The sequence below is a fragment of the Phaseolus vulgaris genome, chromosome 5 (genome assembly GCF_051622355.1).
Source record: "Phaseolus vulgaris cultivar YP4 chromosome 5, ASM5162235v1, whole genome shotgun sequence".
NCBI classification, from domain to species: domain Eukaryota; kingdom Viridiplantae; phylum Streptophyta; class Magnoliopsida; order Fabales; family Fabaceae; genus Phaseolus; species Phaseolus vulgaris.
Window position 1 is genome coordinate 35,204,777 of NC_143502.1, and position 72,089 is coordinate 35,276,865.

Below are 72,089 nucleotides of genomic sequence, written 5' to 3' on the forward strand. Positions count from 1 at the left end.
TATTGTAGTTATTTCTACAAAATATGTAAATGAGGGCCTATTCCAAATCAAGTTTCATGCATCGAGTTTAATGAATGGATTAAATCCAATTCTATACATGCTTTTCCTTTCTCTAGCCCTTCTTTTACCTAGTGTAATGGTATAACTAGTAGACATAGAACTGAGAAAATTACACACCCATTTTGGCTTTTCTTTCAAATGGTGAAGTTATATCCTTTTCTTCTTCCATTAAATTTCTGAAAACCTGGTTAAATCACCCAAGTTGTTTGTAGGTTATTAAAAATTCTCGGTTGGAACAAGTTTTTTTGTTGTCATATACTCATGTAGAGAAAACTGTAGCTGAAGTCTGTTATAAAAGTTGGAACAAACTAGCTTTTGGTAATATTCATGAGAATGAAGATCTGAAACAACAAGCTCTTATCCCCATCCAAGAATAGATTGATAAAACTCGTATTCAGATTAGGGATTCTCTTGTGCATACAGAAAAACAAGCTAGAGATAATTTGTACTATGCTTTAGATTGTTAGTGTTCTTTTTGGAAGAAAAAGTGAAAATGTCATGGTTTTTTAAAAATGATAAAAATACTTTTTTTTCCCATTCCATGGTGAAGAAGACAAATAATTCTAGGCGTATACACTATCTTGTGGAAGAGGATTAAGTTTTGGAAGATCCTAAGGCTATTGAGGATCATATTCTCTCCTTTTATAAAAATCATTATTCTAACACTACTAATTGCTCTTATGATGAGTAGGACATGTTAATAGGTAAATATATTATTTCCTTTGTATCAAGAGGAGAAAATTCTATGTTGATTAAATGTCTTTATTACGAGGAACATTGTGTTTAATCTTAATGCTAACAATTCTTCAATGTCAGATGGGTTTTGGTGGTTCTTTATATTGTGCTTGCTAAAATATTATTGGCATTGATGTTTGTAATGTTGTGAAGTAATTCTTTATTACAATTTTCTAGGAATAATTTGAAATTTCTTGTAATGGTATCTATTTTTTTTTTTCTTACATATTGTTTATAAGGTTTATTCCTAGACAATGTGAGACCAAATTTACACTTCGAATCCTAACAAACTCTACTATGCTCTTCAGGCTCATTCCTATCCAATGTGAGACTAAACTCAAATTTGGAATCCTAACAATCTCCTTGAAGAGTGAGTTTCCTACACAAACATGCTTACTTGAAACCTCTTGCCAAGAAGATTTTCGATACAAGGTACAAGTTTCAACCACTCATGTGTTTATTCCATGTTCACTATATCATTTATTGGATTCTTCCGAAAAGAGATTAGGCGCCAATAAGTTATGAGTATTCCATATAAGAAAGTCAAGACACTTTTAATCCAAAACCTCAAAATCTTAAGACAATAAGTATGTAATAATAAATATGATGATATTATATATATAAAGTTAATATACAATTCATTATAGATTTTTCGATAATCAAAATAAATTAGATTACATACAATAATACACTTACTAAAAATATCAAATTGATCTCCAAAACACAAAGGTGGTGAGAGACATAAGTTACTGCAGAATGTGAAATCCTAATTCATTCTAGAATGCTAAAGAAGGTAGTTGAGTTTGTGAAGAAGTAATCCGTGTGAACATAATAATATTAATTGGGAATAATTGTCCTATATCCACATTTGTGCTTCAATCCCGCGCACCTATCTTATCCACAAATCATAAGTTATATATGGTATATAAAACTCATTATTATGGTTAGGAAAAAGAAAACAGTAATATGAGAAGTAAAAAATATTATCAAATATTCTTCCAATTAAATAAAAAAAGAAAATCAGAAAGTGTCGTTACTAAAAAGAACACATAAGATGACATAATTGCATTTCAATTGCAGTTGTTTAAAAAGAAAATGATAATCATATAAAAAATATATTGTTTTTTTCTGTATTTAAATTTTACTGTTAAGTAATTAATTATTGAAATTTTAGTTTAAATAAATAAAAAGATAAATTGATATTGATAATTTGACTCACACAAATCGTATCCTTCTCATTATTAACACAAATTCACGTTATTTTCATATTTTTTTTTTATCAATTATTGGGCTGACTCATAACTTAATAATCGATTCTTTTATTTTCTTTTATTTTTGGTCGATGTAAATATATCTTTTTTTCCTGTAATAATAAATCTAAATGAAATGGAAACATGTTTTTGTAATAAATGAACGTGGGGTTTTATTGTTTTATATATGGAAGTATAGAATTATGAAAAAATAAATAAAATGATTAAAAAATGAATAAATTGCAAGTTTTTTATGGGTAAAAAAAAAGATAACAAAACTGTTATAATTAATTATAAAATAGACCCAATCAATTATTTGTTAAAAATTGATTTAATTTTTTGTGTGATAATTTTTATCCGTGAACAGAAAAATGTTGAGCGCACATATTCTCTATTGAGACTATTGATACATTTAAAAAACCTTGTTTTTTTCTGCTCACTTTTGTCTAATCAAGTACACTAAACTTCGAATCTCATTTTCAAACTATTGACCATCTTTTTTTTTTCATTTTCCACACTTAATCATCCAAGCAACGTATTATAAGTTAATTCCACTTTTAATCAATAAGTATTATTAAGAGATAAAGTTTAAAATTGAAGAAGAATGATTTGAAAGTAAAAAGACTATATATATATATTAAAACAATTTTATTATTTATTTCTCTAAAAATGATTTTTTCATTAAATTTTAAATTTTGTAACTTTTTTTTCTATGTTCTATTTAAACGTTTTACTGTTATTTGTTCTTTTCTCTTTCTCAAGTCACAAACTAGGAGGTTCTTAAGAGTAAATTTAACCCAAGGGAACATAACTTTGATTAAGGTAATGTTTAATATTCTCTTTGAATTTTTCAAATATCTTTTATTTATATTTTTCGTTTGCATGTGGTCTAGAAGTTCACCACATGTATGATCATTTGAGAAAAGATGAATACATGCTTGTCTAAGTCTTTAATGATATTTTTGGTTCTAAGGTTTCACTTTTCGAAAATAACATAGAAAATCATTGGGACTCATTCTCTTCTCAAGAAAGTAGAATTTTCATGGATGGCAAAACATTAAGTAAGAGAAACTAACATTTACTTGGATTGGACTGTGAAAGAAAAGTACGAAAGTTAAATATAAATTGATCTCAAATGGTGATGTTGTATAGTAGAGAATTTCTTGGATTTTAGATTTGAAAAGAATTTGTGTTGCATGTGAAATTATGATTTAACATTCATATGGATATGTTTTATAAATATGTTCTGTGGAATTTTATAAAGGAAAGTGATTTCTTGAGACGAACTGCTTATGATATGATGAAATAAAACTAGTAGATATAGGGTGATATTGCTAAGTTGGTGGTGCATATTGTAAGCATTAAGTTAAGTTAATAGATTCAATTAGATATTTGGATTCTAGTGTTAACCTAGTTATATTCACAATTGTATCATGTGACAATCAATGATGATTTACCATCTAGAGAGGGGATTAATATTCTAAGATAGGTAGGAGATCATCTTATATGTATGAGATTGTTAGAGCAGAATCTTAATATATTTGAGTGGGTTAGTTAAAAGTGACTATTACCTGAAAAAATACTCAATAAATTAATTAAAAATTAAGAGTGACTACGTGTAGGAATATTATGTGGCACCTCACGATTATTTATCTTATTAATTGATCAATTACCATATTTATCCTATTATATTATTGGTAATTACTTGATGGACGTAATTACTCTTATCATAAATAATTAGGGTTTCCCCTGAGGTGTATTATAAATAGAGATTACCAGACAACTAAAGAAACACCCTCATATTCTAACATCACACGGCCGAAACTAATTCCCTAAAGGGATTTTCGAGCCTCTCATCTCTTTGTCTCTCTATTCACATAATTCCATTCTAAGCGATACACCCTAAAGGGGAACCCGATCAAGATCATGTCTTCGTCCCTCAGCCATACGATCACGGGTCTACCAGGTATTATTTAATCATTATTCACGTTTCATTATATGATTAAGGAATCCTAATCCAATATTTGGTATCAGAGCGTTTATGTTGCTTAATCGATTCTTCTTTTGTTTTCCCTAAATTTGGAAGAAACGAGGATTTTGATTCAACCTATTGATTTTCGAAGTTTTTATTTTGATATATTATTGAACCACTTATTTTCGAAAATCCACCTTGATATCATAAAATAAATTTTAATTTTTTCGAGATCCATAATTATTTTAAGATTTCGAAAATTAAAATTTAATATGAATGTTATGTGTTCTTCATAATTTTCGTGAGTATTCTCTTATTTGGAATGAAATTAATTTTGATTCTATGTTCATCATCATTATTTGTTGTTCATATGAATTTTCGAAAATTAGGAATAAAGAATTTTCAAAAATTAATTATTCCCTTAATTGGGAAATTTCGAAAATAATATTTTTACTTAATTAAAATTTTCGAAATACAATTGATTCCCTTAATTAGGAATGAATTTGATTTGATTGTGTTTTCCTAAAAAAAAATAAAAAAAATTGATATCTTAGTCTCCAAGTTTTTCCTTATTTAGGATAATATATTCTTGTCTTATTAATTTTCGGGTATTATTATTATTATTACTATTTTCGAAAATAGCAGTCGTGTCAAACTTGGAAACATATCAATCTAATTAAAATTTCGAAGACCAAATCTAAAATCAAATCCCTAATATTCCGCTACTCACCTTATCGGGTTTACGAGTAACATATTTACGCGTTTCCTTTTATTTATCGAATTAAATATGGTAAATCTCATGATATCGTAATTATGTTTAAAAAAAAAATATTAAGTTTGACAAAATTTAAATTAAATTTTTTTGCTTAAACTTAATAACAGGGAGTCTCCATTTTGTCCAACGATGACGGGTTATGTCTTATTTGAGTCTAATTAAGCACCTTCACTTACTTGTGAGTACACTTAATTATTAAATATTCACATGACATTTGCCTAAAAACACAATTATTTCTATTATGTCCAACGATGTTTGTTGCACTTGTGTTTTCAAACTTAATATGTGCATAAGCTTAAATGTTCACTTCTGTCCAAAGATGATGTGTCACATTCTTATTGCACATACCTTACTTATAATTGTTCATTATGCTTAAATAATTGGTAATTAACCAAACTGAAAGCTGATTGTTTAAGTAGAACCTAATTTAGTCTATTATTTTGATGTTATAATAGATTTTATCACAGCTTCATTATCATAATGGTTCTTACTTATGCCTGCTTTAGATATAAGTTTCCCTATGTCACTCTAACTTTTTCCTTAGCCTAAGTATCTTAATTCGTCGTCTAACCAGCCCCTAATATGGGAATTGAGACCTTGACTGGTGAAAATCATTCTTCTTGGAAAGATTCCTTGATGCTGACTCTTGGGATGCTGGATTTTGATCATGCACTAATTGAAGCTGCTCCTCTTGCCCTCACTGATAAGAGCACTCCCGAAGATAAGATGGCTTATGAGAAATGACAAATGAGTAACAAGATATGTCTTATGCTTATCAAGAATTCCATCAGCCCAATCATCAGATGAGACATTCCTGATTCACCTAACGCTAAGGCTTATCTAGCTTCTGTGGATGAACAATTTCAAGGAACCTCTAAGGCGCATGCTAGTACTCTTATCTTGAAGTTGGTGACTACAAAATATGACGGGCGCACCGACATTCGTGAGCACATCCTGATGATGAGCGACATGGCCCGTAAACTTAAGGGATTAGCCATGGAGATCAGTGAAGGTTTCCTAGTCCACTTCATTATGACTTCTCTTCCTTCTGCGTTTGAAGCCTTCAAAGTCAACTATAATACTCAGAAGGACAAATGGTCCATGATTGAGTTGATTGCTATGATTGTTCAAGAAGAAGAGCGCCTGAAGCTGGAGAAACCAGATGTTGCTTACCTCGTGGCTGCTGAATCGAAGAAGCGGAAGGGAAATTCCATAAAAAGGAATCTAATAAGGTCCCTAAAACTGATGCAAGTGCACCCTCCAGCTCTAACAAATCCACTAGCAAGTCCTACTGCAAGTTCTGCCACAAGGTGGGACTTAAGCAGTCTGAGTGCTCAAGCTTTAAGGAGTGGCTGGCTAAGAAAGGTAATCATCTAAATATGATAATTTAGTCCTTTAATTTAAATGTTCCAACTAATACTTGGTGGTTTGACTCTGGTTCTATGGTTCATGTGACCAATTCAATCCAGGGATTCCTTATAATCCGGAAGCTGGAAAGAAACCAAAGAACACTTAAGATGGGGAATGGAATATAACTATTTGTCGAAGCTGTGGGAACCTTAGAATTACTTATGAAAACTGGAAAATGTATTAAACTTTATGATACCTTATATATTCCCGAGATTACTCGGAATCTTGTATCAGGACCAAAGTTAGACATTGATGGTTTTTATGTTTCCCATGGTCATGGCAAACTTACTATTTCTTTAAATTCTCAATTGTTTGGTACTGGTTTTCTGGATAACGGTCTCTATAAGTTAGAACTAGATGATAGCTTCTCCAAATCTTTGTTATCATATAATATTAATGAGAACTTAACAAAGACCAAGAGAAAAATGAGACTTAGAAACTTCATCCATGTTGTGGCATCAACGTTTAGGCCACATTTCACGAGATCGCTTATCTCGACTTGTGAAGGATGAAGTCTTACCATCTCTCGATTTCACTGATTTTGGAACATGTGTCAAATGCCTCAAAGGCAAAATGACATCCACGACTAAGAAAGGTGCCACTAAGAGTTCAAAATTATTAGAACTTATTCATACTGACATTAGTGGCCCTTACAGCATCGTTGGAATAACATGACATAATTCATTTATCACTTTTATAGATGGTTATTCTCGTTACATGTACTTGTATTTCATTAAGGAAAAATCTGAATCACTTACAACTTTTAAAGATCATAAAACTGAAGTTGAAAAACAACTTGATCTTCAAATAAAAAAGTTGTGCGATTAGATAGAGGAGGTGAATACTATGGTAGACATACTGATTTGGGACAAGCCCCTGGTCCATTTTACGAGTTTTGTAAAAGCTAGGGGATTGTGAACCAATACACCATGCCTGGTACTCCTCAACAAAACGGTGTTGCTGAAAGGAGAAACAAGACCCTAATGAACATGGTGCGTAGTATGTTAGCCAACTCCAATTTGCCCTTATTCCTCTGGACCGAGGCATTAAAAGTAGCAGTTCATATACTCAATAGAGTTCCTTCCAAATTTGTCCCTAAAACTCCTTATGAACTTTGGACTGGAAGGAAACCGAGTCTTAGATGTATGAAAGTATGGGGCTGCCTTGCTGAAGCTAAAGTTTATAACCCTTTCTTAAAGAAGCTTGACATGAAAACAGTAACTTGTCACTTCATCGGGTATCCCGATCACTCAAAGGGTTATAGATTTTATAGTCCTTCCCACGTCACCCGCATTGTAGAAACCAAGCATGCTCATTTCCTAGAGGATTTCAAGATCAGTGGGAGCAGTGACAATCCTTACATGGATTTACTAGAAGTACAAGAGGCGGGGGGGAGATCTACATCGATTACTAATTTGCCTCTGATCACTCCTCTTGTACCCACTTCGCGCGTCACTACACCACTTACTCTACGCTCAGAACCTGATACTACTCTGAATCCATCCGAGAATGAAGGCACCCTGAACGACAAACATCAGTACAATGCAGAACCCGCTAATCAGCTCAGGAGGTCATCTAGAACTAAAACTGCTACTAATTTTGATGATTATGTAACCTACCTGACTAAAGCAGAAATAGATGTTGGAAGGTATACTGATCCTACCTCTTACAATGAAGCCATTACTAGTGATCAGTCTTCTGAATGGAATAATGTCATGCTCGATGAGCTTGACTCCATGAAGAAAAACAATGTTTGGGATCTAGTAGAATTACCCGATGGAGTAAAACCCGTAGGATCTAAATGGGTGTTGAAAACCAAGCTAGATCATAATGGAAACATTGAACACTTTAAAACAAGATTGGTTGCAAAAGGGTTCACTCAGAAAGAGGGAATTGATTATCAAGAGACCTTTTCACCTGTCTCTCGAAAAGATTCCTTAAGGATCGTAATGGCCCTCGTAGCTCACTTTGATCTAGAGCTACATCAGATGCACGTCAAGACCGCTTTCCTTAACGACGACTTGTATGAAGACGTGTGCATGCAACAACCAGAAGGTTTTAAACCTGAAGGTCAAGAACACTTAGTCTGCAAGCTGAAGAAATCCATTTACGGGCTGAAGCAAGCCTCACGGCAGTGGTACATAAAGTTTGATGAATTCATGAAGAAACAAGGTTTCCTTAAGAATTAAGTGGATCAATGCACCTACCTCAAGATGAGTGGGAGCAACTTTACTATACTCGTCCTTTACGTAGATGACATTCTATTGACAAGTAATAGTATAGACATGTTGCATGAGTCAAAGCGCATACTTTCGCATAATTTTCACATGAAGGATCTCGGAGAGGCCGCTTATGTTATTGGCATCGAAATATACCGAGATAGAGCTAAGAGGATTTTGGGATTATCCCAAAGGGCCTACCTTGACTGTGTCCTCACTCGTTATAACATGCAGCATTTCTCTCCTTCTGTGGCTCCAGTAATTAAGGGAGATGTTTTCAGTTCTTTTCAATGTCCGAAAACAGAGGCTAAAAAAGAGTAAATGGCGATGATACCTTATGCATCTGTAGTTGGAAGCATTATGTATGCTCAAGTCTGTACTCGTCCAGATATCGCGTACATTGTTGGAATTCTAGGCCGGTATCAATCTAATCCTGGTCTAGATCACTGGAAAAAAGCTAAGAAAGTACTTCGATATCTACAAGGCACAAAAGACTATAAGTTGACCTATAGGAGAAGTGACAGTTTAGAAGTGGTGGGTTATTTTGACTCTGATTTTGCAAAATGCAAAGATGACAAGAAATCCACTTCTGGGTATATCTTTATGTTAGCAGGCGAGCCTATCTCATGGAAGAGTCATAAGCAGCAATTAACAACAACCTCAACAATGATGGCAGAATATGTTGCAGTGTACAATGCAACTTGTCATGAAATTTTGCGAAATTTTATCGCTGGACTCAAAGTCATTAACTCCATTTCCAGGCCATTGAAGCTTTTATTGTGATAACTCAGCTGCCATTAGTTTTTCGAACAATAACAGTTCGAGTGGTGCTGGATTATATCTTGATACAAAGTACTTGTTCGTACGTGAGCGAGTTGAGGAAAATAAGCTTTGTGTTGAGTTAGTACTAAAAATATGCTTGCGGATCCGATGACTAAAGGTCTCCCACCTAAAGTATTCGAAGAACATGTTTCGAAGATGGGATTATCTAAAGACCTTGTTTAGCATATTTCTACTTACTTATGTTTAATAAAATTTCCTCATTTACCTTGATTTGTGTGTCCTTAAATATGTTTATGCATGCCTAAATATACATAGACACTAACTGTACAAATCAAAGTCTAAAGGGCTTACTTATCAATTGATCCTAAAATTTACTTCAGTTTTAAATTTGTATTGTAGTATGATTAATGGGGGTCTTGAGTTGAATACGGATTCAAAGACTTCATTTCTCTGCTACAATTACAGTTTAGGACTAAAATGAGTATTAAAATCTGGTCAGACTTATCTAATGCTCATAATAAATAATCCTTTGTCCAAGTGGGAGAATGTAAGAATATTATGTGGCACCTCACGATTATTTATCTTATTAATTGATCAATTACCATATTTATCCTATTATATTATTGGTAATTACTTGATGGACGTAATTACTCTTACCATAAATAATTAGGGTTTCCTAGGTGTATTATAAATAGAGATTACCAGACAACTAAAGAGACACCCTCTTATTCTAACATCATACGGCCGAAACTAATTCCCTAAAGGGATTTTCGAGCCTCTCATCTCTTTGTCTCTCTACTCACATAATTCCATTCTAAGCGATACACCCTAAAGGGGAACCTGATCAAGATCATGTCTTCGTCCCTCAGCCATACGATCACGGGTCTACCAGGTATTATTTAATCATTATTCACGTTCCATTATATGATTAAGGAATCCTAATCCAATACTACGTTCCAAAATAATGAGAGAATTGATATCCACCCACCGTAGTTATCAGATTAGAAATCCTAGTAAAATGCTAGAGAGATATTGTATTTCATTCTTGTTGAGTGAAATTAAGTGTTAAATGATTTTCACAAAGTTAAAATATATATAATAAAGGATAAATTTAACTTGTAATTAAATTATATGAAAAATATTAAAATAATAATTTTGGGAGATAAAAAATTGGAGTTGCCATAAATCATATTTTAACACTTTATTTGCAGTTTACGGATCAAACTCAATTCTTTACAAAAGAAGCCTCAGGTGACGTCCACATGTTAACGACTATGCAATCAAGGTATTGCATTTTTTTTTTACGTGATATTTGTTTTGAGCAAATGACAAATATTTTCTTGATTTTTTTTCACTATATCTAATAATTGAGGCAATGATCCAACAATTCTTGCTTAAGAATAGAATTTTTAGACTTCGATTAATTTTTTCCCTGAAACATCCTGGTTTAAAGCATATTTTTTAAATTCATAAATTATAAACTCAATAAGTATATTCTAGTCAAGATGTCAGTTTCTAAAACTTAAACTGAAAGAGAAATTTAGATTTTTGTTAAAAAATTTAATTGATTTCCATCAAGTTTATAGTATCGTGGCTTCAGTTAATTTTTATTTACTAGCCTCCGTTATATTTTGTACTTTTGAAAACATAATATGATGATTAATTTCTTTATAAATATGAAATTTTTGTTAGAAATTATTTCTTAATTAATGGAAGACTATATCAATGAATCTTAAAAATTGATCTATTGAATATATTTAATGATGTACATTGCAAAATCTTGAAATTGAATTATATATAAAGTTTAACCTAAAAAGTTGAAAATTATCTTTTCCAGGTATATTAAAGATGTGACGAACATTAATTATCCATTATTTCTTTATGAAGAAGTTTTTCTCTCCTTCTATATACAAAGGAAACTTGTGAGGAACAGAAATGCAAACAAGCAAGTGAGAAGAGCAAAGAGAGTAAATTAGAGAGTTGGTATCCACCCATAGTGTCAGGTTAGAAATCCTAATGAAAGGCTAGATAGACATTGTATTTCATCCTTGTTGGGTGAGATTAAGTGTTACCCTCATAAAGTGAGAGAAACAAATATTGTAATCCTATTTTCATAGTGGAGACATTTTCTGGACTAGGTCCCGTGGGTTATACTTCTTAAGTTGAGGAGGTTTTCTCACATTAAATATTCTCGATGTCATTATCTATTTTGATCTATTTTCTTTTGCCTGCTTATTGTTTCCACAAGTGCCCATTTTGTATATACACTAAGGAGGGAGAATTAGTTATGATATTTCTAACAATTTTGAATCTAAATACATTGACATAGGAGTTAAATGAAAATACATGTCCAACTTTGAGCAATGCAATACCATTTTTTTCTTATATATTTTATAAAATATAAATTTGAATATTGATTTTGGGTGAAATATTGAAATGTAATAAGTTTTATAAAATCTTCTTCCAATATTTTCGTAAAGTGAGATATTTTCGCTCAAGCGAAAGATCCTCGCATAAGCTAGAATATGATAGTAAAATTAACTTGCTCTCGAGTCCATTTTCGTCAAACGAGGGGATTCTCAATCAAGCAACAATGTCGCAAAAATTTGGCTTGCTCTCGGGTCTATTTTCGCTCAAGCAAGGGGATTCTCACTCAAGCAAAAATAGTATTGAAACTGAACTTGGTCTCACCTCATTTTCACCCAAGCAATAAATTTTTTTCTCAAGCGAAATCATCTTCACTTAAGCTAAATTATTTTTGCTCAAACTAAAAATAATTCTTCTAATTTATTTTGTTTATTTATTGTGCAATGGTTTTTGTTGATTTTGATGACTGTTTATTTATAAATCTATAATTTAAATATTTGATCTTTAAGTGATGTATGATGTGTGAAATGAGTGGTGAATCAAGTGGAACTGTGATCAAGACATAATATTTTTAGGAAAGGAAATATCATTTTGAGATTGTTAGGAGTGTGTATTGATTTGTGAGACTTTATGGAAGGGACGATCCTGACTCTATTGATATCTTGGAATCATATAGACGAAGAGTATCATGTGGTCAGAGTCAAAAGAGAATCAATCATATGACAAATTCTAAGGTTTGAAAGATAATTAATTAGAGCAGATCATATGATAATGGATTTCCTGAAGGGGAGACTATACAATGATGAAAAATGATAATATGACAGGTGTTGATCTTTGAGTTTAATTTCAATACATTGGTCTTCTAGAAGTAGAGTCAAGTGTTTATGTGTGGATGTTAGTGAATTTATGACATGAATTATGTTAAATATGATGTAATTGTAGACTCTTGGTTGTGTACTACCTGAAAGGTTATGATTATTTTGTTTTTACAATTTATTAGAGAACAAAAACTATAGGAAGTGGATCTAAGAATTAAAGAGTTGAGTTCATACTAGAAAACATTTTAAGAATTTTGTGTGTATATATATATATTAATAGTAGGATGTCAATATCCACCATTAGCGAGAATACGTTAGATTTTGAGTAAATGTGTAAAATAGATTAATTTAGGTTTATCTATTAGTTTATTTATAGATTTATTTTATATATTAAGACTAACATATAAACTAAATGACCAAATTTTAAATACGTCATCAAGTAAAAAATTATTTTAGTAGTGATTTTTATTTCAAAATATTATTTTAGTTATGATATGAAATTATTAACTTATTAAAATATAAAAATATTGAGATATAAAATATGAGTACAATAAATATATATATTAAATTGAAAAAATTAAATGAACTGACGTATCATATAAAATATATTTTTTGTAAGCCCAAATATATGCTATTTTTCTAAATACTTCGTCCATTATAAGTGCATAGTTTTTAGTTTTCTAGAGTTATTTTTTTAATGTTATGCTTCCGTATATAATTAAGAGTATTTATTTTAATAAAAATAAAAAAGAGGATTGAATATACTAAATTTGTGCCAATTAAATATTTTTAATGTTTATTAAAGGTGATTTTTAAAATATTATTATTCAGTATTTCGAGAAAAAGATTCTCGCATTGAGAAGTATTGAGATCAACAAGATGAGTATGTAGAAGACATTGTACAATGAAAAGATCACCCGTATAAGGATGACATTCCTCATCTGAAGTGGGGCTATCCTCAGGATCATCAGAAAGAACGAGAGAAGGTGGTTGTGGAGTATTATCTGGTTGGTGAACAAGCAAAACTCTCTTTTGTGGGCGGTGAGAAGAATAATACCCGTTTTCAAGACACATAAAACATTGGATGTTTTTAGACTTAAAATCCTTGGAAGAAGAAGGGAAGACAGATCTGTCATGAGGCTTAATGAGATCACTGTCTTTGGGAAAACTTCGAGTCAAACCAACAACATCTTTGGACAATGATTTAGGTAAAGAAGAAGACGACTTTCGAAAAGAAAGCTTACACTGAAGTTGATCTTCCACCCGAATAGAAATTTGTACAAGATCATTAAGATCATGACACGGTAGCAGTTCAACACGATCTCAGATATCAAAATTGAGTACACTAAGAAATCGAGCTATGGTTAAGCGAGGTTCTTACAAAATACCTCATCGTAATAAAAGCAACTAAATCCTCTGGCGGTACTGATCAATTGATAACTCTTTTTAGTTAATCGATGTAGCTGATTGGTGAGGCCACGATCATAAAAAGAAGGAATATCGTGATGAAACAAAATCAAAACCCAAAAGAAGAGTTAAAAAACAAATAAAGAAAATATCGTAATAGAAAAAGGGTGAGCAATCAACAAATAATAGAGAACAAGTGAACGCCTAAGAAAGTCAAAATAGGACCAATATCATAGAGAGCTTGTGGGAAATAATTCTAGGATTTATGTCCGACATGTCGGTTGTCGTCCAAGCGAATAAATCAAAGTTTTTAGCCAATATAGTGGTGATTACATCATTCTCCTCTATCTTCAAAGTTGAACCCATAAAAGTATTTTTTTCCTGCTTGACCCTTTTGCCATGACACAGTCTATTCTTTCGGTTCTACACAAGGCTCATCATTCGACCTAGGGTTCATATCATTCATAATTGTAAGATGAACTTTAGAACTTCGACTAGGTGCTAGCGGGGGAATTCTCAGACTCGTCGCATAACATTCTCTCACAATCTTTTAATCCATATGAAGGCTTATGACACCCCTGCCTTAGCTTCTGCTATCGGCAGGAAATTTCATGGCAAGATGGGGAGTCGAGACTATGGCTTGCAGTTTGTTGAGGGAGGACCTCCCTAGAAGGATATTGTATGATGTCTCTGTATCAACTAACAAGTATCTGATCCTGATTGTTCTACAACATTCATTTCCCTCACGAAACTTACTGTCGAGATCAATCTATCCTCGAGTCTCTGCTCTTTCTTCCGAGAATTCGACTATTTGTTCCTTAAACGACACCACGACATATTGAGATAAAACCATTTTCTTGAATGTTTTCCACTAAAGGTTGTCGATAGAGCTTCCTTGATCCATCACCATTTTCATGACCACAAAATTGGCCACTTTGATGGTTACCATCATCAGATCATCTTGATTCGGATTGATAGTTCTAAAGTCGGCTTCAGTGTAGGTAATAGGCAACATAATTCCTCGTCCCCTTTTATGAATGGAATATACTGAATTGATAGCTCGAAGATGTCTCTTCCAAGATGAGGAAGTCGTCCCTCCTCCAGCAAAGCCACCCGCAATGGTTTTTATCACGCCACGTACGGCTCCAGCATGTCGACGATTACGCCCTTCCCTTTCATCCCGGCCATCTCTTTTGCTCTCTCCTCCCAACGGTCCAGTGTTCTCCCTCCATCGATTCTATGCTTTTGGTCCTCTTGACTTCTTTGAACAAAGTGATAGAGGTGGTCAGCTTGCACCAACTCCTCGATCTTATCTTTTAAGACCCAATAGTCCTCCGTTGTATGGCCAAAATTGCGATGATAGCGATAATGCTTCATCTTATTTGCATTTGGCGACGTGTTCATTCTCTTCGGCATCGTCATAAGGTTGACATTAAGGGCATCCTCCAAGATTCTCGACCTTTTGGAAATTAGAGTATTATAATGAGTGAATCGTGGTGGCTTAGTGAAATCTCTCGACCTTCTAGACTGCATAAGTCTACCCTTGTCAACCTTCCTCTAGGCCTCTTCAGGTGTCTGAGTTTCAGCATGAAACTCTTTAAATTCTTCTAGCTGTATAATTTGGAAGGTCTCTAGCATAACTCATCTAAATTCATGGTCGGCTTCTTGCATAGACTATCAGACAAAAGAACTAGGCTTGAGCGCAGTTACCATGTGATGCATGGCTACCTTAGGACTTAGGTTGCATATATTCAGCACCACTTTCCCAAACCTTTCCATGAAGGTTCTTAAGGATTTTATCTTGTCTTGTCGAATGTTTACAAAAGCAATGGATGTGAGGTGGTGTGGACGACTTGTAGCAAACTGAGCTCCAAACTTTGTCACCAATGTGTCAAAACAATCAATAGAGTGTGCTGGTAGGCGAGTAAACCAAGTTAAAGTTGCCCCTTTAAGAGAGGTGGGGAATACCCGACCAACAACGCATTCTCTACAGTGTACAAACTGAATTTCATTATATATGCATCCAACAAAGGGACTCTACCGAGAAGCGGTTCCCAAGGAGCTTGCTAATGCTGACCGAGTGTTTTCTTAATAAGAGCTCTCGACCTTTTCAGTTCTCGGATTTATGTGACGTCTGTTTCTAGTTTGGGGACGCTCTCCTTCTATAGTCTCTTGGAGTGTTGGCTCTCCATTAAGCTTCTGCTTCATCCGAGTATTCTCCTTCTTCAGAGCTGCTATGTCTTCGTGTTCTTCCTCTTCATTCCTTGAATTCCTCCTCATTTTTCTTCTTAAGCATCTCCATCACCCTTTACATTTGCATTGTCATCGCCATTGGGTTAGGTTGACTGGTCTCTGCTTCTCCTTGTGTATTCCTGTCATTTCTTGTCATGTTCCTTGTTGTTACCGTGTGGACACTCTAAAAGGTTTCTTCCCAACCCCACGAAGGGCGCCAAAAATGTTCTTACAAGGTCGGGTTCTTCCTAGAGTGAATCTTTGTCTTCTGCATCCGGTCTTCACGACCTCCAGGTGCGGTGGTCTCCGATTGGTTCTTCCTTTCGCCGAATGAGGGGGGGAGAACCTGAAAAGGCACTCCGACGATCAAGTTAGTCCTAATACAATGTGCAGGTGAGTCGAGAGAGAAAAATTACCTTTAGCGCTTGGTCTCCTCTAGTATTTATACCATTTGGATGAGCCTCAACTATCATGGGTCTGCTCGTGGGTCCAAAAAGAAGGCTCAATCGTGTCTTAATCACGTTTTACAACTAAATTGACTTAATTACGGTTAACTGTGGGATTATGGGTTGTGTTTGGATTAAAAGAGTTATTCAGCCTTCTTGGCCATTCGGCCATATCGGCCTTCTCGACTATCCAATAGTACATTTGTCTCCAAACTCGAGTGGAACGATTTGAATATCACGTACAGTCTGTGTAAAAGAAAAATTGTTTTATCTTTAACTAGATCTTCATCGCATACCAAATGTAATTAATACAAATTAAAGATTATTTAAAATGTGAATTATACAAATGAATTTTTTATAATACAAATTTATACGTGGGTACGAACTTAAATGTTGTCATAAGTAAGAATATCTAACTATAGTTATCATAGTCATAGTTATCTTATTTATATGTTTAATAAAATAACATTTACACTTTCTATCACTTTTAAACACATGTTCACTTCTTATGTTTTTAACACCACATCTTTTATATTTCACTAAGGACACTCATCAATCTTATTTTATTTACAAATATTATATTAGTTAAAACTTAAAATATCATAAAATTGAATTGTCACCAACCAAACTATAATTTATCCTATATAAATATAGAAAGTTATATTTTTGAGAAAATATTATTTTAATTAAAAATAAATAAGTTATCATAATCACATGATTAAGTTTTTAACTTAATAATATATTTACATAGGACTTTAAATTAAAAATAAATATAAATAAAAGTAATGATATAATAATTATTATTTATCATTAAATAAAAACTAATTTTAAACAAAATATAATTAATTATTATATTTATTAAATTAGATATTATTTTAAAAATAAAAAATTATTAATATTTAAAGTTTCTATTATTAGTTATCAAAGTTGTACTTATGAATTACTTTAAATATTAAAGTTGGTTAGTTAAAATTTTGATAATTAATTAAATATAATTTAAAAATTAGTTTATAATTTTTTATTAATAATAAAATTATTTTACATATTAATAATTTTTTAGTTTATAAAATAATATTTAATTTAGTTAATATAGTAATTAATTATGTTTTGTGTCAAAATTTAATTTTTACTTAATAATTTTTTTTTATGTTTGTTATAAATATAATATTGGTGAATATCTATTTTAAAGTCAGAAATATAATTACTTCTTTGGGTCATGGAACATATTTTGCTCTCCATTGAATTAGAGATTAATTTCATTTACAGTATTTAAATTATTGCTGGTTCAATAAATTTTTGCATGTGCTGAAGATTGAACAAGATTCTACCCAATATATGTCGCCCACAATGTCTTTCTGAATGTCACATAAGAAATTCTTGGAAAAGATAAGAGAAATAAATGTTACTTTATTAAAAGTATAGAAAATAGTATTATTTATTTAAAATGAAAAGAAGATAAAAGTATATTTGAAAATTAAAGAATTAGAAGTGTTATTTTATTAAAATTATTAAAAAAAAGTGTGTACTTCAATAATAGAAGAATGTGAGTATAATTTAACATTATATTAAGATTAATGAATAAGTGCAGTATTTCTTTACTTTAAAATGGAGGGAGTAGGCTTTTTAATAGGTAAAACCTCACGTTAAACACTATATAGTTCTTACCTAGTTATGAGACAATCTAGTATAGTCCACACACTACAAAATAACTACTATAAAATAAGATTGGTTATAAAATAAATATTATTAGAGTTAATATAACATTAAATTAAATCAATCACAATCTTAATTAACACTAACAATTTTTAAAATAATTCATAATAAATAAGTTTTTAGCATCAATTTACAAATATTGAATTAAACTTAAATTATATTTTCTATTAAATAATTAAATATTAGTGTTAATATAATCGACAGAGAACTTAATTTAAAAATAATAAAATAAATAGAACTTAATTTAAAGATAATAAAATATGATAAAATTTAACATGTACATAAATGATGTAAAAATATCAATTTTTTATTGTTAGTGCACTTTTTAATTTAAGATGATAGCGTTGATGGCCAACGCTTATTGAGCATAAGAAAAATAAATAAGAAATTATTTGAGCACTTGTTTAATAAAACATAATATCACCTGTTTCTTATTTCTCTTTTCTTATTTCTGGTGGTATTATAAGGTCGGATTATCATAAATCATGTAAGTAATATTTTAGTGTTTGCATTGGCCCTTCACTATTATTTCCCTAAAGATCAATTCCCAGGTGCATTTTATAATTTGATATTTTTTATTTTATTGTTCTCAATAAATCTTCTATATTTTGTTGTTTTGTTTAATATTGTATCTGGTAGTTGAAGTGGTGGTAGAGGTATACGTTGGAATTATATAACTTGAATTTTGATGGTCATTTTTTATTAAAATGTCTTATAAACAATTTGTTAGAACTATTCTAAACCTTTTTTAAATGTTGTATTTGGTTTTGGATAGGCACAAGCATGATACCAAATTTTAAAAATATTTTTTTAAATAGAGATTGGATTTAAATAGGATCTTGTTTCAAGGGATGAAGTGTTAACTAGGAACACACCAAAACTAAAAAGATATTGCAATGAAGACAAGTGTAGAAAGAAATCCTTTTATAATAATCTAAGTTGACAATATGTCATCTTTAAAAGTTCGTAAATGTCTTCTATTTTTCATTTTGGTCATTTCTTTGTTCTTTTTATTGACAATAAATAAATTAAGGGTGTTTCAAGGGTGTTTCAACCCTTATACAAGTGTTTGACCCAGAGAGGAAAAGAGAATACAAGGATATATGAGAATGTTGACAATAAATAAATTAAATATAAGGAGATACTTCAAGGGTGTTTCAACCCTTATACAAGTGTCTGACCCAGAGAGGAAAAAAGAATACAAGGATATATAAGAATGTAACTGGTTAAATCTAACTGTACTTTTACAAACGGACAAGTGCACAACACCTTATTGTTTTACAATTACATACTAACTTTTTTTTTTCAGATAACAAAGAACAATAAAAGCATATGCTTCTTACTCAACCAACCTTAAACCTGTTATGTTTTGCTGGTCAGTTCCTATAGATTATGCACCATAGCGTGCTTCAAAATCAGATTCCTTCATGCACTCCATTCTTCCGCCATCCTCCTTTCCTTTATTGCTTCCTCTAGCCTTCCTTACTTCCTTGTATATGCTACTATTCTCCCGCTACACCCTCATCAAAGATCTGCATAGATCCTCTGCTTACTAAGTCGATATATGCTTCAATAAATATTCCCTTTATTCTTGTTGCCTACTAAGCTTCATAACAATGTATTGTTGTCATTTATGTTGAGATTATGAGAGTCTAAGTTCAAGAGGGGGTGAATTGTACCTAGGGAAATTTTTGCAAATACACTCTTTAGAAAATCCTAACACAAAAAGAATAGATTGATTTAAAGAAAAACAAATTGATTTTCTTATTCAAGTAGCAATTTTAGAAATACAACAAATTAGTTTTAGGATTAACAAATTTTATTTCTGACTTAAGAATTCTATCTAATGCAATTCTTATTTTTATAATGTCAGAATATTGATGACGGTATCAGGACGGTATCAGGGATAAAAGCATTGAATACAATGAGTTATCAAAGATAAAATTTAGTTTTAAAACCAAGATCTTGAAAAACAAATCAAGTGAGATTAAGATCTCTATTTCAAATTTAAGAACAGAGGCTTTGAATCACACAAATCTAAAGATTTATTCAAACCAGTAACCACTTTCTTTTTAAAAATCCGATTTGATATGAAGAGTTTTAAAACAGTTCTTAAGCAATGATTGCTTTTAGGTGACTAATTTTAAGAATAAATTTGTCAAAGATTTAAGGATTCCTTGAGTTTTAAGTTTGATTAAAGCCTTATCAAAATCTTGAAAACAGAATGTAATTCAGGCCAATATAGCAACAACAAAAAAAATTATTCAATTATGAAACAAAAGGTTTATTTCATCATAGATTTTCAAATTTTAGTTTTAAAGGAAGAAGAATGGCACACACAAATTTATACTAGTTCACTCAATACGAGCTACATCTAGTCCCACCTTACACCAAGATGGATTCCACTAAAACAACACAATATTTACAAACAACTTAGTTCTTGAACCCTTCAAGAACCAAGAACACAGGCTTAAATACACTATTTCAGCAACACACTTACTTCTAGAAACACTATCAAGAAGTACATACAAAAACACTTTTACAAGGAAAAAGAATTAGGAAAGAGAACACCTTATTTGTAGACCAAGGAACTCAAACCTGGATCCTTATTGCTGCAAAACTTTGACAAAACTTCAACTTCCAAGCCAAAAGAAAACAACACAAGGACTTTTAAAAGTTTTTATGAAAAACTTTCAAAAACTAAGCTCACATGAAAACCTTAATGAAAATCATTTGAAAATTGTAAGCACTTTGTAATTACAAGGGCTGATTTGAGTTGTGATACAACTACCCCTTTATAGGATTCAAATCAAAACAGTTTTCCCAAAATAATTTTAAAAACTGTTATACAACAACAGGTTAAAACTTGAAAGAATAAATTGTATTTTGAAAAAGCACTTGGTGGTAAGATAAGAAACCTTTGGTTTAGTTAAAACTGAATATGTGAGCAGAACTAATTTTGGAGACAAAACAAAATTTTGAAAATATCAAAACAGTTTTGGTGCAGTGCAAATGAATCAATTGGTTTATCAAACAACAAATTAATTTCTTTTTGCAATAAAACAGTTTTGAAAAACTTGAGCATATTTTTAAACTCTTTTTAAAAGACCCTTGTGCTCAAGTTCATCACCATGGATATGAGGTAGAATCAAAATGTAAAAGGCTACTTAAACAACTCTAACCTAACTAAGACCATGATATACACTTTTTATACACCTTCAAACATGTTTTCTTCATCAAACACTTATTCATGAAAGTTGAGTAGAATCTTCATTTATCCTCAACAATCTCCCCTTGTTTGATGGAGACAAATACCCATTGCTTTGAAGGAAGATACACAACCATTCTCGTTCTGCTGCATTTTGATTATTGGTGCTGCATATATAAAAAAAATAGTACCATATACCTTTCATCAAAGCACTTACACTTCTTTTCCCCCTTTTGTTTTCATCAAACAGAGTTAGTGCACAAATGAGATAAAAAGAAATTAGTAAACACATATGCATAAGAGGTCAGATAAGGTCTTAAGTGCTTAAGCACATTACAATCCAGAACTAGTGCAATGAAAAAAAAATAAACATAGTGCAGAAAACTTAAACAGAGCTCAGAATTAAACATAGTGCATCCAACTCAAATGGGCAAAGAAAAACATCATTTTTCCCTATAATAAAGTTTTACCAGCTGCTCCTGACACCTTCAATCTGATGGTCTAAGTTTTGAAACCTTGCTTAGGTCATCTCAAAGTATGCTCTTTGATCTGCTGATAAAGAACCTGCTTCTCAAAGCTAGATAATGGCTCACCATGATATGCAAATTCTTGATAAGCAATGAGTGCATTCATATCATTTGCAGCAAACTCCTCATGCATGGATTGAGTTGGAGTTCCTTGGTGCATTCCAGGAGGAGAGGAGTTGTGCATCTCATAACAAGATGCTTTTGCAGCTTCCATAATGTCATATTCAACATTTGGAAGTGCTTCGTTGCCTTCATCTTGATCTCCATGGTTGGATGCTTCATGTTCAACCCTTGGAACAACATTTTGTCTATACACCCATACATTTTCCTTCTTTTGAAAACCCATTTTGGAGAGAGTGGAACAATCAATCTCATTTACAGACTTAATGGTTTCATTCCTCTCATCAGAAGTGTCCACCTCAAAATAATCAATTAGTTTGGAAATGAAAATAGCATAAGGAAATTTATAATCATTAAGTCTTTTGGATTCCAACATATGTTCCATCATAATGCAAACCCAGTTTATTTTGATACGGTTCATTATACAATACACAAGGATCAAATATTCCTCATGAAGAACATCATGATTACTACCTCTTGGTGTGAGTTGTCATGCAATTATATAAGCCAGGAAACGATGGGTTACATTCCGATTAATTGCATGGAATCTATTTACAAGTAGAGTAGGAGTCCTTAAACAACTTCTGTAAAATTGGATTTTGTTGAATTCTTGGATTCCATCTGCTTACCTTCAAACTAGAATATTTTATCCCAGCTATATTGCTTCATACATCATTTGTGATGGTCAACTTGACACCTTTGATATAAGAGACCAGATTTCGTCCATCTAGTGTAAGATTGGTGTAAAAAACCTTTACCAAATTGGGATATATGTTCCGAGTCATTTCAGGAAATGTTCAGTCTTGGATGTTTCAACATAGCTCTTGGTTCATCCAAATTTTCTCTTTTCCGCCATGAAAACTCCAACACCTTAGGAATGTTTATTTGTTTTCTGCTCATCTCATGCATAAATGTAGTCATTGCTTCTTCATCACCTGCAAACCAGTTCTCTAACACACCATGGTTGTTGCTGATTTGCTCTCGGGACCTTCTTTCTATTCTACACAGAATAAAGAGAAATATGTTAGATTGTATGTTAGAGAAGAGAAACCTGGGATAAGAAAGGAAACACAATCGGTGCAGTGCAGATAAAGAAGTCACAGAGAAAGAATAACTTGGCCAGTAAGAGAGATGGAGCGTGAAGTTGGAGAAAATATCATAGTAGAGGTGTGGTACAAATTTTATTCTGTTGTGTGCAGTGCAAATGCAGTTTCGGTAAGAGCAAGGAATATTTTGAAAACCAGTTTTTTCAAATGAATTATTTACAAATGAACCAATCAATGTTTTTTCAGTTAAGATTTCGTAGACAATGTTGTCATAAATCTACTGGTCAATAACCACCCCTTAATGTCAGTCAATGGTCAAAAAATAATTTGTTTCTCTTTCCTACTCATGCACGTGATCCTGAAATAGAAAAACAACACATTAAAGCACCAAATAAAAAATTATATTTTACTGATGAGAGTTATTTAAGCTTATTATGCCTAACTCATTTCTTAAGAAATTAAACCTTTCTTTTGCAAGAGGTTTTGTAAATAAATTAGCCAACTGTAGTTCAATTCCTATGAATTTTATTTCCCAATTCCCATAGCAATGTGTTCACAGAGAAAATGGTTCTTTGTCTCTATGTGTTTAGTTCTAGAGTGCATAATTGTGTTGAACCAAGTGGTGTTCAAGCTTTGAAGAATCCAAACCCTTTGAAGGATGTTGAAGGCTTGGCTGTGCTTGTTGTTGTTGTTGTGCTGTCCTAGATAGGTTCTGAGGTAGTTTGAGTTTTGTAATCCACTCTTTGATTGAATCCAAAGCATAGGCATTCTCAATCTTTTTAAAAGAAAAGTGTTTTTCAAACTAAGTGAAAAACAACCGATTGTTTTGACGAAACAACCGATTGTTTTATACTGAGAAGTTTTTAGAAAAGATTAAAAACTGTTTTTCAAATGGTTGAGCTGTTAAAACCAAAACAACCGATTGATTCGAGGAAACAACCGATTGTTTGTTTTGGTACCATAACAGAAAAATTGTTTTATCTTTGACTGAGCTTTAAATGTTTCTAACTGTTTACGCTTTAGCCTTTAAATGCTTTGACCAATCTTTAAAAGCAATTAATAGTTTGTTAAGATTTGATAACAAACATCTTTGAATAAATTCAGAAAAACAGATTTGTGAAATAAGATTTTGAACACAAGTTCTTGAGTTTTTTAAAGTGTTGAGATTGCTTAGAGATTGAGATTGATCAAAGTGTGTGGAATAGGGATTCTGCTTGTATTGATTTTAGATTTACTTCTGTAGCAAGTGTAATTCTTGAATTCTGTAAAACATCTGCTTCTATGTGTTTGCTGAGGATTGTTGTGAGTTCTTGAGGGGATCAAGATCAACATTCTTAGTGTTGGTGTGTTGGCCAAGAAAAGTGTGTGTCTTGAGGGGATCAAGGTCACTTTCTTGGTTGTGGTGTAAGTGATTTAGGTGTGATTGCTTAGTGGATTTCCTTAGTGGTTTTTGAGAAGACTGGATGTAGCTCTGGGTTTAGAGTGAACCAGTATAAACATTTGTGTGCAATCTCTCTATCCTTAATATCTTTAAATTCAGTTTTAAATATTTGTTTACCGGTATAAACAACCGATTGTTTTTATGGTGCTGTTGTTTTTGCTTATTGTTTTGGCTAACTGGATTCCTTATCAATTGTTTCTTGAAGAAATTTCATTCTTGACTTAAAAGTTTGCGAAAACCCTCTTTAAACAATTCACCCCCCTCTAGTTTAAAGCCATCCATTCTAACAATTGGCATCAAGAGCTTGGTTCTTGAAAGTTATTCAAGTTGATCCTAAAACTGTTTTTAAAATGGCTGATAGATTACCTTTTGGGGAAGGTGCTTCAATCAACAGACCACCTCTGTTTTGTGGTTTGAACTACCAATTTTGGAAAGTAAGAATGAAAATCTTTATGGAATTACTTGACAAAGGAATTTGGGATGCAATTGAAAATGGTCCTTTTGTCCCAAAGTTTGAAAAAGATGGATCTGTCATTGAAAAGCCTTGCTCTCAATGGACTGATTCAGAAAGCAAGAAGGCCAAATTCGATTGCATTGCCAAAAATATAATAACCTTTGCTTTAAATTCTGATGAGTTTTTTAGGGTCTCTCAATGCAAATCATTAAAGGAAATGTGGGACACCTTGGAGGTAACTCATGAAGGAACAAATGAGGTGAAGAGAGCTAGGAAGCATACTCTAATGCAAGAGTATGAGATGTTCAAAATGCTCAAAGGTGAAACAATTGCTGAAGTGCAGAAAAGATTTACGCACATCATCAATCATCTCATGAGCCTTGACAAGACCTTTGAAAAGGAAGAGCTGAACATCAAGATCTTGAAATGTCTTGATAGAGCATGGCAACCCAAGGTAACTGCTATTTCCGAATCTAAAGATCTAACATCCTTGAGTATGGCTTCTTTGTTTGGTAAGTTTAGGGAACATGAGTTAGAGATGAATAAACTCAATGTTCAAGAAAGTGAAGACAAGCATGTAAGGAGCTAGCCTTAAAAGCTTCCAAGCACAAAGGAAAACAAGAATCCAGTGATGATAGTGATGAAGAAAACCTTAGCTTGCTGTCAAGAAAGTTCAGCAAATTCTTGAAGAGGAACCGCAACAAGGACAACAACAAAGATAGGTATGGAAACAAGAAATCCAATGATTTTAATTCCAATAACTATACTTGTTTTGGTTGTGGTGAGCAAGGTCATATAAAGGCAGATTGTCCAAACAAGAGCAAGGAGAAAAAGCCTAGCTACAAGGAAAAGAAAGGCAAGACAAGGAGAGCCTACATAGCTTGGGATGAAAATGAGGTATCATCATCAAGTTCTTCATCAAGTGAAGATGAGAAAGCAAACATCTGTTTGGTTGCTGAAAATGATGATGAATCCTGCAGCTCAAGTGAGGTAAGATCATGTGCTTCTTTAAATGAACAAAATTATAGTGAATTGCTTGAAGCTTTTCAAGAAACTCATGATGAAGTTAATCGATTGGTTCTTTCAAACAACCGATTGAAAAAACTTAACAGCTGGTTGGAAAAGAGAGTGAAATCACTTGAAGATGAGATTGAAAAATCTAAAAATGATTTCAAAAATTTGGAAAATCATTTCAAAAATTCTTCTTGCAAGTGTGACACTCTCATTTGCGAAAATAGTGAAAATCTTGAGAAAAAGGTTCATTATCTTGTTGAAACTGTGGACAAGCTTTCAAAAGGGAAATCTAACTTTGAGAATGTCTTTGCATCTTAAAGCTTTGTTTTTGGAAAGGCTTGTTTAGGTTTCAATCCATAGAACCAACAAGATAAGTTTTCAAAAAGTTTTTCAAGAAAGCCAGTAAATCAACCGATTGTTAAATCGAAACAACCGGTTGTTACATGCTTTTACTGCATGAAGAAAGGCCATTCGGTTAGATTCTGCAAAATAAGAAAATTCTCTATTCCTAGAGGCTACATGAAATGGATTCCTAAAGAATGTGAGGTTCCAAATGAGAAAAAGAAATCAATTGGACCCACATTTGTGAAGGGACCAAATCTTGTTGCTTGAACTCATGCTTGTGCAGGAATTCTAAAGAAGTGTGAAGGACTAAGTCATGTGATCAAGGTTTTGGAAGAAAAAGACCAACATTGAAGCTGAATCAATGCTCTGCATCTGTCCAAAGGCCCTCAACAGTGAAAATAGGTTTCTTGATCATAAAGCACATGGCTCATTGAAAGAACAATATAAAGGATAAGACTTTCCTTTCTCTATTCTTAATTTCTGTTTTAAAGTTCTTTCTCATGATTAAATATCTTCTTTAAAATGCTTAAATTCATTTCCTTTGAACTCTTTCTACTCATGGTTAAAATTCAAAATCAGTTTTAACTGCTGCAGAAAAACAACCAATATTTTGAGCCTGACAGCATTATAAATAAATCAATTTAATTTCTATTTTGAATTTCTATCCGTTGCAAATCATTTTAAAGAGAGAATCCTTGGTCAAAGAACCTGTGTTGAAAGTTGATCACGTTCAGAGAGAAGTTACAACAGTCATAAAGGAATATATTCCAAAATCTTGGAAATTCAAGAGCCTTAATGACTAGTCAAAGATCACATGTGAAGACCATGTGATTTTCAGCTTTTTCTGACATTTTCTGTGCAGGGCAGGGTCAAGTCCTCTCTCTCTGAAAATCTGGTACCCACTCATATCATTGAATGCTTTTTAATTCTATTACTACTATAAAATCTGTTGCAGTTGATCTCTTCCACAAGAACAACCAATTGCAACATCTCTTGCAAAATCTGTGAGTGAGCTTTTCTCTGTTTTCTTCTCTACCATCATGGAATCAACTTCTCCCACCTCAAAGAGAGTCAAAACCAGAGCTGTAAGGTCTGGAGGAAGGCTAGAAGGATGGTTTTCTAGAGACAATGATCTAATTGAGAGATATAGGTTTGAAACAAGCACCAAAAAGATAAACAACCCCAAGATTGTGTGCTTTGATTGGCTGAAAAGTCAAAAGCTGGACAATGTAAGGAGGCTTCTCAAAGATCAATCTCTTAGAAAGTTCCAAGAGATGAAGGGAAACATCTACCCAGATTTGATAAGGGTGTTCTATACAAATCTCAAGTTTGAGGGAAACAATCTAGTTTCTCATGTAAAAGGTGTAGACATCGAGACAACCCATGAGGTATGGGCTGCTGTTGCTGGTCTCAAGTTCTCTGGTCTCAGAATCAACAAGGGAAACCTCAGAGTAGTGGAGGATTTCAACAAAATCCAATACTACAAGAGTTGCTTGAAGAACCAAAGTGCTCAAGTTGGGACTTGCTCGGTTGGAGGTCTAAAGCTTGATGAGAGGTTGCTAGCCCTCATTGTGACATGGATTCTAACTCCAAGGGGGAGCAATCATTCTGTTCTTACTGAGGAGGATATGGTGTACATCTTCTGCATCATGAAGAAGATCAAAATCAATTGGATCCACATCATCAAAGAGCACATGCAAAAGGCAATGAGGTTAATGTTGTTTTGGTATCTAAATTTCTACTCTATTTTGAAGTGAACCTAGAAGATGAAACATCTGAGTTGGTTAAGTCAACTCAAGAGTTGAACAATGGATCACTCAGCAAAATGGGTTTTACCAAAGTAAGTGGCAAATGGATTAGCAAAGATGGTGACTTTGGTGCTTCATCTAGTGCTGGTGGTGGTCATGAACAAGATGAACCTGCTGGTATGGATTTTCAACATGAAGATCTACCTGAAGAACATCAAGATGTTGGACCTAGTGCTGGTGCTGGAAATCAAGAAGAAAGGATGCAAACCATGTCTCCTTTTGAGAGACTCATTGTCAATAGGCTTGATAGCTTTGCGGAGAATCAAAGGAATCTCCATGATCTTTGTGTCAACAATTTCCAGAGGATTGATAACAGGTTTGACAGCATGGATGCACACTTCATGACTCTAGATAAACAGATAGAAGCTGTACAGAACCAAATCTTTGATCTTCAATATGCTGATGATGATGAATGAAGAAAAACAATCGATTGATGTATCGAAACAACCAATTGTTTTTTGTGGTTATATCAGTTTTTTTTTTCAATTTTCTTTCTTTCTGCTGTTGTTGTTTTAATTCTGATGTATTCAAAACAATTATTTGTTTTATCTATTCTTTTTGTCTATTTGTGAAGACAAATAGGGGGAGATTTATGCTGTGTTTAATTTCAGTTTTTATATCTGCAAAAACAGTTTGGATGAGTGAAACCTTATAGGTTTTTACTCCTATATTTGTTTGTTGATTACTCTGATATTATGCTCTGATTTCTGTGCTAACCAAATATCAGAAGTTCTATGCTTTGCTTAAAACTGTATCTTGCAGGAACTGCTTCAGATTCAATCAGGTACAACACAAGCATCAGGGATTTGTCTTCATCAAATAGGGGGAGATTGTTGAACCAAATGGTGTTCAAGCTTTGAAGAATCCAAATCCTTTAAAGGATGTTGAAGGCTTGGTTGTGCTTGTTGTTGCTGTGTTGTCCTAGATAGGTTCTGGGGTAGTTTGAGTTTTGTAATCCACTCTTTGATTGAATCCAAAGCACAGGCATTCTCAATCTTTTTAAAAGAAAAGTGTTTTTCAAACTAAGTGAAAAACAACCGATTGTTTTGTCGAAACAACCGATTGTTTTATACTGAGAAGTTTTAGAAAAGATTGAAAACTGTTTTTCAAATGGTTGAGTTGCTAAAACCAAAACAACCGATTGATTCGAGGAAACAACCGATTGTTTGTTTTGGTACCATAACAGAAAAACTGTTTTATCTTTGATTGAGCTTTCAATGTTTCTAACTGTTTACGCTGTAGTCTTTAAATGCTTTGACCAATCTTTAAAAGCAATTAATAGTTTTTTAAGATTTGATAACAAACATCTTTGAATAAATTCAGAAAAACAGATTTGTGAAATAAGATTTTTAACACAAGTTCTTGAGTTTTTCAAAGTGTTGAGATTGCTTAGAGATTGAGATTGATCAAAGTGTGTGGAATAGGGATTCTGCTTGTATTGATTTTAGATTTACTTCTGTAACAAGTGTAATTCTTGTATTCTGTAAAACATCTGCTTATGTGTGTTTGTTGAGGATTGCTGTGTGTTCTTGAGGGGATCAAGATCAACATTCTTAGTGTTGGTGTGTGGGCCAAGAAAAGTGTGTGTCTTGAGGGGATCAAGGTCACTTTCTTGGTTGTGGTGTAAGTGATCTAGGTGTGATTGCTTAGTGGATTTCCTCAGTGGTTTCTGAGAAGACTGGATGTAGCTCCGGATTTAGAGTGAACCAGTATAAACATTTGTGTGCAATCTCTCTATCCTTAATCTCTTTAAATTCAGTTTTAAATATTTGTTTACTGGTATAAACAACCAATTGTTTCTGCGAAACAACCGATTGTTTTTTTGGTGCTGTTGTTTTTGCTTATTGTTTTGGCAAACTGGATTCCTTATCAATTGTTTCTTGAAGAAATTTCATTCTTGACTTAAAAGTTTGCGAAAACTCTCTTTAAACAATTCACCTTCCCTCTAGTTTAAAGCCATCCATTCTAACAAATTAGATTTTTTTTTTCAAATTTATAGCACTATTATTATCACATAAGAGAGGTTTTCTACTTAACATAATACCAAAGTTAATTAGCTGTTGTTTTAGCTATAGACTTTGGGCACTACAACTTCCTGCAACTATGTATTATGCCTCAGATAGTGCCACACATGCTTATTTTTTGCAATGGCAAGATATTTAGCTTGCTTGACCCAAGCATATGACATGTTACACTTGTTTTTTCTGTCAATTTTACAACCTGCAAAATTTGAGTCAAAGAAACCAATCAAACTTAAAGACACATTACAACGATACCATAAACCAACTTCTTTTTTTTCCTTGTAAGTACTTCAAAATTCTTTTAGCAACATTGAAATGGGATTCCTTGCGTGCAAATTGAAACCTAGCACACATATAAACAACAAACATGATATCAGGTCTAAGAGCTATTAGATATAATAAAGAAACGATTAAACCTCTGTACTTAGTTTGGTCAAAAGGATTTCCAGCTGGGTCTTGATCAAGAGGACAACTTGTAGAAATAGGAGTGTTTATTGCTTTGCATTGATTCATCTCAGATTGCCTTGATTTATAAAGATCCCATCTTTTAGCTGTTTAACTTGTAGGCTAAGGAAATAATTCAGCTCCCCCATCATAGACATCTCAAATTCGCTCTTCATGACCTCTACAAAGGTTTCAAATAAATCTTCATTTATTGAACCAAAAATGATATCATCCACGTATACTTGTACAAGTATAATGTCTTCACCCTTTTTCTTAATGAATAAGGTCTTGTTAGATGTACCACGGTTATAGCCTTGTGATAGTAGAAAATCACCAAGTGTTTCATACCCTTTCCTAGGTGTTTGCTTTAGTCCATATATAGCCATTTTGAGTTTGAACACATTGTCTGGAAATTTATGATCTTCAAATCCAGGGGGCTATGAAACAAAGACTTCTTCATTTATGTAACCAATAAGGAAGGCACTTTTTGACATCCATTTGAAATGGTTTGAATCCCTTTATGCATGAAAACGCTAGGAGAAGTCTAACTGCTTCTAACCTTGCCACTAGAGCATAGGTTTCATCATAATCGATTCCTTCTTCCTATTTAACCTTTGGCCACCAACCTTGCTTTGTTTCTTGTGATGATCCATCCCATGTTCATCCATTTTATTTTTATATGCCCACTTAGTACCTACAATATTCATCTCGAATGTTCATGGAACCAAAGACTATACCTCATTCCTTGTAAACTGATTTAACTTTTCTTGCATGGCCAAGATCCACCTATTGTCTTATAAATATTCATTTAGATTTTTGGGCCCCACTTGTGAGACAAAGGCCATCATTTCACATAAGTTATTTAGAGAATTCTTGGTTGAAACTCTTTTGTCGATGTTGCCTATCATATTATCAAGTGTCAAGTCTCTAGAAGTTCTCCATTCTCTGGGCAATTCTGTAGTCATAGCAGGTTCTTTGGCAACACTTGAATCAGTTGTATTTGAATCAATCAATTGATTTTTTTTTGAAGTACAATTCTTAAATCATCTGTTTCAAGTGCATCCACAATAGGTTTAAGCAGGTAATTATCAGATTCACCAAACACTACACGAATAGATTCCTCCACAGTTAGCAATCTTTTATTGTAAACTTTGTAAGCATGTCCATTTATAACATAGCCAATATGGATACCTTCATCATATTTAGGATAAAAATTTCCCATATTATCTTTTCCCTTATTCAAAACAAAGCATTTGCATCCAAAAAAACTTTAAGATGGCTTGTATTAGGTTTTCTAACTTTATAGAGTTCATAAGGAGTTTTCTTTAGAATTGGCCTAATCAAAGTTATGTTTAACACATATGAGGCAGTGTATACATCATCAACTCAGAAGTATCTGAGGAGATTTGATTCGTTTAACATAGTCCTAGCAAGTTATTCTAGTGATTTATTTTTCCTTTCTACCACACCATTTTGTTGGAGAGTCCTAGGGGCTGAAAAACTATGTGTGATACTATGATTTTAAAAAAAAACTAGCAAATCTAGCATTTTGAAATCCCCCCCCCCCCCTCATGATCACTTCGAATGGATTTTATGTTGCAACCATTTTCATTTTGAAAATTTTTAGCCAATTTCTTGAAAGCATCATTCTCATAGACTAGAAATAGAGTCCAAGTAAACCTCGAGAAATCATCCACAATTACCAAGGCATAAAAGTTTCCAGCTGAAGTAGCATTTCTGGAACGCCTAAACAAATCCATATGTAAGACATCCAATGGTTTATTTGAAGAAATTACATCCTTTGGTTTAAAAGAGGTTCTTGTTTGCTTACCCTTCACACATGCATCACTCAGTTTATTATCTTGGAATTTTATATTCGGTAAACCAGAAACAAGATCTTTAGTTTTTAATTTGTTTAGATGATTTAAATGGATGTGGGCTAATCTCCTATGCCATAGCCATGACTTGTCATCTTTTGACAAAAGGCATTCATTAACAGAACAATTATGCATGATATTTAGGAGATAGATGTTATTAAACCTTTTACCTGTGAAAATCACCTTACCAGTGACTTCATTTGAGATTGTACACTTATTGGTTTCAAAGTTAACTTTGTAACCTTTCTCACACAATTGGCTGATGCTTAGAAGGTTATGTTTTAGTCCTTCCACATATAACATATTCTTTATTATTGTTGATCCTTTGGTTCCAACATTTCCTCTTCCAAGGATCCTTTTCGCAGTTGTTGTCTCCATAGGTTACATGCCCTTCTGTTTTAATCTTCAAATATGTGAATTGAGTAAGATCACCAATAATATGTTTGGAGCAACCACTGTCCAAATACCACTAATTTGATTTCTTGTTGTTTTTCTGCAAAATAAAAGTCAATACATATGGTACCCTTTAGTATTGGGTCCAGCCAGATTATCACCTCTCCTTAGGAAGCAATTTGACTAATCCTTTCGGAACAAGATATTTCCTAAACTTACATGTTCTGGATGTATGACCAGATTTCATGCAGTAAAAGCAAGAAATAGAATACTTTGATTAGAAATTGCTGAAAGAAGAAAACTGTGTTTTTGTTGGAACAAAAAAACTTGACAACTATTTAACATTGTTCTTTCTTCCTGGATTATATCCTAGTCCATTTTTATTGAAGATAGCATTTTGTGATCCTAAAGGTTTTTCAAGGTTTTCCCTACCTTTAGTGAAATTTGATAAAGTTTTTAAAAGGTATTCAACCTTCTTTTCTAAACCTTTACAATTCTCACATGTTTTAATATATGCATGCAGACATGTAAATTCAAGGCTAACTAATTTTGTTTTGGCATCATGTAATTCCTTTTCTAAAGCTTTGACCTTTGGTTCAAGTTGATTATTTGCACTTCTTAGTTTATTGCATATAGTAGCCAACCTATAAGCTTCATCATGTTTTTCTTTAAAAATAATTAACAGTTGATCATATCTTTTTGAATCAGTTTAGTAATTACTAACTAAATCATAGCTTGATTCTCCATTGTTCAGCATGAAGCACAAATTTTCTTCTTCACTTTATGTTGAAGAGTCACTTGATGAAGATACTTCATTATCTTCCCAAGAAATATATGTCTTTTTTCCTTTGCTTCTTTCAACCTTCTTGCTGACTTGTTTGTCTTTGCTTTGATTGTTTGGACAATCAATTTTATATGACCTGGTTCGACGCAACCAAAGCAAGTGTAGTTAGAGAAATTAGATTCATTCGATTTAGAGTACCTCCTTTTGGTTATGTTCTATCCCGACTTTTCTTCTTTAGAAACCTGTTGAATCTTTTGGTGAGAAGATTTAAAGTTTCATCTTGCCCTAAATTCTCTTCTTCTTCACTTAGTTCATTTTGCACACTGGTCTTCAGAATAATACTTTTGGTCTTCTTTTCCAATGATTATTGCTCCTTTAATCTATTGAGCTCTAACTCATGTTCTCTAGGTTTTCCAAACAGTGCAGCAATGGAGAGCTTTGATAAATCTTTGGACTCAGAGATTGCAGTCACTTTGGGCTGCCAGAAGACACTTTAGAACCTTGATATTTAGTTCCTCTTTATAAAAAAAAAATTCCAAAACCTTTTAGATGACTTACAATATGTGTAAATCTCTTATGTACATCAACAATGGTCTCTTCTGGTTGCATTATAAAGAGCTCATATTCTTTAATGAGAGCATGCTTTCTTTCCTTCTTCACATCATTCGTGCCTTCATGAGTTACTTCTAATATCGCACATTTCTATAGCAGAGTTACACTGATATACCCTGAAAAATTCATCCATATTCAAGGCATAAGTGATAATATTTTTTGCTAGAGAATCATACTATGCTTTTTTCTTTTCATTGTCACTCCATTTAGACCAAACCTTTTTTACAGTTGCATCTTTAACAACATGCATAGGTATAAAAGGTCAATTCACAACAGCATCCCAAATTCCCATATCAATTGATTCCATAAAGATTTCCATTCTTATTTTTCAGAATGCATAATTCACACCACCAAACATAGGAGGTCTACTAATAAATGCACCCTCAACAAAAGAATTCTATCTAATGCAGTTCTTATTTTTATATAGTGGGAATATTGATGACAGTATCACGGATAAAAGTTTTGAATACAATGAGTTATAAAGGATTCAATTTAACTTTAAAACTAAGATCTTGAAAAAAAAAATCAAGTGAGATTAAGATCTTTATTTCAGATTTAAGAACAGAAGCTTTGAATCACACTATAATAAAAAATTTATTCAAACAAGTTTCTTACAAAAGATTGATCAAGAACAAAACATATTTGAAATGAGTTACCACTTTCTTTTTAAAACCCGATTTGATATGAAGAGTTTTTAAATAGTTCTTAAACCAAGATTGCTTTAGGTGATTAATTTTATGAATAAAATTTTCAAAGATTTTAGGATTCCTTCAGTTTTAAGTTTGATTAAAGTTTTATCAAAATATTGAAAACAAAATGTGATTTAGGCCAATACACTCGTAAAAAACAATTAATTCAATTATGAAACAACAAGTTTATTTAATCACGGATTTTTAGATTTTAGTTTTAGAGGCAGTGATAAAAGAAGAAGAATGGCATACACAAATTTATATTGGTTCACTCAATAAGAGCTACATCCAATCCCACCTTACACCAAGATGGATTCCACTAAAACAAAGCAATTTGTACAAAGAACTCAGTTCTTGAACCTTTCAAGAACCAAGAACACAGGCTGAAATACACTATTTCAGCAACACACTTACTTCTATAAACACTATCAAGAAGTACATACAAAAATACTTTTACAAGGAAAAAGAATTAGGAAAGAGAACACCTTATTTGCAGACTAAGGATCTCAAACCTGGATCCTCACTGCTGCAGACTTTGACAAAACTTCAAATCCTAAGCCAAAAGAAAACAACACAAGAACTCTTAAAAGTTCTTAAGAAAAACTTTCAAAAACTAAGCTCACATGAAAACCTCAATGAAAATCACTTGCAAATTGTAAGCACTTTGTAATTGCAAGGGATGATTTGAGCTGTGATACAATTATCCTTTTATAGGATTCGAATCAAAACAGTTTTCCCAAAACAGTTTTAAAAACGATTATAAAATAACAGGTTAAAACTTGAAAGAACAAATTGTATTTTGAAAAAGTACTTAGTGGTAACATAAGCAACCTTTGATTTAGTTAAAACTGAATATGTGAGCAAAACTAATTCTGGAGAAAAAACAAATTTTTGAAAATATCAAAACAGTTTTGGTGCAGTGCAAATGAATCAATTGTTTTATCAAACAAGAAATTAATTTTTTTATGCAGTAAAACAGTGTTGAAAAACTTGAGCAGATTTTTAAACCTCTTTTTAAAAGACCTTTGTTCTTAAGTTCATCACCATGGCTATGAGATATGAGGTAGAATCAAAATGCAAAAGGCTATTTAAACAAATCTAAGCTAACTAAGACCATGATATACACTTTTTATACACCTTCAAACATGTTTTCTTCATCAAACACTTCTTTATGAAAGTTGAGTAGAATCTTCATTTATCCTCAACAATTTATACTTCCTTTGCCTTCACCAATAAACCAAAATGCTTTCTTTTCCTTGACTAAAAGATGTGATTGTAGACATCTACAAGACTCAACGCAACCATATTTGCATCATATAAACCAAAGATCATAATTTTGCATATACGCACATCCAGTAACAGCCAACCACACTTAATGGTGTGTTCTAACATACCTTCTTTTCCTAGTCAGCCTTCTATTATACATACAAAATGGCAAACCGTGAATTCTATCTATTACTAGTGTGCCTCTACTGCAACTGGCTCAGCACAAAGATCAGAACTTTGATTCCAATATTGGACCTTCATGATCTGCAATGAGATTGACCTTTCATGATACAAACCTAGTCAACAAGGAGATGACCAAGGATGCACAGTACCATTCATACTATGAGAAGTCATCTCAACAATCAAGTGAAGACCTTACCAAGGATCTAGAAGACCTCACCAGAGGAAGAAATGAATACAAACCATAGCATCTATTGTTCTTCCTGTTGGTCTTTTCAAGAATAAAACAAGTTGTAGATAGTTTGGGCTCTCTTTAGGGGTCCAAATAGCAAGATATGTTAGATTAGGTGCCTTTAGCATTAATAGGAGTGCTCATAGCGAAATGGGCTTGTTTCAAGTCCACTTTTTCATGACAAGGCATCTAGGTTTAGGATTTTTTGACCTATCTTCTAGAAGTTTAGGTTTATAGTGCGGTATTGACTTTAGTCAATGCTAGGGCCACACCTTTTATGAGCTTTTCCCATCCTACCCTTCATGGTTGTTTTCCAAGGCTCCTTCACCTATAAATAGGATGCCTGCCTCATTGTTTGGACATGTTAATTTTGAATAGAAAAGTTACTCTGCACAAATTGTGTGAGGTGTTTGTGAGGTTTGAATCCTCTTGGCTAGGTCTTATCTTGAGTAGTGTGAGACTCTCAAGTGGCGGCCCTTCATTCATCTTGGTGGCTACCACACCCCAAGTGGTGTGAACCATTCTCACCAACACTCCATAAGCTTCTCTCCTTCCACTCTTTTCAATTCATTTCCATTTTTGCCTTTTCATATGTGTCTTGAATTCTTGCTCTTGGTTTTGTTTGTGATATATGCTTATGGTTCATCATTTGGTTTGGCTATGACCACCATTGATGTTTACCTTATTGTCATTTCCATTCCACATTGCATTCCATCTATCACTTTATATTGATTTTTCATCTTTGCCTTTGTGAAGTGAACCTTCACACTTACTTAACCATTTGGTTAAGTTCATCTCCAGTAGGAATCTTCCTTAGGTTTCATCATAAATTGCTAAAATCCCAACTCTATGTAAAGTGTCACCATAAAATGGAACCATCTAAAAATCAACTCACATCACTACACCTACAAATCCCATTTCTGACTCCAAATTTGTATCACTCTTTGTAAAAGTGTAGCAGCAACAACCACATCAATTCTACAGTGACTAAGTAACAATCATGGATCATAGTTACCTTCCAAGACCAATTACAGCATGCTACAATATGTTATAGCTTCCCAATGCACCAAGGAATGGAAGAATCATGGTCTGTGTCACATAGAACATTGAAAAATGCATAGAGAGATGTAGTTGCCACTATGCTCACAGGATATTTCAGCTGCACCACCCTCCTTGCCCTTGCTGCAATGCGCATGCATCAGCCATAGGTTTTACCTCATCTGAAGGCAGTGGAACACGAGCATTAGCTACTTGTACTTTTTCCACATTTACCTTTACCATATCAGGGTAGAGAGGAATGTTACATAAGGCGGTGGCCTCTTGAGAGACTTTTCCAATGGCCACCACCTGAGGAAAGATGTTGTCCTCTACCAGGAACTCATATTGGTTGATCTAGCCAATGACATCCCCTCTGATGTTGTAGGAGTTTCACAACTACCCCTTGTGCTCTTGGGAGCGGGATTAACATGTGGCTCAAGCTGCTTAGCATAATGTTGTTGCAATAGAAACTCCTGTCGCAACTCTAGTCGCACGCATTCAATCTCCTCCATTAATTTTTGACGTATCTTACTTGTCAGTTCTGCTTTGGTCTCTGAGGTGGAGGAGGAGGATGAGTGTCATGGTGCAGCTCCAAAATATTTAATTCCAACCCTTTTTCTAGCTGCACGTACACGACCACAGTGCTCAGGTCGTCCAATTGCTTCAACCAGGATATCATGATGACCTTCAGGTACAAAATTACCTTGGGAGCTTTGCTTAACCAAAGAATCCTGCAAGAGACCAAAATCACATAAGTTTTTAATATAATTAACGCTTTAAAATAAATGCAAAAGAGGATAAAAATAACTTACATCATCAGTCCCCTATCTGGATTGTTCCTTTCCATCATCAGTGATTGCTCAAACTTTTGAGACATTAGGTGGGGGGTAACATTCTTTAATGTTGTGACTTGAGCTTTCTTATGACAATCCTGTCATAAATGAAATAAACAAACTAAATCAAATACTATTAAGTTATTAATGTTATGATCCATAAATAAAATAGTTAAGTAACTTCACTTATCAACCACGCTTCAGATTCATGACTTTCAACAAAAAGACGCCATGTCTCTTCATCAATATTAATGTACTTTAAACAAAGATTTTGGCCTTTCTAGATGCCAAAAACATATTTTGTCGTCAGTGTTGAGTTAAACTAATGGAATTTAATGCCAATATTAGATATAATCTTTGATCTCCACAGTTCCACATTAGGGGTGTCAAAATGTGTCTGCAAAATAATATCATGAAATTAAAATTGATCAATTAATATTAAAAAACATTATATGATAATGATAATAATGTAAACCTTACGAAGACATCCTCCCAGAGCATGTTCTGATCGACCTCTAACACATCATTCTATGAGTTAATCAATATGGAGAGACTCTCACGAGCAACAACTCCAAGATAGCTGCTAAAATTCCCAGCATTAGGACCAGAAGCCACTCCAGTGTTGACGTCAATGTCGACAAGTGTCTTCTCACCACTAGCACATCTCAATGAGAGACACTTTAATCTAGTAGGTCCTTTGCTAGCTCGCTCAAAAGGGGGATAGAAAAAATCAGACTCTGATCATTTACCATATCCGTGTTAAAAAATTAGGTAACAAACATTAGTTAAATTGCATCGAAAGAAAATCATATAAAACAAATCCATAAAATTCTAAATTTGTTACCATAATGGGTTGAATGTTCATATGTAAATTCCTTAATTGTTGTCTTTACAGGTTGCATGTACATCATCAACTACATCGTCATCTTTATTCATTATAATTGGTGTGAATGAACGAGGGTCACCATTTTCAATATCATTAATAATTTCCCCTTGTTTTTTCCTATGTAAACAACATACCAATGTTTTGACGTAGGATCTTTGACATAGAAAACCTGAGATGCTTGTTGAACCATTATAAATGGCTCATCTCGATTACCTATCTTTCGAAAGTCCACTAACGTGAATCCTGATTCATCGATTTTAACCCCACTTTTATTGTCAACCCATTTACACTTAAAAACTGGAACACAAAACTTAGAATATTCAACCTCCCATATCTTTTCTATAATACTATAGTATGCCATTGATCCAACTATAGGATTTGTATCTTTTGAAGTGGAAAAATGATTGACTCAACTTCAAGAGTAACACCAAAATTTTGAATTGTACTCTTTTAATCCATAGACTTCGTGTAAAATATACAATTGTTCACTTTGTAACTTGTACAAGAAATGACATCAAACTTCAATCTAGCAGCCAACTAGGTCAAGGTATCTGATGCAGTTGAATCCTTTAACACCTCGTCTTTAAACCAAGGAATGAAAGTTCTATTATGTTCCATCAAGACCCATTTCTCTAGTTGTCTTGGATTATTTGCCTTCGCAATGGCTTTATGAGCATCTATGTAAGATATGACCTAATTTATGTTATTCAATATATACAAATGTGTCTGCAAGACTTCTGATCGAGATTTTCTTACCACATGTACACCACGTAAACATTTACTTGTAGAAGGCCTGTGGTGCCATGAGTTGGTTGGAAGACCTATTGGATTTGCTTTTGACATGTACTCTGAACAAAATTCAATACTTTCTTCAGCTATGTACCTTTTAATCATTGAAACTTTTAGATGATAATGATTTTTGACATACTCTTTCAAATTTTTCATATACCGCTCAACAAGATACATCCATCTTAAGTACACTAATCCACACAATCTAACCTCTCTTACCAGAGGAAAAAACATCTCCAATTCACACAAGATAACAACAATTTCATCTTCAAGTTCATCTATTTTTAATTGATCAATGAATTTACAACAAATGGAAGAGAAGAATGAACACAAACGGGTTATGGTATGTCTAACATTTTTTGGTAAGATCCCACAAATAGCTACCGACAGTAATTGTTGCATCAAGATGTGAGAATCATGAGACTTCAACCCAATTAACTTTAAATCTTGCATTGACACTAGGCTCTTCACATTTGAGGAATGTCCTTGTGGCACTTCCACACCCTTTAGACATTCACAAAAACTTGTTTTTGTTTATCTTTTGACATGGTGTAACAGGTTGGGAACAAGTATGTATGCTTACCCATTTGTATCGGTTCCAACTCACCTCGTATGTTCATCTCAATCAAATCTAAATGAGCATTTAGACCACCTTTCGTCTTCCCATTAATGTTAAGAAGTGTACCATTTAAACTATCACACACATTCTTTTCAACATGCATTACATCTATACAATGTCTAACTTCTAACCTTGACCAGTACGAAAGATCAAAGAAGATTAATTTTTTTATTCCATTTATTTGTCAAAGATTACTTCTTTTTCAACTTACCGAAAGTGTGGTCTATGATATTTACCTTTTTGTAAACCTCAACAGCAGTTAATAGAGTTGGTGGACTACCAGTCTCTTGATGCCCATTATTCAATCTCCAGTAAGGATGATGACTTCTAGGAAACCTCCGATGTCGAAGAGATATTGTCTTTCTTCCATGTTTCAATTGTTGAGAAGCGGTGTCTTCTTCACTTATTGGACATGCTTTATGACCCTTAACATTATACCCTGATAAGTTACCATATGTCGAAAAGTCATTGATGGTGTAAAATAACATGGCATGCATTTTGAAAGTTTCATTAGCAAATCTTTCAAATACTTCAACACCCTAATCCCACATTAACATCAAATCTTCAATTAGGATTTCTTGAACTGGAAATCATCATAAACAACATCATGTATTTTTGCTTCATGCACAATCTAAGAGGTAAGTTGTAAATAACTAGTAAAACACGCCATGAACTGTGATTCGTACTTATATTACCAAACAGATTCATTCCGTCTGTAGCTAAACTAAGTCGAATATTTCTTGATTATTTACCAAACTCTGGAAACTGGTCATCAAATTTCTTCCATTGAATAGAATCAGTTGAATGTCGGTAGATGCCATCACATTTCCTCTCATTTGCATGCCACCTAAGATTTTTAGCATCATTTGGGTTTGTAAACAAATGCTTCATCCTTGGAATGATGGGAAGATACCACATAACCTTCATTGGGGGTCCATGCTTTTCTATCTTTTCAATAGTATCATCATCTTTTTGTTTCAACTTATAACGTGATAACCCACACCTCAAACAATTTTTCAACAATTCAAAAATCTTTCATGTATAATATACAATCATTAGGACATTCATGTATCTTTTTATACTCCATACCCATCGGACTAAGAATCCTTTTGGCCTCATAATTACGATTAGGTAGAGTATTTCCCTCTTGAAGCATATCCTTCAACAACTGAAGCAATTACGTGAAGCTTTTATCAGTCCATCCATTTATTGCCTTCAAATTCATCAATCTTAACACCACCAACAACCATGTGAAGTTAGTTGATCCATGATACAATGGAGTCTCTACATAGCTTGACATACTTCCATAACCATGCACTTCTACGAAAGACTCAACTCCCACATCACAAATCATGTCTTCCAATCGAACATCATGTACTTCACCATGTACTGCATCATCTATGGTGGACCCCACATATTCTTCAGATACGGAAACACGTGATAAATTTAATAATTCACCATGTCATTTCCAAGTTGTATAAGATCGAAGAAACTCATCACATAGAAGGTGCTCCCTAATTTTCTTAACATCCAGTCTCCTTCCATTCAAATAATTAACGCATGGACACCTAAACTTTACTCCATCATGACCACTATTATTGACGTTACGTTGCACAAGTTGTATAAATTCTTATACTCCTTTTTCGTACTAATCACTTATACAAACAGAGTTAATCCAATTTTGATCCATTATGTTCTGTAATTTTAGGTGTTTGCGAAGGAGTGTGAAATCTCAACGTTTGTCGAGGGTCGAACACCCCCGGATTCAATACCAGCACGTATCAATTGTTGATGGTCGAACACCCTCAGACTCAATATCAACCGATAATTCTATTCTAATCTAACAACTAACATAATATAAATTAATAATAAATACATATAATAGATATAAAATATACAAATTAAAAATCATTAAATTAATTATAAATACTAAATAATATAAATCTATTTACAATCTAATAATTTAATAATTCTTTTCTAACCTAAAAACTAACATATAAATTTAAATTAAAAATAAATACAAAATATACAAATTAATAACACTAAAATATATTAAAAAAATTAAAAACACCATCAACCTTGTCCGTGAAGGCAACGGTGGTAGTGAAGAGCAGCTGGCAGCGAATAGCAATGATGGGCTCACGGTAGCGGCGACGACGACTAGTAGCGACGAAGAACTAATGGAGGCACAAGAAAACCAACAATAATGAAACAGTAGGAAATGAAAACCTTCACTAACAATGGAGGACGAAAACGAATAAGAGAAACAAATAAGCAATGGTGAGTGAATGAAAGAAACTTACAATGATAAAGAGCTCGAATATGAAGAAGAAGCAGAGAAAGCACGAAGAAAAAGAAGGAAGACAAAGGAAAAATGAAAGCGTAAGTGGTGCGCTACGAATTAAGGTAATAAAATGAGTGTAAAACGCCAGCTCTGAGGTCAATTCGCCGTTTTAGACCAAAGCCCTTGGTCTAAAATAGCGGCTATGAGTGGCAGTCGCCGTTTTAGACCAAGTGTTTTGGTCTAAAGCAACACTTTAATTCATAGCTGTCGTTTTAGACTCGCTTTAATTTCGAAAATGTCACCACATTTTGATGGACAGTGTTTGACAGTAAAAGCGCTATGAATTTATTGTCGTAAATGGGCCTTTTTGTAGTAGTAGATTTATTGGAGATCACACATCGATTAGAGATTATGACATTTTATAGTATATAAGTAGGTGCAAACCTCACCTTATAAACTGTTTTTATGAGGTTGAGTTAGGCTTAAAGTCTACTTCTTAATATGGTATCAATGTCATCTCAAGCCTATCCTAGCAATTGTTTGTTGGTCTTATCAGGTCATCCGCTATCGGGTCATTATCGGACCATCCATAATATATATAGTCACATGCACAAGTTGGTAGCTTCAACGTGAGGGGGTGTGTTAGAGATAGTATATAAGTGTGTGCAAGCCTCACCTTATAAGCCTGATTTTATGAGGTTGAGTTAGACTTAAAGTTCACTTCTTAATAGAGTTAAAATAATACATTGGTTTGCTTAATTGTGGTTAAATCATGATGAAATAATAATAATTAAATTTATAATTTTAAAGACAGTTTTTTATAATAAAAAAATCTTTGGTTTTGTTCATTAAAAAAGTTAAAGTTCTATTTTTTTTTATTATCATGTGATAGTTGTTAAAGTTTGAAGTTTTTTTTATCAGCAAAACGTTAAAGTTCAAGTACCAGCTGGTGTTTATGGTACAAAGTATATTTTTCCAAAAAAAATCAAATTTCTAAAATCAGTTATATTTATTTACTTTAAAAATAAACTGTTTGGAGAAAAAGTAGTGACTTTTAAATATATTTGAAGGATTAAAAATACTAAAATTCACTCGTTCTGAAGGAAAACCCACTTTTCGAAAACAAACAGCTTTAGTATGACCGTATTTTGTCCCCTTGTGAATATCTAACTTTCAAATCATTCCAGATGTCCATGAGAGAAGCGTAGACTTTAAGCCTAACTCAACCCCATAAAACCGGCTCATAGAGTTGAGGTTTGCACCCACTTATATACAATGAAAGGCTCTAATCTCTAGTCGATGTGGGATCTCCAACAAAAATCGAAAAAATCATTTTATATAATAAAAACAGGTTTAAATCAACTTATTAAAAACACAGATGATATCCAATGGGTAAATTTACCATACTTCTTAAAAATGGCCATATTCAGTCTTGCATTGAGAACATGTTCAGGCCACTAATTTGAGAGTGAACAAGATAGGAAGGAAGAGACATATTTTGTTTTTGTGTGGTGTGAGTGGATTTTGGAATCGACGTTGAATATTTATTTTTGTTTTAAATTATTAAAATATTTTAATTTATTAGATAATACTAAAACTTATATTTAATATTTGTTTGTTCTTAATTTCATTTTATTTAAATAATTTTTTATTATACAATTTTTTTTCTCTCTCACAAAATTAACTTAGATTATCAAGATACTTCCTTTTTTATTATAACTTGATTACGTAATTCTTTTTCTTTTCTACGATTTTTTTTTCTATGATTTCGTTTAATCGTTGTATTACATTTAAAAAAATCACAATCTCATTTAATCAAATTATTTTTAGCGCATATATTTAGTTATTTTTTTATCTTTTTAAATATTTTTATTTATTTTTTATTTTTTAACATAGAGATATTTTACTCTCAATTTTAGTATTTAATCTTCCTTTATTAGTTAACCTAAAAAAACTTATTTGTTTTTATTTTTAGTTTTGTTTCATTGGAAAAATCTTTCTTTTCTTACACAGTTTTGTTTTTCATTTTTTCTCTTAAGAGATTTACTCCTTTTATATATATACCAAGTTTACTCATATGAAAATGTATAACATTTATACAATTATTATTTGCTACTCTAATCCTTAATAATCTCATATTTTCTTTGAAACAATCTTTGTTTTTCTTTTAAAAATATTTAATTAATATATGTAGGTGTACAAATGTGAATATGAGGATATATGATGAGAGAGAAATTCAAATTCATGAGAGAACTTTTCCTTAAAGATTAGGACGGATATAGTGATACATGTAGCCACTTCATCCTATTCTCACCCCTAACAACTCTCATTGAATTTCATTCAATAATTTATATATCCCCATCTATAACATACATAGACGTAGATTGCAATTTATTTGTATCACCTTATGCAATAAAATCTATTTCCAATTATAAAAATATTGATAATAAAATAAAGAAAAACAACACATCTTTCTTAAAACCCTGTTTTTACTAAAGAAAAAAAGCTAAAAGTTTTGAAAAGGAAAAAGTCTAGGAAGATGTTTAATGCTGGAGACCTTCAGTTTCCCCTGATAGAAAGAGGAAAATGAACAGGAAATAAATGGGAAAAGAAAAGAACAAAAAAAAATAAAAAATCCCAAAAGATATGCTGAAGCGTGAAAAACATAGTGAATAAGACACGCACAGGCATATTTTGTGTGGTGTGAAGGGGTTTAGAAGTCAAACGGTTTGAAAACCAGGGACACCTACTTTTCATCAGAATCAGCCCATATATACAAGTGAACATTTATGCATCGCGCTTTAAGAATATACAGTGTTCAAATTCGATTTTTAATGTTCTTTTAATATATTTATTAGATGTATTGCTAGTATTTAATTTTCGTATGCATTACATCACATTTAATGTGGTGAAACTTATAATGACGTAAGTGTGACAACTTTTTATAGATTTATCATTAATTGTTAGTTGTTACCTATTTTCGGAAGCAACTACATTTTTGTGCTGTAAAGAGATTTGTCATTTGTATTAGTGATATTTTTATCTCTGGCTAGAGATAAATTTTAAGCTGTAGAAATTTTTAAATTATTTACTTTTATCAATATAATCTTCTTCATTTGGTTAATTAAGAATGGTTATCTCATCTCACTCATCATCAATTCCACCATGTATAGAGATTAATAATGTATTTTTACAACCTTTTAAATCCTATAATCACTTTATAAGGATTTATACTCTTTTTTTTCTTCATGAATACGACATAATCTAAAATTATAATTGTTTTCATAAGTTTAATTTTTTTTATCATTTAGTAATTCAAATCCAGAATAATTTAAATATATTTTTTTTTTAATTTTTGAGATATGTTTATGAAACTTCAAACAATATTATCTCAATCAACTTCAACTTGAAAAAAATAATAATTCAATTTAAAATGTGATATATGTGAGTTTAGATTTGTACAGTGGTGAAGAAGCAGGTGAGAACAAGAACTTGTTTGAGTCAAAGTTAGTTGAAAAAGATGAGAGTAACTTAGTATATGGATCGTTACAAAAGGATATTAGAAAATTTAATTTCTAATTACACCAAATCAATTCTTCTTCACTCTTACTATGTTAAATGTTATTCCTTCTCTATTAAACTTGAGAAAACCAAAATATCTCCCTCTTTTGACTTCCAATTTTCGATCTAGTAAAGAGAATTGTAGGGGCATCCATCTTAGGTTTTGTTCTACACAAATTTCTCCTTCTTCAAATTTCATTCTACGTCTCACAAGAAATCATGCATTTGTGACATTATTCTTGAAAAGAGGGGTTTTTGAAGTTTGAGCCTAGGGTAACTATTTTAAGACTATGGTTGAACCAATTGAAGCGATCAACAAGTCTTTCAAGTGTTTTGGTTCCTTCTTCTCCATCTTCCTTAGACTACAAAGAATTCAAAGTGACGAAAGCTAGTTTAATATATGTTGTTTGTTTATGATAATTTGAGTGTGTGGGTGTTGGATTATGATGTTTTCATGTTAAATTTTGAGAAATAGATTTGAAAATGTGGTTGTAATAATTAAATTATTGATGCTAGTGGTAGTGGTGCATTTAATGAATTAAAACTTCCACATATATATATACATATATATATATATATATATTATGGGATAATAATAAAAAATAATAATAATAATAATAATATCTTATTAATGCTATACATGCTTAAAATTTTACTTGAGATAAGTTAGAGCGAACAAATTTTATCCTGCGAATTTAGTTAGGTTAATCTAAAATTTAATTGTATATCTCATAAATTAATGAATATTAATTATGGATTTAAGAATTTGTTTAGTCCCAATATTTTTCAAATAATTTTATTATTAATAAAAAATTATAAAATAATTTTTAAATTAGTATTTAATATTAGTTATTAATATTTTAGATACTAACTCCTTTAAATTATAAATTAATCATTAATTTAATTAAAAAAATAATCTAAAATAATTAGTAATTAAAATTTTGATATTTAATCGAAATTATTTTATAAACTTTATTAATAATATATTATTTTAAATATTAATAATTTCGTAGTTTATAAAATAATATTTAATTTAATTAATATAATGATTAATTTATTTTTTCTAAATTAGATGATATTTAATAAAAAAATTATAATATTTTGAATCGGTATTGTTTTATTTTATATATGTCTATCGTTTTGCATGTTTTAGTCTTTATACTATGAGTTTAGGTTGAGGATAAATCTTATGGAATATGATGATAAAAGATGTGTGATATGAGATCAAACTACTTGGTGGATTTCATACATGATATTAATGTTATGGTATGATTTTTGGATTTCATACAATTTTTTTAAGGATTCATGCAAAGCTTGGACTGAGAGTGTGCCGCATGTAAATACAAATAATGCAGAGCATATAGGGATTACTGCAGTTCCTCTGCAGTAAGGACTGGTCAATGACGCCAATGACGCATAAATATAACGAAGCTGAGTTATATTCAGTCTGGACTGGTCATTACCCTGGGAGTTAATGGTTCTCCTACATAACTCAAGTCTTGGTTTTACTGCAGATTGTTATCAGTTGTGTCGGCAAAAACCTACAGAGGAACCATAAACTAAGGTAAGGAGAAAATATAAAGGTCTTGGAACAAAGGAGAGGCAGTTCAGAATGACGTATGGGAAGTGGTTTGTGTTGATCTTCATAATTCAAAACTTGCAGGTTTGCAATGGTTTATTACAGTACCCAATTTTAGTAGTTGGGTCTAAAATGAGTTTCTCTAATGTCAAGTATCAATTTAACTACTAGGATAAATGATTTTTTTTAAAAATATAAGAATTATATTTTTATTTTATTTATTTATAAATGAGACGATATCTATAACTAAATTTGTATTTATATATTTTTAGAATTCAGAATCATGACTTTTTTGGCAATTTAATAGTGATAATATATTTCTGATAGGATTCTTCCTTACATTTTACGATCTTATCAAGAATTCACTCATTCTTGTGGTGATCTTCTTTTTTCTTATCAAACCTTGTTTGTGGCGCCTCCCTCTCTCCAGGTTTTCATCATTGTTACTGCTTTAATTGATTTCATTCCATAACCCTAAATTCCTAATTCTGCGGTTAGCTCTAATTGAAATCATATCATTTGGTATTCATAGCAAAGGTTTGAGTGATAATACAATTGTGCATCCTGTTTTTTTTCCCTCATCACCATTCACGACACTATTCACTATATTGGTCATGACATTGTTCACGGTACCATTCACGACACTGTTCGCGGTACCGTTTACAACATTGTTCATGACATTGTTCACGGTATTGTTAATCTTTTAAAAAGTAAAAAGGAAGAAGAAGAGGAAAATAGAAAAAAAAAGAGGAAAATAGAGAAAAAAGAAGAAGAGGAAAATAGAGAAAAAAGAAGAAGAGGAGGAAAACAAAGAAAATATAATAAAAAAATAGAAATCATCAAGTGCATACCTCCTGTTTGTTAAAATTTTAAGTTTCAAGTGTCCTGTCTACATATTTATATATATATATATATATATATATATATTGTAGTTCTTGCTTGTTTGTTGTTGGTAGTGAAATTGTTCTTCACTACTTTTCTTTTATCGATATTAAAAAATCAAAATTTTATTTTAAGCTTGTGATTGCTACCATTGAAAGCGATTCTTGATTATTGATTGCTTTATTCTTGTAAGAACCTTAAGTTAGAGAACAAGTGGTAAAAGGAAGTGTGATCGTTAAAAAAACTTGTTGTGTGAAACACGAGTGTGGAGTGTAAAGATGTGAGAAAGTGGTGAGAGACCTAAACTTATTGTTATTTTTAATCTGTTTACTTGAGAATGGCAAGGGAAACGCTAAATAGTGGACTTTCACAAATATACAAATACAAACATTAACACAACATTTGGAGATACTAATGAAACAACAAAGTTATGAACTCCATGAGAAGTTGGATCAAATTGAGCAGACCCAACAAGAAAATCATGAAAATAGAAGGGGAGATAGGAGGAAGAGAAGAGAGAATGAGAGAGAACAAAGACAACTAAGATTTGATGGGATAAGATTAAATATTTCCATATTCAAAGAGGAGAGTGATCTTGAAACTTACTTGGAGTGGGAGATTAAAGTAGAACATGTGTTTGCTTGCAATGAGTATAATGAGGAGCAAAAGATAAAGTTGGCAACAACTAAATTTTCAGATTAAGCCTTAACTTGGTGGAATAAGTACGAAAGGGAGAGAATTATATATGAGAAACCCATGGTGGACTCTTGGACTAAAATGAAAAGGATTATGAGAAAGAGATACATTAAAGCAAGCTACCATAGGAATTTGGAACTCAAACTTCAAAGAATGACTCAAAGGCATAGAAGTGTGGAAGAGTACTTTAAAGAGATGGAGGTGACCATGCTTAGAGCTGGAATGAATGAGGAAAACGAAGCAACCATGGCTAGGTTTTTTAATGAATTAAACCATGATATTATGGATGTTGTGGAGCTGCAAGAGTATGTTGACATGGAGGATTTGTTGCACAAGGCTAACCAAGTAGAACAACAACTCAAGAGGAAAGGAATCTTGAGGAAGAGTTCTAACAATAATAATAATTCCAATTGGAAGGATAAGGTTGTGAAGAATAAAGGAGTTTCCTCAAGTTCAGCCACATCTTCAAGTGGGAAGTCACCTAATAAGTATAATTCACCACCTAAAAGGAAGACAAGTGAGGTAAAATGTTTCAAATGCTTGGGAAAAGGACATTATGCTTCAGAATGTCCAACAAAAAAGAATATGGTTATGATATCAAATGGAAAAATAGACAGTGAACCTTCAAATGAAGAAGAAAGGGAAAAGGTAGAGGTGGAGTTGAATGCATTGGAGGGTAATTTGTTGATGATTCGAAGACTTATGGGAATCAAAATGCAAGCTTTGGACCAAACCAAAGGGAATAATATTTTCCATACTAGATGTTCCATAAAAAGAAAAAATGTTCACTCATAGTTGATGGAGGAAGTTTCACTCATGTAGCTAGCTCAAGACTAGTTACCAAATTGAATTTGGAGACAAAACCCCACCCAAGGCCATACAAGATTCAATGGCTTAGTGAAGATGGAGAGATAATAGTGAGCAAGCAAGTGGAGGTGAACCTATCCATAGGATAATATAATGACAATGTCTTGTGTAATGTGGTTCCAATGGAGGCAACTCACATTTTGTTAGGGAGGTCATGACAGTTTGACACCAAAGTTATCCATGATGGTTTCACCAATAAAATCTCTTTCGTGCACAATAACAAAAAGATCATTCTCAAACCCTTATCTCCTAAAAAGGTGTGTGAGGATCGAATGGAATTGAGAGAAAAGCAAGTTCAAGAGAAAAGAGAGATGAGTGAAACACCTAAATAGAGAAAGAGTGGAACGCCTAAAAAGAGAGAAACACATGAGAGAAAAATGAGTGGATTACTGAAAGTGAATGAAGTGAAGAAGTTGTTACTTTCTAGCAAACCTCTTTATTTACTTTATTGCAAAAACAACACTTTGGTTGTTGACCATTCTAACCAAATTAATTTTCTTCCTAGTGTTGATTCTCTTTTGCAAGAGTTCAAGGATGTGTTTCCAAATGAAATTCCTAAAGGACTCTCATCTCTAAGGGGAATTGAACACCACATTGACCTTCTTCCAGGAGCATTTTTGCCTAATAGGCCAGCTTATAGAAGCAACCCTCAAAAGAAAAGGGAGATCCAAACTCAAGTTGAAGAATTGATGAATAAAGGATGGGTACAAGAAAGCATGAGCCCATGTGTTGTTTCAGACATTTTGGTGCCTAAAAAGGATATGGTTCTTGGAGGATGTGCACAAATTGTAGAGCACTAGATAACATTACCATCAAGTATAAATACCATATTCTCAGGTTAGATGATTTATTTGATGAATTTTATGGTGCTTGTATATTTTCAAAAATTAACTTAAGAAGTGGTTACCATCAAATTAGGATTAGGGAGGGGGATGAATGAAAAATTGCCTTTAAAACAAAATATGCATTGTATGAGTGACTTGTGATGCCATTTGGGCTAACAAATTCCCCAAGCACTTTTATGAGATTAATGAACCATGTTTTGAGAGATTTTTTGGGCAAATTTGTCGTGGTGTATTTTGATGACATCTTGATCTATAACACTAGTCTGGAATTACATGTGGAACATTTGTGTGTTGTTTGAATGTTCCTAAAAAAAGAAAAGTTGTAAGATAATCTTGGGAAATGCACATTTTGTATTGAACAAATTGCACTCTTTGGTTTAGTGGTAAATTCCAAAGGAGTTCAGGTATATTATGAAAAAGTATAAGAATGGCCTATCCCTAAAAAATTGAGTGAGGTTAGGAGCTTTCATGGCCTAGCTAGTTTCTACAAGAGATTTGTAAGAAATTTTAGCACCTTGGTAGCACCCGTAAATGAGATTATTAAAAGGCATGTTGGGTTTAAATGGAAGGAAAACAAGAAAAAGCCTTTGTCATCCTTAAGCATGAATTGACTAATGTCCACATTCTTGCTTACCAAACTTTGCAAAATCTTTTGAAATTGAATGTGATGCAACTAATGTGGGTATATGAGATGTTTTGACGCAAGAAGGTCATTCAATTGCTTATTTTAGTGAGAAATTAAATGGTGTTGTCTTAAACTATCCCACTTACGAAAAGGAATTTTATGCCTTAGTGAAAGCATTATGTTGAAGATAGGGTTTGATGTCTCCAAATCTATGAAGATTGGTTGAAGGCTTTGCTGCTGCTTCTACGTGTGAGTTCTGGGTAGTTTGAATTTGTAATCCACTCTTAGTTAGGATCCAAAGTTGGTTTAAATCAAGTCCTTTTCAAAAATAGTGTTTTCCAAAGAATTGGAAAAACAACCTGTTGTTTTATCGTTTCAATCGGTTGTTTTACACTTAATGTTTTTGAAACAGATTTTGACAAAACCTGAAATTAGTTGACCTTCCTGTTAAACCAATTCAATCAGTTATTTCAACATATTGTTTTTTGAAAATCCTTAACAGAATTTGTTTTAATTGATTAAAAACTGATTTGGCTCATGCATTAAATGTTTTGAACAGTTTTTTGGAGTTTAAATAATCTATTTTACGCTCCTCCTGGTTGTTATGATATCAAATTAAATCTTTCAAATCAATTTTTTCCAAAATTTGCTTCAAACTTTATATTTTTCAAAGAGTGAAATATGATTGCTTTGTATTTTTTGAAGCTTCCAAAACTAATAAATGCGCTAGAAAAGGTGATATAGCCCATCTTCGTTTCGGCATTAAAATAAGGTTTGGGTTACTTGCCCAACTTTTTATATTTAAACTCCGTGTTTATTGAAGCCCAGGAGATTCACGTCATGGCAAAAACATAAGGATTTATATTATCTATATAATTGATATTTTTAACTTTCATAATATTTTAATTTACTAACTATTATCTCAAGAATTATATAACCTATATAATTGATATAAGGGAATATAATTTTTCATAATTAATCCATCAACTAAAAATAAGTACAAAATTCTTCAATGCTTATCCTTACAAAAGTATTTATATTATATTTTCTATACACAGAGATGTGGAAATGCATGTGTTTCGGTATTCATTTATAGAAAAGAATTTTTTTTTCATGACCATGAAAAAAAAAATACTAGATTATGATGAATAAAATTTCTATCACGGTAAAAAAATTAATTTTATAAATAAAAAATAATTAATTATTATATTGATTAAATTAAATATTATTTTATATATTAATAAATTTTAAATATTAAATAATTAAATATCAATTTAAAAATTATTTATTAATAATAAAAATTATTTTACATACTAATAAATTTTTAGATACTACTAATTAGATATTAATAATTCTTTTAATGTGTAAAATATTATCTAATTTAATTAAAATAGTAATTAATTATTTTTTGTTTCTAAAATTAATTTTTATTTGATAATTATTCAGTATTATATGTATATATAGATATTGTAAAAAATATTTTAATATTTAAATAATATATAACTTAGTTAAAATAAAAATTAATTAATTTTAATTTTTAAAATTAGTTTATACTTAATTATTTTCTAATAATATATATATATTATATTGAGCTTTGGGCTTTTTCAGTGTCTATCTTGGGCTGAAGCCAAACTTATTGTATTTTGTAATTTATAATAACGTGCACTATGCTTTATTGCTTTTCAAAGTGAGAGCCAAAAAAGTGAGATAGCAGTTTTATTGCTTTTCAAAGAAACAATATCATTTTCTCGGTCTCTTCTTCCTTCATCTCTTGTTTCTTTGAAGTACCTATCACCTCCTCCCTTTCCACTTCCTATCATGCAGAAATTTAAGATGTTCCGCTGCCATTCCTTCTTCTTTTCTCCTTTTTCCCCTTTTTGCTCCTTGTCGTTTTGCAATTCATGGATGAACAAAAACTTTCACAGCAAAATGATCAACAAAATCCAACTAGTGCGTATTATCTACACCCTGGGGAAAATTCAAGTATGGTTCTTGTAACTCCGTTGTTAGATGGTTCAAATTACCACTCATGGACTACGGCGATGAAACGCGCTCTGCTTTCGAAAATTAAATTCAAGTTCGTCAACAAGGATATTCCTGAGCCATCACGCAGTGAAAGCCAATATGAAGCATGAGAGAGATGCAACGTTATGGTTATCCCATGGATCACACACAGCATCTCAATGCAAATTGCACAAAGTATCGTCTATATTGATAATGCGAAATAACTGTGGGAAGATCTCAAAGAAAGGTTCTCGAAAAGCAAGCTTTTCCGTGTATCTGATCTTTTACATGAAATAAATTCTATTAAGCAGAGAGAAAGAAGAATAACCGAGTATTATACTGACTCCAAAACCTTGTGGGAAGAATCAGATTCTTTACGACCATTACCGAACTGCTCTTGTAAAACAAAATGCAGCTGCGATATGATGAAAATCATGAGAGGTTACAAAGATTCAGAGCGCGTTATGAGTTTCTTGAAGGGTTTGAGAGAAGCTTACAATGTTGTCAAGACAAATATCTTGCTAACAGAACCTTTGTTAGGTATTAACAAAGTTTTCTCTTTGGTTCCACAACAAGAAAAACACTTGAGTGAAAGTATAGGAATGGATATAAAGATTCTAGCAAACAGTACTAATCAACCACATCAAAGAACCAATAAAACCAATAACCATGGGCAACGCAACTACGGAAAAGGAAGAGGAAAAGGATATGGAGAGCAATGTTCCTTTTGTCACAAAATGAATCATACCGTAGACGAATGTTACTCGAAGCATGGGTACCCACCCTAGATGAAGCATAGGGTCAACTACAATGTAGGCACTACCGGAGAAGGTAGAGATCATGAGAATGAGAGAGGAAAACACGTATCCAATGACGCCGTCAATGAGAAAAATTTTAAAGCTATCAATCCAGAGCAACTTCAACATCTTCTGGACATAATTCAGAACTCAAAAGGAACAGAGAAAGCTATTAACAACACCACAGGAGACTCCTCAGCATCTGACAACAACACAAGTAAAAAAGGTATGAATTGTTGGATTCTTGATACTGGAGCCACATATCATGTGGCTTGCTCCATCTCTGTTTTCACAAATTACTAAGTATAAAACCAGTAAGAGTTACGCTTCCTAACAATCAAAGAGTCACTACTTTTTTTGCTGGAATTGTTTTCTTAACCAATGATATTATTCTGCATGACGTTTTGTACATACCTGAATTGATGTTGAATATTATATATGTGCAAAGATTAACGAAATCCTTGAAGTGTCAATTTATTTTCACACACGATGTTTGTCAGATATAGGAAAAGCTTACCTTGAAGACAATTGGTCAAGCTGAAATCAAGGATGGATTTTATCACATGCATGGAGATAAGAAGGATAGTCTTGTTAACTTTGTGCTTAATGAAGTTGTTTTTAAAACTGCTGAAAAACTTGATGTAGGATGGATCATCCTTCGAAAAAAAGGTCTTACAACACTTAACCAAAACTCACAATGATATACATTTCAATCATGATAATATTTGTTCTCTCTGTCATCTTGCAAAGCATCACAAATTACCTTTTCAGCTTAGCAAAAGTTTTAGTAAATTTGTTTTTGATCTTATTCACATTGATATATGGGTTCCTTTTGGTGTTCCTTCTATTCGAGGTCACAGGTACTTCTTAACCATAATAGATGACTTTAGTAGACAAACGTGGGTTCATCTTATGAAAAATAAGAGTGAAACCATAGATCTTTTACAACATTTTATTGTTCATGTTAAGAACCAATTTGATAAGAGTATTAAAACCATTAGAATGGATAATGGAAAAGAATTATGCTAGAATGACTTTTATGATAAAAATGGTATCATACATCAAAGTTCTTGCAATGAAACTCCACAACAAAACTCTACTGTGGAAAGAAAACATCGACATATTTTTAACGTAAATCAGTGCATTATGTTTCAATCAAATCTACCTAATGTATATTGGTCTTTTGCTGTCTTGCACTCCGTTTATTTGATAAACCACTTACCATCACCTGTAATTCAGAATAAAAATCCCTATGAAACTCCTGTACAAATGCATGCCTGTTTTAAATGATATTAAAGTTTTTGGATACTTGTGTTTTGCCTCCACCCTGGAGCAAAACAGCTACAAGCTTGATCCTAGAGCACGTAAGTGCATTTTCCTTGGTTACAAATGTGGAGTGAAGGGTTATATTGTCATGGACATACATTCTAGAGAGATTTATGTATCAAGAAATGTTATTTTCTATGAAAGTAGTTTTTGTGATCTGAAAAATAAGGATAATCAATTCAGCCAACCCGCTACTCTAGAAGGTGATGATTTCATGATGTATCTGCATGATGGCCTTGAGCAACCCGAAGAGAGCCACTTCGAACGTGAAGAACATGGACAAAATGAGAACAATGTTATTCATGATAATCTGAGGCGATGCACACGAATTAGGAGACCACCCACTTATCTGGGAGATTATCACCATCAAATGATGATTACACCATACAATAAGATTATGAACCCAAAGGTACATTATCCTCTTGATTTAGTCATTTCATATAATAAACTATCTAATAATCAGCTAAACTACACTTTTTCCCTTTCATCACAAATCGAGCCCCGAAATTATGAAGAAGCAAAGGGACACCCTGAGTGGTTGAAGGCTATGGAATAAAAAATAAAAGCGCTCGAGTCCAACATAACCTGGGAACTCATAGATCTTCCTCCAAACAAAACTCCTATCGGATGTAAATGGGTATACAAAATAAAGCGAAGAGCTGATGGAAAGATTGAGAGGTACAAGACAAGACTTGTTGCGAAGTGGTATACACAACGAGAATGAATAAACTACATGGAGACCTATTCACTAGTCGCTAGACTCACCACTCTGCGATGCATCCTTACAGTTGCTTCCATCATGGACTGGCACCTTGAATAGCTAGACGTTGACAATGCCTTTCTGCATGGGGATTTACAAAAGGAAGTCTACATGGACATTCCTCTCGGGATCACCACTGAAAAAGAAAATCAGGTTTTCCTCTTGACAAAATCCTTATATGGATTGATGCAAGCAAGCAAGCAATGGTATGATAAACTTACTACCTTTCTTTACTCAATTAAATTCACTCATTCAATAGCTAATAGCTCTTTGTTCATTAGAAAGACTGAGAACGCTTTTACAACACTTCTCATATATGTCGATGATATACTGATTGCTGGGAATAACATGAAAGAGATACAAGCTATTAAGAGTTCTCTGAATGCAGCCTTTGCCATCAAAGACCTTGGGCAATTAAAATTATTTTTAGGATTGGAGATTGCTAGAACAAAGAAAGGGATTCACGTCTGTCAGAGAAAATATGCACTTGAAATTCTATCTAATAAAGGTATGATTGGTGCGAAATAGTTTCTACACCTTTGGTCAAGAAAAATGAAAAGTTGTTTGAACAAGCTATTGTGCATGATGTCTTCGCATATCGAAGGATTATTGGTCGTTTGCTTTACTTGGTTAACACAAGACCTGACATTAGCTTTGTTGTACAATGACTTAGTCAATTTGTTCAAGTACCCACAAAACAACACCATCAAGCTGCATAGAGAGTTCTCAAGTATATCAAATCCTCTCCTGCCCAAGGCATATTTTACCCGAAAGACACATATATCTAAATCAAAGCATTCAGTGACTCTGACTGGGCAACTTGCATCTCGATGCACCATTCAACCATTGGATTCTGCATTTTCCTTGGAGAATCTCTAATCCCATGGAAAACCAAGAAATAGAACACCGTATCAAGATCTTCTTCTGAGGCAGAATACCATGTGTTAGCAGCAACTTGTTGTGAATTTTAGTGGGTTACTTTCTTGATCAAGGATCTGCACATCACTACTCACAGCACAACAAACCTTTTTTGTGATAGTCAGTCTGCTAGACAGATCGCCCAAAATCACAGCTTTCATGAGAGGACTAAACACCATGACATAGATTGTCATGTGGTAAGAGAAAGACTTCAGCAAGGTCTCTTCAATCTGCTACCCATAAGCACTGATGATCAATCTGATGCTCTTCATACTAAACCACTTAACAATGATTTCCATAAGCTCCTTCACAAGCTAGGTGTGCTGAATATCCAGTCACCAGCTTGAGGGGGGTATTGAGCTTTGGGCTTTTTCAGTTGTGTATCTTGGGCTGAAGCATAACCTATTGTATTTTGTAATTTATAATAACATGCACTATGCAAAGTAAGAAAATAAAAAGAGAGATAGAAGTTTTATTTCTTTTTAAAAAACAGCATCATCTTCTTTGTCTCTTCTTCCTTCATCTCTTAGTCACCTCCTACCTTTCTTCTTCGTATCATGCATAAATTTAAGATATTATAAAAGATTTTTTATTTTTTAAAATAATATATAATTTAACTAAAATAATAGTTAATTATTTTTTTGTTTTAAAATTAATTTTTATTAGATAATTTATTGTAGTGTATATATTATAAATAAGATAGAAGAAAAATGTGGTGGAGAAGAATAACAGAAAGGTAAAATGGCCATAGAAAAGAACTAAAAGTTCTAATTGATATTGTTTTTTCTAATTAGCTTGGTGGCTATATCATAGAAACAGGTTCAGAAATCAGACGATTAATGCTTGAACTGAATCCCACGCTAACTTGAACATAATTTTAGTTAAGGATGGACAAAAAATCCAAATTACAAAATCCAATCCATAATTATCTATATCCATATTAGTTTTAATCCATTTAAATGGATTTATTGTAAATCCAAATCCATATTTTTGGATTTTAAATTCAATCCATTTAATTGGATATGGATTAGATATAAATCGGATACATTTTGGATTATCCAAATTGCATTTTGGGATGGATTTTGACTTGGCCCGATCCAAGTTAAGCCAAGAAAATTCAGTCGATGTCGAGTCGAGTGGGCCTGGGCCAATGTCGAGTCGAGCGGGCTCGGGCCGATGTCTAACCGAGCAGTTCCAGGCCCTTAACGAGCAGAGCTGACATCGACCCAATGTCGAGCTGAGCAAGCCCAGGCCGATGTCAAGGCGAACGAGCCTGAGCCGATGTCGAGTCGAAATGGCCCGACCAATGTCGAGTCTCCTGGTCCCGAGCCGATGTCGAGTGGAGTGGGCCTGGTTCGATGTCGAGTCGATTGGGCCCGAGCCAATGTCGAGTCAAACGAGCTCAGGCCAATGTCGAGCTAGGAAAGCTCGGGTCGATATTGAGCCGAACGGGCCTAGGCCAATGTCGATTTGAGCAAGCCTGGGCTAGTGTCGAGGCGAACAGGCCCGAGCTAATGTTGAGTCTCCCGGGCCCGGGCCGATGACGAGTTGATTGGGCCCGGGCCAATGTCGAGCCGACCAGGCCTGGACCAATGTTGAGTCTCCCTGGACCGAATTGGTCCGCGTTTAGGTTGAGTCGGTTTAGGCCCAGTTCGAGCCAAGTTAGTCTGTATCCATATTAAAATAAATTTAATGTAATTGACAAAGTGAATTTAATCTAATTAACAAAATGGATTGAATCTAGATTTAATCCACTTTAAATAGATTTTAAAAAAATCCATTTAAATTTTATCTAATTAAAATAGATATAAATTTTAAATTCAATCCATTTATTTTGAATTTGGATTTAGATTGGATTTTTAACATATCATGACCACCTTAATTTTAATTGCCATTAACAATAGTTAATGTACTCTTTAATTGAATCACTACTGTTATTTGAAATTTTAATACTAGTTTACTCTTTAATTGAATCACTACTGTTATTTGAAATTTTAATACTAGTTTTATCATATTTGCTTTTTCATGTCTTTCTTAAATACTTTGTAAAGTCTCTTTATTTCTTTATTGGAAAAATATATTTTAACATCTTTTAAGAAAATTATGGGTCATACATATTTTCTTCTTCTTTTCTTATCTCTTTCTTCAATCATAAATTATACACCCTAGATAGAACGTGAAAATGTTTTTCTAAAATTTATCTTACATTTCATTTTTCTTCTTCTTTAACTATCAGTGATTGACAATTGAAAGAGCCTGATTACATTTTTTTCTAATTTAGTTTGCCAGTAGTTGGCCCTACAATTTTAATTACTCAATTTTGGTCAACAGATTTAAAAATAAACAAATTTGACCCAGTAATTTTAATTACTGATATTTTGGTAACATATTTAATAAATGAACAATTTTAGTCTCACTTTAAACTTTTCATTCAATTTTTAACTTTATTAATTTTTGAAACCATCCAATCAGTTAATTTGTTTCTGGTTGAATACCTACTTTTTAGTGATCTTCACTGGTCCTTCTAGGGAGATGGAACCTAGAGAACTATTCAGAAGTTTCATCTTCCTCCTCCTATCGGGCGGTTGACCTATACCTCAGCTTCCTCCTTCAGTCTTCCTGCTACTTCTTTGGGTCTCGGTTGCTTGATCAAATGATCTTCTGGGGGATGCTGAATGGGGGTACCTGTAGAAGGCACTCCGGCGCTCAAGTTAGAAAAGGATGTTCGACACTCGAATGTCAGAGTACAGTAATTAATGACATACCTACTTCTTGAAATGTGTGTTATTTATATTATTTTAATAGTCTTACCTTATTGGGTCAGATTAGTGAGGTGGATCATACTTAGAGATGTATTACCTAATTCCTAATGATGATTTAACTTTACTGACCTTGATTGAGCATTAATGAATCGAAGGTTTCGGTCGGCCTGCACGGGCGTGTATCATTCAGTCGACCCAACTGTGGGAGCCGAGCTTGGTATTGACCAGTCGGTCCATACCAGTACACTTTCCCCCCAGACTCGAGGATGGATTGATTTGAAGAGTCTTAAATGTCGAGTGTTGGTCGGTTTTCTAGGTTTAATGTGACTGTTGGACTTCTCGAGGTCTAACATGACCTCAGGCGACGCCTGTGCACGTTATGTGACCCGCATTGATAAGGGTTTTTTGGGAGCGAAGCACTGCGAGCCGTTGGATCTGGGAGATCTAACGGTTGAGATCGTTGTGATGCTTCGTCTCCCGGGGTCCTTTGAAGCTATAAATAGTGGTCCCAAAAGTGTCGAGACAGTGTGCTACTTCTCTACTATTTGCTCTGAGACCTGAGTAATCTCTCGTCCTCCTACTGTGTTTTGATTTTCGGCTTTTTGGAAGGTTTGTTATGTCTTCCTTGTCTCGACCTACTTCTTCTTCTTCTGCTCGCCCTTCTCCTTTTCCCGTGCGTCCTTCTTCTTCATCTTCCCCTTTATCTCTGTCTTTGTCATCCGGTTCCTCTATGATTGATTCCTTATCGGTTGGTGCGACTGATGTGTCGCATCCTGTAGAGGTTGTTTGGGGGGATGATTCGGCCAATGCTTTTGACCGGTCGGACTCCCCCAAGCAAGTTGTCTCCCTAGTGGAGTTTGGTTAGGTTGATCTTAAGGTGACTCGGATCGCTTCCACCTTCTCGACCGAGGCCTCTGTCTCCAAGGTTTTGGAGAAGTTCCCGGTTTTGAAGGCTGATACGCGTTCGAGTTTCTTTAGTGTCGAGCCTTACTTGCCGACCGAGAGCATCTGTATGGGTCGGCCTGGTACCGGTCCCCCTTTTTCTACATGTATTCTTGTCTTTTTTTTCAGACTTAAATGTTTCTCTTCCCTTCGTTAGTTTCACGATGGGTGTCCTTCGGACACTCAACGTGGCGCCTACCCAGCTTCACCCAAACACCTGGACGTCCATTCAGGCCTTTCGCCTGCTATGTGACGTCCTGCGTCTTCACCCTTCTCCTTCTTGTTTTCTAAGTTATTAGACTTCTCACCCGGCCAACCCTGTTTTGTGGCATTCACTGATCAATCGGTCGGGTAATGTCATTTTCAATTCTTCCGCCACCTCTTATAAAAAATTCAAGGAGAAATTTTTTAAAGTCTATATTCGGCCAGAGGCAACGACCTACTTCTTTGACGAGACCGGTCGGTCGAGGTTTCCTTTTTACTGCAATAACTTAACTTGAGAACTCCATCTTTTACTAAGTCTCTTAAGAAATGAAATTTAATGTCAATGTGTTTGCTCCTCCCATGAAACATTGGATTCTTAGATAGTTGTATAGTGGAATTGTTGTCACATAGAATTTGTGTGTTCTTCTACTCTTTAAAAAACAGTTTTTCCAACACTCTTTGAATCTAAATACACTGACATGCACATGAGGCAGCAGCTCTATGATACTACTAGTTGCTTCTTTGAGGACCATGAAATTGCTTCAGAACCAAGTAAAATTACAAATCCATAAGTTCTTTTCCGATCATCTATATCTACAGCAAAGTTGCTATCAGTGTATGCCACAACATTTGTGTTTTTCCTTTTCTTATAGTAGATGCCTAATTTGTTGTTCCTTTCAAGTATCTCAATATTATTTTAGTTGCAAACCAGTGAGATTCAATAGGACTAGATATAAATTTGCTGATTAAGTTGACTCCATATATTAAATCTTGTCGGTTTGCAGTCAAATACATAAGGCTGTCAACTACTTGCTTGAACATAATTGCATCAACTTTGGTTCCAGCATCATCCTTTGACAGTCTTGTACCTGGAACAATTGGATTTTTTACTCCATACCAAAACGTGATAGCACTTCATGAGCATATTTCCTTTGCAATACAAAAAAATCCATTTGAACTCTGCATAATTTCAACTCCAAGAAAATATCTCATTCTTTCTAAATCATTCATATCAAATTTAGACATCATAGATCTTCTAAACTCATCACACATACTCCAATCATTTCCAGTATATATTAAATCATCCACATAAAGACTCACAATTAAAATTTTACCTCCCTCCTTTGATTTTGTAAACAATGTATGTTCACAAAGACATCTGTCAAAGCCATTACCAACAAAGTAAGCCTCTATCTTGTTGTACCAAGCTCTAGGTGCTTATTTAAGGCCATATAACGCCTTCTTTAATTTTTACACTTTGTCTTCTTCTTCCTTTTTCACAAAACCAGTAGGCTGCTGCACATAAATGTTCTCTTTAAGTTCACCGTGAAGAAAGGCACTCTTCACATCTAACTGAAAAACAGTCCAACCATATTGTGCTGCTTTTGCAAGTATTATACGAATAGTATCAAGCTAAGCAACCAGAGAAAATACTTTTGTGTAATCTAGTCGATATTGTTGCGCATACCCCTTTGCCACTAGCCTTGCTTTGAACTTGTTTATCTCTATCTTCCATTCTCTTTAAATTTGGTTTTAAAGATCCATTTTACCCCAATTGGCTTCATTCCTTTTGGCAAATCTATCAACTCCCAAGTCAAATTTTTCTCTATGGATTCCATCTCTTTCATCATTGCATCTCTCCATTTCTAGCTTTTGATAGCTTCCTCGAATGAAATTGGATCATCTCTAGTGACCATCATTACATTTAGGTCAGCATCATCTGATAGACCTTCTCTTTTTTTCATAATCAATCATCCAGACCGACTCTCTCCTATTCCTTCTATCTCTCCCTTCAACTGGAGTCTCATAATTGTTAAGAGAAGCATTGGTACCTATGGAGCTGTCCACAACATCCTCTTCATTTTGTTCCTCAATTTATTGATCATCATTATGATCCACAACATTATCCTCACTTTGTTCTTCAGTGTCACTCATATATTCTTCATCTCCTCCCCAATCAAGAATGCCCTGTTGGTATTCCTCATTTTGTTCCCAATTCCATCCCTTTTTTTCTTCAAATATCATATCCTTACTTATCAGTACTTTCTTGTTGACTGGATCAAACAAACGATATGCTTTGGATTCACCACTTACTCCCTTTATAACACATTGTCTGCTTTTATCATCCAATTTGACTCGATGTTGATCTGGTATGTGAACATGTGTTATACATTCAAACACTCGAAAGTAATCTACTGTTGGTTTCACTCCACTCCATGCTTCCTCAGGAGTTTTATTCCGCACAACTGTTGTAGGACATCGATTGAGAATATGTACACACCATCTTGTAGCTTCGGGCCAGAATACCTTAGGAACTTGTCTTCCAATCAACATAGAACGCACCATATTCATGATTGTTCTGTTTTTCTCTCAGCAACTCCATTTTGCTGAGGTGTGTAAGTTGTTGTCAACTTCCAGCTTATACCTTAACCCTGACAAAATTCTCCAAATTCGTTTGAAGTGAATTCACCACCTTTATCTGTTCTTAGAAAGACAGTGTTTATCCAGCTTCCTTTTCAATCAAGTCTTTGAAACTTTTGAACAGCGAGAAAGTTTCAGATTTTTCATGCAAGAAGTAGACCTAAGTCTTGCGAGAAAATTCATCAATGAAACTTAGAATATACCTCTTGTTGTTGCTTGAAATTGGTTTGATAGGTCCACATAAGTCTGCATGAACAAGTTGAAGTTTGTTGGATGCTCTCCATAGGCTTTTCCTCGGTATAGACTTTCGATGTTTCTTCCCAGCCAAACAACACGTACAAAGATCTATTGTAGTAGTGATATTGTAGTAGTGATTGATGGCAACCCATTTACCAATTTCTTGGATGAAAGCATTCTCAAACCATTGTAACTTAAATGACCAAGTCCATTGTGCCAAAGCTCATAATTATGCTTTAGATCTGCCAGAAAACATGACTTTGTTGATATCATGGTGGTTGTCAGCACAAAAATCTGATTCTCCTTCATCTTAACCTCTATAATATGTCCTCTTTCAGGATGATAGACTTTACACTTTCCTTCCTTAATCAATATAGTCAAGCCTTTCTCTTGAATTTGTCCAACACTTAAGAGATTATTCTTAAATTCAGGAACATAATACACATGTGAAATGACATGTACGACCCCATTAATATTTAATTGAACATTTCCTTCTCCATCACATTTATCTGAGCATCATTGCTCAGCTTTACTATATTGTGAAAGTTCTCATCTAATTTTGAGAACCACTCCCTTTTACCACTCATGTGATTACTGCATTCGGAGTCAAGAAACTATTCATCTTCCTTTTGTTGTTTAACATCAACTGAGCCATTAGCAAAAGTTCATCCTCGTGTTAGAATTATAGGACTAAAACAAGAGGGGGTGAATTTTTTTTGAAAGATTTCTGCAAGTATTGAAGGTATAGTGAAAGGCTATGAAGAATTAATCAATGGAAATTTGTCCAGCCAAATATAAAACTGTTTTTATGCTTGATGCAAAAAATCAATCGGTTGTTTTTACAAAACAGACGGTTCTTTTTACGAAATAGACAGTTGTTTTTATTAGCACTTTATAAAAACAAAGTTAAAGAAATTTAAAGAGTGTAAGGATAGATAGATTCACACAGAATGTTTATACTAGTTCACTCTTCACCAAGAGCTACATCCAGTTCCAGAAACCACTAGGTATTCCAGTATGTAACCAACAACAGATTACAAATTAAACACCAAAGAAGTGATCTTGCACCCCTCAAGAACACTCACTTCCTTTGGCTACAACACAACACAAATCAGAACACTCTCTGACTCTGTGCAACACTAGATCTTTACAGAAATACAAATCAAAGAGAGAAAGGGATAGAATACACCTGATACAATCACAGATTGGATTGAAATAATACACAATAGTCTTATTCCACACTTAGCAAAAAATCCAAAGCCTTAAGCAATCTTGGAAAAACTTGTTGAACCAAGTGGTGTTCAAGCTTTGAAGAATCCAAACCCTTTGAAGGATGTTGAAGCCTCTGATGTGCTTCATGTTGTTCTGCTGGTTTAGCTTAGTTCTAGGGTAGTTTAAAGTGTTGTAATCCACCCTTTGATTAAATCTAAAGCATAGGCATTCTCAATCTTTGTGAAAGTAAAATGTTTTCAAACTAAGTTAAAACAACTGATTGTTTTGTCGAAACAACCGATTGTTTATACTTAGGTGTTTTGAGAAAAAGATTGAAAATTGTTTTTAAAATGGTTGAACTGTTAAAACTCAAAACAACCGATTGATTCGAGGAAACAACCGATTGTTTGTTTTGGGACCATAACAGAAAAACTTTTTTATCCTTGATTGAGCATTAAATGTTTTAACTGCTTACGCTCCAGTCATTAAATGCTTTGACCAATCTTTTAATGCAATTTAAGAGTTTGTTAAGATTTGATAACAAACTACATCTTTGAATAATTTCAGAAAAACAGATTTGACAATTAATCTTTGACAAGTTTTTGCTAAGAGTTTTTGAGTTTTTCAAAGAGCTGAGATTGCTAAGAGTGTGTGATTGATCAAAGTTGTGGAATAGGATTCTGCTTGTATTGATTTCAAATTATCTTCTATAACAAGTGTAATCCTTGTACTCTGTGAAACAAGTTTCGTGTCTGTGTTTGCTAAGATTGGTTGTGTGTTCTTGAGGGGATCAAGATCAGCAATCTTGGTGTAGGTGTGTTGACCAAGGAGAGTGTGTTTCTTGAGGTTTTCAAGGTCATTCTCTTGGTTGTTGTGTAAGTGATCAAGTTGTGATTGCTTAGTGGATTTCCTCAGGGTTTCTGAGAAGACTGGATGTAGCTCTGGGTTTGGAGTGAACCAGTATAAACATCTGTGTACAATCTCTCTATCCCCATCTCTTTAAATTCAGTTTTGTTATTTGATAACTGGTATAAACAACCGATTGTTTTTCCAGTATTGTGCCTTTACTTTATGTTTTGAAAAACTGATTTCTTAATCAAGGTTTTCTTGAAGTATTTTCATTCTAGGCTTAAAAGTTTACGAAAATATTTCTTAAACAATTCACCCTCCCTCTCGTTTAAGGCCATATATTCTAACAATTGGTATCAGAGCTTGGTTCTTGAAAGTTATTCAAGTTGATCTAAAAATCTCTTTTTCTATGGCTAGAAAACTATCTTTTGAGGAAGGTGCTTCAATCTACAAACCACCTTTATTCTGTGGATTGAATTATAAGTTTTGGGAAACAAGAATGAAAATCTTTATTGAATCTATTGATCAAAGAATTTGGGATTCAATTGAGAATGATCCTTACATTCCAAAGTTCAAAAAAGATAATTCTTTCATTGGAAAACCTTTGTCTAAATGGACAAATGATGAATGTAAGATGGCCCAGCTTGATAGGTCTGCTCAAAACATCATAGCTTCTGCACTAGATACTAATGAATTTTTCAGGATATCAAAGTGCAAAACTGCAAAGGATATGTGGGACACACTCAAGGCTGCTCATGAACCAAAGGAAGCAATGACAAAGAGTCGAGCAAGAAGGAAAAGAAGGAAAAATAAGAAAAGCCTCAATCTTTGCTTCATGGCCAGAAGGGAGGATGACTCAAGTAGTGTAAGTTCATCAAACTCCTCAAACTCTAAAAATTATGGTCAATTGCTTCAAGCCTTTCAAGAAACACATGAAGAAGCCAACTGATTGGCTCTCTTGAACAATCGGTTAAAAGAAAAGAACAGCTGGCTTGAAAACAGAGTAAAGGCACTGGAAGAGGATTTAGAACATTCAAAAACAGATTTTGAAAATCTAGAAATCATTTACAAAAACTTCTCTTGCAAGTGTGATACTCTAGTTTATGAAAATTGTGAAAATCTTGAAAAGAAGGTCCACTATCTTGTTAAAACAGTGGATAAGCTTTCTAAAGGCCAATCCAACTTTGAGAGTGTTCTAGCATCTCAAAACTGTGTTTTTGGAAAAGCAGGATTGGGTTTTAATCCACAAAATAAACAAGATAGATTTTCAAAATCATTTTCAAAAATACCAGAAAAACAATCGATTGGACCATCGAAACAACCGATTGTTACATGCTTCTATTGCATGAAAAGAGGTCATTCTCTGAGGTTCTGTAAAATCAGAAAACATGTTGTTCCTAAAGGTCTTTTGAAGTGGATTCCTACGGGAAATAAAGTTTTAATTGATGAGTATAAACCAGATGGACCCACATTCATAAGGGGACCAAATCTTTGTACTTGAAAATCTCTTTTGTAGAAAATCTTGGAGGAGAGCAAGCACCTATGGTACTTGGATAGTGGATGCTCCAAGCACATGACAGGGGACAAATCAAAGTTCTTCTGTATCTCCTTTAAGCAAGAAGGTCATGTCAGCTATGGAGACAACAACAAAGGAAGGATTCTTAGGAGAGGACCCATAGGAGACAAAGACATCTTGGTAATCCATGATGTGCTTTATGTAGAAGGCCTAAAGCATAATCTGCTGAGCATTAGCCAACTTTGTGACAAGGGATATCAAGTGATGTTCAAGACAAATACATGTGAAATCTGTCTACCCAACACCAAAGAGGTAATGTTGGTAGGTAAGAGAGTTAATAATGTTTATCTTCTAGATATCTCTTCACCATGTTCAATTGGATGTCTTCTATCCAAGCAAGATGAATCTTGGCTTTGGCATAGAAGAATTGCTCATATTCACATGAATCATTTGAACAAGCTAATTTCAAAAGATCTTGTGATTGGGTTGCCAAAACTCAAGTTTGAGAGGGATCACATTTGTGAAGCATGCCAAAAAGGGAAACAAGTGAAAAGTTCTTTCAAAATTAAAAATGTTGTTTCATCTTTGAGACCTCTTGAACTTCTTCACATGGATCTCTTTGGACCCTCAAGAACTATGAGTCTTGGTGGAAATTATTATGCTCTTGTTATTGTTGATGACTTTTCTAGGTACACTTGGACTCTTTTCTTGGAATCAAAGAGTGATGCCTTTACTGCATTCAAAAAGCTAGCAAGAAGACTACAAAACACAAAGAACAACAACATAGGTTCTATTAGGAGTGATCATGGATGACAATTTCAGAATGAGAAGTTTAGCAAATTCTGTGAAAAGTTGGGAATTCTGCACAATTTCTTTGCTCCAAGAACACCACAGCAGAATGGAGTGGTAGAAAGGAAGAGCAGGTCTCTGGAAGAGCTTGCAAGGACAATGCTTAGTGAATCATCACTTCCTAAGTACTTTTGGGCAGATGCAGTGAGCACCTCATGCTATGTGATGAATAGGGTGCTTATAAGGCCTATTTTGAAGAAAACACCATATGAACTTTTCAATGGGAGGAAGCCTAACATCAGTCACCTCAAAGTCTTTGGCTGTAGCTGTTTCGTTCTCATTAATGGAAAAGAAAATTTGGGAAAGTTTGATGAGAAAGCGGACCTTGGTATCTTCATAGGTTATTCACTCACAAGTCATGCATATAGAGTATACAACAAGAGGTTGATGACTGTAGAAGAATCAGTTCACGTTGTCTTTGATGAGGTAGATCGCAGAATCAATCAAATCCCAAAGACCAATGCTGAAGAAGATGAACAGAGCATCAGTTTGGAGAAGCTGGAAATCTGTGCAGAAAAACAACCGGTTGATTCGCAGAAACAACCGATTGAAATTCTACAGCAGAGTGAGCTGCCCAAGGAGTGGAGGATTCCTAGAGATCTGTCAGTGGATAACATCATAGGGCAGATAAAGGAAGGTGTCTCCACACGTAGCTCCATCTCAAACTTCTGCAGGCACACAACTTTTGTCTCTCAAATTGAACCAAAGTCAATTGAGGAAGCTCTCAAGGATGAGAAGTGGGTTGAAGCTATGCATGAAGAGCTGAATTAGTTTGCAAGGAAGGAGGTATGGTTTCTTGTCCCTAAAACTAATGAAATGAATATTATTGGTTCGAAATGGGTTTTCAGGAACAAGCTAGATGAGGATGGTGTGATCACAAGGAACAAAGCAAGGCTAGTTGCCAAAGGCTACAATCAAGAAGAGGGCATAGATTATGGTGAGACCTTTGCTCCTGTTGCTAGATTGGAGGTTGTGAGGCTGCTGCTGACCTTTGCATGTATGAGTGGTTTTAAACTCTTCCAAATGGATGTCAAGAGTGCCTTCTTGAATGGCTACATCAATGAAGAAGTCTATGTAGATTAACCACCGAGCTTTGAAGATCATAAGTATCCCAACCATGTCTTCAAGTTGAAGAAAGCTTTATATGGACTGAAACAAGCTCCAAGGCAGTGGTATGAAAGGCTTAGCAACTTTCTGCTATCTCATGGATATGAAAGAGGAATGGTAGACAAGACTCTCTTCATCAAGAAGTCAAATGCAGAAATGATTCTTGTGCAAATCCATGTTGATGATATCATCTTTGGTGCTACACAAGATAGATTGTGTGAAGAATTTGTGGCTGCAATGAAAGGTGAGTTTGAAATGTCTATGATGGGAGAACTATCTTTCTTTCTTGGATTGCAGTTTAAGCAAACGAAGGATGGGATCTTCTTAAGTCAATCAAAGTATTGCAAGGAGATTCTCAAGAAATTTGAAATAGAGAGTTGCAAAGAAGCTAGCACTCCAATTCCATCAAGCTGTTACATGGATGCGGATGCTGCTGGAAAATGTGTAGATCAAACAAAATACAGAGGATTGATTGGATCTTTGCTTTATCTAACAACTAGTAGGCCGGACATCATGTTTGTGGTGTGTCTATGTGCAAGATATCAAGCAAATCCTAAAGAGTCACACTTCAAAGCTGCAAAAAGAATTCTGAAATATCTCAAAGGAACATCTTCAGTAGGATTATGGTATCCTTCTCACTCTCCAATACATTTAATTGGTTATTCAGATTCTGACTTTGCAGGTTGCAAACTAGATAGAAAGAGCACAAGTGGCACTTGCCACCTTCTTGGCTCAAGCCTAATCTCATGGCATAGCAAGAAGCAAGCATGTGTTACTCTCTCTACTGCTGAGGCTGAGTATATTGCTGCTGGAAGCTGTTGTGCACAGATTCTATGGCTCAAGCAACAACTTGCAGATTTTGGTTTACAAATCAGCAAGGTTCCATCAATGTGTGATAACACAAGTGCCATCAATCTTGCCAAAAAATCAGATTCAGCACTCAAGGACCAAACATATTGAGATAAGGCATCATTTCATCAGAGATCATGTACAAAATGGGAACTGTGAAGTGAAGTTTGTGGAGACCAAACTGCAGTTAGCTGACATCTTCACAAAACCATTACCAAAAGAGAGGTTTTTCTTCTTAAGAAATGAGTTAGGTATTATTGATATTAATAATCTCTCCTAAATCTGTTTTTGATACATGCTAAAGTCTATTTGTGAAGACAAATAGGGGGAGAATTAATTGGTTCTAGTATATCTTTAGCTGATATTGTATAAATTGTTAAAATCTCTGATATAAAAGTGTTTTTTGCTGCTACTGATAGAAACAACCAATTGTTTCGTGTAAACAACCGATTGTTTATCATGCTTTATGCTTAGAATATGTAAAAATATAACTTGCTGTTGTAAGAAGCATTGGGTAGTATAAATGCTATTTTTGCAGGTACTGCTTTAGATTCAATCAGAACAAACACAAGCACCACAGATTTGTCTTCATCAAATAGGGGGAGATTGTTGAACCAAGTGGTGTTCAAGCTTTGAAGAATCCAAACCCTTTTAAGGATGTTGAAGCCTCTGATGTGCTTCATGTTGTTCTGCTGGTTTAGCTTAGTTCTAGGGTAGTTTAAAGTGTTGTAATCCACCCTTTGATTAAATCTAAAGCATAGGCATTCTCAATCTTTGTGAAAGTAAAATGTTTTCAAACTAAGTTAAAACAACTGATTGTTTTGTCGAAACAACCGATTGTTTATACTTAGGTGTTTTGAGAAAAAGATTGAAAATTGTTTTTAAAATGGTTGAACTGTTAAAACTCAAAACAACCGATTGATTCGAGGAAACAACCGATTGTTTGTTTTGGGACCATAACAGAAAAACTTTTTTATCCTTGATTGAGCATTAAATGTTTTAACTGCTTACGCTCCAGTCATTAAATGCTTTGACCAATCTTTTAATGCAATTTAAGAGTTTGTTAAGATTTGATAACAAACTACATCTTTGAATAATTTCAGAAAAACAGATTTGACAATTAATCTTTGACAAGTTTTTGCTAAGAGTTTTTGAGTTTTTCAAAGAGCTGAGATTGCTAAGAG

The 72,089-nt window shown here is 33.4% G+C and overlaps 1 pseudogene; it reads left to right on the forward strand.

The window, feature by feature from the left end:
- Positions 1-48,270: 48,270 nt before the first annotated feature.
- On the forward strand, positions 48,271-51,826 carry LOC150027593 (uncharacterized; annotated as a pseudogene).
- Positions 51,827-72,089: the final 20,263 nt, after the last annotated feature.